Raw genomic sequence first — 72,089 nt, forward strand, 5'->3', positions numbered from 1 at the left:
TGACAGGCACGGACCAGGTTCTCGTTGTTGAAGCCAAACTTGGCACAGTCAGTAGAAGAGAAACAATTAAGACAGAAAGAGAATTATGAAAGAGGTAGAGTAAGAGAGAGGTGTTAGAGTGAAGAACCATTACCATAAATGGTCAAAGTGGTTACCAGAAAGAATAGTGAAGATATGTGGTCCTCGCACATATTTGGTCAAGTTGTTTGATCATGGAAAGATTGTTCACATTGATATTTTACCTACAGATATGGAAGGAGTTGAAAATTGGAATGATTCGATTATTTCTGATGCGTCAGATAGTCTTGTTACAAATAGAGCAAATCCTACATCAGATGTACTAGAAACCAGTTGATGAGAAAATCAGAATTTAAGTCTGTGTCTGAGTTCAGCACACAAAGAAGTTGTAGAGAGTCCAAATGTAGATCAAGGGTTAAACTTGGAAAAATACTCTTCTCAGGATCAGCCTAGAATGTGTCTAAGTTCAACACCATGTTTGGAAGGTTCTGTTCGAGAGCGAAGGTATCCTCTTGGAAGCAGAAATCCTGTGGTTCCGTTTGATTTGTAAATATGGCAAAATAAGTCCATATCTTTTGCTATGTATAACCATGCAAGTTATGTATGATGATTATTTTGTTATGATTACTTCTTCATTAAGGAGGGAGAAGTGTAATATAGAGCTCCGCCTCGTGGACAACTAGTCCACCCCTACTGATGTACAATAATAAAAGGATCATATGATCAGGTCATATAATAAGTTCCTGCAGCACCATCTTGTATGTGTGTGTTTATGATGTCGTATGATGTGGAAATGGAAAGTGCGTCTTTAGTTAGTTGTTTTTTGGCATTCCAAAAATATAGATGCTTGGGTTTGAGGACTAGATGACATCAGTGTTAATGAAATTTTCCAAAAAGATTATGCACAATGAAGGTTAAGAGGATGTATGAGTCATGTCTTTGAAATGCATGGATAATCTACACGCAAGTAGACTATGTGATTTGCATTGTGAGTGCAGAAGACAGTCAACCTTGAGTGAGTCTGTCAAAGAGAATCATTTTCTGTGCAAATACAAATAAAATCATTAATCTTGTGACTTGAAGTATATTAGGATAAGTGCCTATAGAAAGGACCTAGTGCCATGGAAGTATCTTCTGTGAAAGGTAACTAGTTAAGGTTAAATATTGGATATTCTGCAAAAGATATTCCAGAACCTTTCCTCAACAGATTAAATAGTTGGTTTTAAAAATACATTTTACAGAGAACTATAGAGGTTTACAGCACAGAAAGAGGCCATTCAGCCTGTTGTGTCTGTGCCCGCTCTTTACTACAGCAATCCAAAGCTATTGTCATTTCTGCTCTATCCCCATAGCCCTGTATCTTCTGTTTCCATCAGATTATATGCACAAGACTCTAGGGTTAGGGCTTGAACGCAAGACCCTCTGACTGAACCTACGACCCTGTGACCCAGAGGTGAGAATGCTATCTCAGAGCCCATGGTAACATAAGAACATAAGAAATAGGAGCAGGCGTCGGCCATTCGGCCCCTCGAGCCTGCTCCGCCATTCAATAGGATCATGGCTGATCTGCTCCTGGGCTTCACCTCCACTTTCCCGCCCGCTCCCCATAACCCTTGGCTCCCTTATCGTTCAAAAATCTGTCTATCTTCACCTTAAATATATTCAATGACCCAGCCTCCACAGCTCTCTGGGGTAGAGAATTCCAGCTTATTTAGCTAACTAGGGTAATCAGATAAATAACTGGGACCTCGTGGTTTACATCTGATGTTATGGAGCGAAGCAAGGTAAGCAGTAGCATAGACTCCGATGTTTACAATTTGCAAAATTCTGTAGAAAGGAACATTCTGGCACTCGAGGATTGGAGGGTGCCCACATGTGACTCCTACCTTCAAAAAAGGAGGCAGGGAGACATCGGGGTCCCCATGGAAATTCTAGGTGAATGACTCGGGGAATATTACCGCGTGAATAGAGATATTGGAGCGCAGAAAGCAAAAGGCAGGGGTAAAAGGAAGTGTCTTGAATTGGAAAGTTGTGGTGAGTGGTGTTCCAAAGAAGTTTGTGTTGGGGCTGCATAAAAAATCTGAATTTAGTAATTGAGGGAACAATATTGAAATTTTGTCAATTACGCCAAAATGGGAGATGTGGAAAATTGTGAAGTGGATTATGAGAAACTGCAGGAGAATATAAATTGGTGCAGGTTGGCCTGACAAGTGACCGGTAACTTCAATATAGAAAGAAAGTGAAGTGTGCCGTTTAGAATTAATAATTGAGAAAGGTAATACGCCTGAAATGGAGTAGAGGGCCAGGGATCTTGGAGTGTATACACACATGACATTAAAGGTGAAGCACAAATAGACAACTGCCCGGAATTTGCGATCTGGATGACAGCGAACTGGCAGGGTTCGCCCTCATTCCGCAACTTCGGAGCTTTGCTCCTGCACAGCCTGGCATTGAAACGGTGAGATTACAGTCTGTCATTCATTGCTCCGACATAGGCTATGCTGTGCCCCCTCACCCCCACCCCACACACACACAGCCGGCAATCAGCGAAATCACTCGAATCAGGGAAACTGACAAAAACACCAGCTCCTCCGCAGTTATTACGCTGTAAAATTCCAATTCGGTACGGTGGCCCCGACCTGCAAGGACCATCAGCAGGTCAGGGCCATCGAAGGAGCATCCCACTTCAAGGTATGGTGAATGATGGAGAGCGACGGCTGTGAAGAGGCCGATTGAGTGGGATGTCACCAAGGTCCAGGTCGGTGATTGGAGCGTGGGCAGGTACGGCAGGAGCAGCGGGTGATCGGGGCCCAGGAGAGGCGAGGGCCCTGGGGCAGCACGGGCCAGCCCACACTGCGATATGTGGGCGCACTAGGTCCATGCAGCAGAGCAGGTCTCCAGTCGTCTTGGTTAACCCTTGCCACTGGACCAAGACCTAGCTCTGTCAAGCCCGTGTGGTGGCTGGTGTGCAAGACATTAAATAAATCCACGCACAGGCATCTTCCACCCTTCAACATGTAGTTCAGGACCTGGAATATTAGGTCCTTCACTGAAACACCCTGTGAACTCATCCCTTTTTGGCGTGGAAACAAGTCATCCTCGCTTCGAGGGATTGCCTATGAAGATGAAATTCCCCACTAGAAGTTAGACTCAAAGGGATTGGGTGTAACTGGGATTTTAACAGCGTATTGACTGCGAAACAAACATCAAGGGCCTGGAAAACACATTTTAATTTTGCGCTGTGTTGGTGTCACAGGTGAACTGCACTGATCTCAAGTGACTGTCAGAAAAGCCAATCCTCCAACCACGGAGATCGCGAGAATTTTGTGTGGAGCTTTCTTCGGGGCTAGCAGCGAGCACGTTGAGCGCAAATTCTGGACCAATTATTCGTTGGTTATTTCCCTAGACTGGTCCGGTACCACTGCAGCTTCAAGGAGATTGTTACATTTGAAATTCGTTGTGGTTAGATAATTTTCACTGCGAAAGCTGAACTTGTTAGTGTGGCAAACTAACGGATATTTGTTGAAAGGTCCGTATAACCATTGTGGGCATCTCTGGCATGATGAGAACTGTTGCGATGGAAACAAGATGCTGCTTTGATTTGCAGTTACGGGACGATGATTGTGTTTGAGTCAGATAAGTGCCATAGCTCTAGAGGTATAAAGAAGGGCTAGCGGGAAGGTATAAAAATAAACACACCTTTCTTTTGATGTATGTAATCTCAAGGTATGTTAATTTATCTATAAAGAATTCTGTGCTTGAAACCTAAGGAAATAATCATTATATATATTGATATTATATCTGAAGTCTGTTTCAATAAATAAAGACTTGCATTTATATAGCACCTTTCATGACCTCAGGACGTCCCAAAGTGCTTCACAGCCAATGAGGTATTTTTGGAGTGTAGTTACTGTTATGTAGGAAATGCGGCAGCCAATTTCCGCACAGCAAGCTCCCACAAACAGCAATGTGATGATGACCAGATCATTTATTTTAGTGATGTTGATACATTAAGGGATAAATATTGGCCAGGACACCGGGGATAACTCCTCTGCTCTTCTTCAAAATAGTGCCCTGGGATCTTTTACATCCACCTGAGAGAGAAGATGGGGCCTCGGTTTAACGTCTCATCCGAAAGACCTAGATTTTATAAAGTCCTAGAGTAGGACTTTTTATTGGCGTGTAATTTTCTTATTTTAGTTTTACATAAGAACATAAGAAATAGGAGCAGGATTAGGCCATACGGCCCCTCGAGTCTGCTCCGCCATTTAATATGATCATGGACTCGGGTCCACTTCCCTGCCCGCTCCCCATAACCCTTTATTCCCTTATCGGTTAAGAAATTGTCTATCTCTGCCTTAAATTTATTCAATGATTCAGCTTCCACAGCTCTCTGAGGCAGCGAATTCCACAGATTTACAACCCTCAGAGAAGAAATTCCTCCTCATCTCAGTTTTAAATGGGCGACCCCTTATTCTAAGATTTTGCCCCCGAGTTCTAGTCTCCCCTATCAGTGGAAACATCCTCTCTGCATCCACCTTATTAAGCCCCGTCATAATCTTGTATGTTTCGATAAGATCACCTCTCATTCTTCTGAATTCCAATGAGTAGAGGCCCAACCTACTCAACCTTTCCCCATAAGTCAACCCCCTCATCCCCGGAATCAACCTAGTGAACCTTCTTTGGACTGCCTCCAAAGCAAGTATATCCTTTCGTAAATATGGAAACCAAAACTGTACTCAGTATTCTAGGTGTGGCCTCATCAATATCCTGTATAACTGTAGCAAGACTTCCCTGCTTTTATACTCCATCCCCTTTGCAATAAAGGCCAAGATTCCATTGGCCTTCCTGATCACTTGCTGTATCTGCATACTAACCTTTTGTGTTTCATGCACCAGGATCCCCAGGCCCCGCTGTACTGCAGCACTTTGCAATTTTTCTCCATTGAAATAATAACTGGCTCTTTGATTTTTTTTCTGTCAAAATGCATGACCTCACACTTTCCAACATTATACTCCATCTGCCAAATTTTTGCCCACTCACTTAGCCTGTCTATGTCCTTTTGCAGATTTTTTGTGTCCTCACACATTGCTTTGCCTCCATCTTTGTATCATCAGCAAACCTGGTTACGTTACACTCAGTCCCTTCATCCAAATCGTTAATATAGATTGTAAATAGTTGGGGTCCCAGCACTGATCCCTGCGGTACCCCACTAGTTACTGATTGCCAACCTAAGAACGAACCATTTATCCCGACTCTCTGTTTTCTGTTCGTTAGCCAATCCTCGATCCATGCTAATATATTACCCCCAACTCTGTGAACTTTTATCTTGTGCAGTAACCTTTTATGTGGCACCTTGTCAAATGCCTTCTGGAAGTCCAAATACACCACATCCACTGGTTCCCCTTTATCCACCCTGTTCATTACATCCTCAAAGAACTCCAGCAAATTTGTCAAACATGACTTCCCCTTCATAAATCCATGTTGGCTCTGCCTGACTGAATTATGCTTTGCCAAATGTCCTGCTACTGCTTCTTTAACAACAGGAATTTACCATCATAAATTTATGCACCAATTTGCAACCCACCCAATTTTTAGTAACGCAAGTCTCACGGCGGATGTAATTATCATTGCACAAATTCCCAATATGCACCATAATATCCAGAACACTACATTTTAAAATTTACTCCATTGACTATTCAAAAGTATAATTAAGAAACAAAATGTTAGCGTTTAACGACTTGCCTAAATATGGATAAACTTGTTTGAGATTAACTGTGGTGGAAAACTACCACAAGAATTCACAAAGTTTGAGTTAGATTTAGAACTAACTTTTTGGAGTGTATTTCTATGTAACTCTTTGATGCCAATATGCGTTTATTTCACCTATTTATAAAACATCTGGGCTTCATAAATAGAGGCATAGCGTACAAAAGCAAGGAATTATGACGAACCTGTATAAAACACTGGTTCGGCCTCAACTGGAGTATTGTGTCCAATTCTGGGCACCATACTTTAGGAAGGATGTGAAGGCCTTAGAGAGGGAGCAGAAAAGATTTACGAGAATGGTTCCAGGGATGAGGGACTTCAGTTCCGTGGATAGACTGGAGAAGCTGGGGTTGTTCTCCTTGGAGCAGAGAAGGTTGAGAGGAGATTTGATCGAGGTGTTCAACATCATGAGGGGTCTGGACAGAGTAGATCGAGAGACACTGTTCCCATTGGTGGAAAGGTCGAGAACCAGAGGGACACAGATTTAAGGCGATTGGCAGAAGAACCAAAGGTGACATGAGGGGAAACGTTTTTACGCAGCGAGTGGTTAGTATCTGGAATGCGTTGCCTGAGAGGGTGGTGGAGGCAGACTCAATCGTGGCTTTCAAAAGGGAGTTGGATAAGTACCTGAAGGAAAAAGAATCACAGGGCTCCGGGGAAAGGGCGGGAGAATAGGACTGGCTGAGGTGCTCTTGCAGAGAGCTGGCACGGGCTTCATGGGCCGAATGGCCTCCTTCTGTGTTGTAATCATTCTATGATTCAAAACATAGAAACATAAAATTTACAGAGCAGAAGGAGGCCATTCTGGCACTTCGTGTCTGTACCAGCCGATAAAGAGACACACGGCCCTTGGTCAGCAGCCCTGAAGGTTACATATAAACCTATGAACAATGACGGAAAGGCAAAGAGCACCCAGCCCAACCAGTCCGCCTCACACAACTGTGACACCCCTTATACTGAAACATTCTACACTCCACCCCAACCGGAGTCATGTGATCTCCTGGGAGAGGCAAAAACCAGATAAAAACCCAGGCCAATTTAGGGAGAAAAAATCTGGGAAAATTCCTCTCCGACCCATCCAGGCGATCGACACTAGTCCAGGAGATCACCCTAGTCGTATTCTATTCCCTGCAGTACTTACCATTATATCTGCGCCGTCCAACAAAAGATCATCCAGTCTAATCTCAATTACCAGCTCTAGGTCTGTAACCCTGCAGGTTACTGCACTTTAAGTGCCCATCCAACCATCTCTTAAAAGTGGTGAGGGTTTCTGCATCCACCGCTCTTCCAGGCAGTGAGTTCCAGATCCCCATAACCCTCTGCATAAAGAAGCCCCCCCTCAAATCCCCTCTAAACCTTCCATTAACCACCTTAAAACTATGCCCCCTTGTAATAGACCCCTCCACCAATGGAAATAGACCCTTACTATCCACTATGTCCAGGCCCCTCGATATGTTGTACACCTCAATGAGTTCTCCTCTTAACCTCCTCTGTTCCAATGAGAACAAACCCAGCCTATCCAATCTGTCCTCATAACTAAGATTCTCCATTCCAGGCAGCATCCTAGTAAATCTCCTCTGCACTCTCTCTAGTGCAATCACGTCCTTCCTATAATACGGCGACCAGAACTGCAGCAGTACTCCAGCCGTGGCCTAACCAAAGTATTATGCAATTTAAGCATAACCTCCCTGCTCATATATTCTATGCCTCAGCCAATAAAGCCAAGCATTCCGTATGCCTTCTTAAACACCTTATTCACCTGGCCTGCTACTTTCAGAAATCTGTGGACAAGCACTCCAAGGTCCTTTTGTTCATCTACACTATTAAGTGGCCTACCGCTTAATGTGTTTACCCTTTCCTTATTAGCCCTCCCAAAGTGCATCACCTCACACATCTCTGAATTAAATTCCATTTGCCACTGCTCTGCCCACCTGACCAGTAGATTGATATCCTCCTGCAGCCCATGACTTTCCTCTTCATTATCAACCACACAGCCAATTTTAGTGTTGTCTGCAAACTTCTTAATCATACTCCCTATATTCAAATCTAAATCGTTGATATATACCACAAAAAGCAAGGGATCCAGTACTGAGCCCTGCGGAACCCCACTGGAAACATCCTTCCAGTCACAAAAACATCCATCAATCATTACCCTTTGCTTCCTACCTCCAAGCCAATTTTGGATCCAACTTGACACTTTGCCCTGGATCCCATGGGCTTTAACCTTCATGACCAGTCTACCATGTGCGATCTTATCAAAAGCTTTGCTGAAGTCCATATATACTGCATCGTACGCACTACTCTCATCGACCCTCTTAGCTACCTCCTCAAAAAATTCAATCAAGTTAGTCAGACACGATCTTCCCTTAACCAATCTGTGCTGACTGTCTCGAATTAATCCTTATCTTTCCAAATGCAGATTTATCCTGTCTTTCAGGATTTTTTCCAATAATTTTCCCACCACTGAGGTTAGGCTGACAGGCCTGTAATTACTCGGCCTATCCCTTTCTCCCTTCTTAAACATTAATAGTCCTCCAATCCTCTAGCACCATGCCCAGATCCAAAGAGGACTGGAAAATGATGGTCAAGGCCTCTGCTATTTCCTCTTTTACTTCGCTCAACAGCCTGGGATACATTTCATCTGAGCCTGGGGACTTAGCTACTTTCAAAGCTGCTAAACCCCTTAATACTCCCTCTCTGACTATATTTATTTCATCTAGAATATCACATTCCTCCTTGATAGCAGTATCTGCATTGCCCCTTTCCTTTATGAAAACAGATGCAAAGTATTCGTTAAGAACCGTCCACACAAAGATTACCCTCATGGTCTCTAATAGGCCCTACCCTTTCTTTAGTTATCCTCTTACTCTTAATATATTTATAGAACATCTGAGGGTTTTCCTTAATTTTACTGGCCAAAAATTTTTCGTGCTCTCTCTTAGCATTCCTAATATCCTTTTTAATGTTGCCTCTGAACTTTCTATGTTCCTCTAAAGATTCTATAGTATTTATCCGTTGATATATGACATAAGCGTCCCTTTTTTTCTTAATCCTCTCCTGTAAGTCCCAAGACATCCAGAGGGCTCTAGAATTATTTTTCCCAGCCTTTTTCTTTAAGGGCACATGTTTGGCCTGAGCCCTCCGGATCTCCTCCTTGAATGCCTCCCACTGTTCCGACACTGATTTACCCACAAGTAGCTGTTTCCAGTCCACCATGGCCAAATCACTCCTTAACTTCGCAAAATTAGCTTTTCCCCAATTCAGAACTTTTATTCCAGGCCTATTCTTGTCCTTATGCATAACCAACTTGAATCTGACTGAATTATGGTCACTGGCACCCAAGTGCTCTCCCACTAATACCCCTTCCACCTGCCCAGCTTCCTTCCCCAAAACTAAATCCAAGACTGCCCCCTCTTGTGTTGGGCTTGCTACAGAATTTCTCTTGAATGCATTTCAAGAATTCCGCACCCTCTATACCCTTCACACTAAATTTGTCCCAATCAATATTTGAATCGTCAAAATATCCTACTATTACTACCCTATAATTTTTGGACCACAGCAATTTGCCTACATATTTGCTCTTCTATCTCCCTCCCACTGTTCGGGGGTCTATAATACACGGCCAGCAGTGTGATTGCCCCTTTTTTATTTTTCAATTCGACCCATATGGCCTTGTTTAATGATCCCTCTAACATATCATCCCTCCTCACTGCTGTAATAGTTTCTTTAATCGGTACAGCAACCCCCCCACCCATTTTACCCCCCTCTCTATCTTGTCTAAAAATCCTGTAGCCAGGAATATTGATCAGCCAAAACTGCCCCTCTTTCAGCCATGTTTCTGTAATAGCTATAATGTCATACTCCCAAGTGTCTACCTGTGCTCTTAGCTACACTCCGTGCATTATATATACCATTCAGTATAGGAAGACCTCCTTGTTTACTACATACAAAGCCCTGTTTCCTCTGTCTTACAGATTCACGTTCTAGATTCTTGCTATCCAATTTCTGATTTACTTCCTTCCCTATTGAATTCGTTCTCAGGTTCCCATCCCCCTGCCAAGCTAGTTTAAACTCCCCAACAGCACTAGCAAAACTCCCCGCAAGGATATTGGTCCCGGCGCTGTTGAGGTGCAACCCGTCCGGTTTGTACAGGTCCCATCTCCCCCAAGAAGCGGTCCCAATGCCTCAAGAAGTTAAAGCCCTCCCTCCTACACCAATTTTCCAGGACGTGTTCATCCTCTCTATCCTCCTATTCTTATACTCATTAGCACGTGGCTCATGTAGTAACCCGGAGAATACTACCTTTAAGGTCCTACCCTTTAATTTTCTTCCTAACTCCCTGAATTCTTCCTGTAGGACCTCATCCCTTATTTTACCGATGTCGGTGGTCCCAATATGGACCACGACCTCCAGCTGTTTACCCTCCCCCCCAGGGTGCCCTGCGTCCGCTCTGTGACATCCTTGACCCTGGCACCAGGGAGGCACCAAACCATTCGGGACTCACGTCTACGGCCGCAGAAACACCTGTCTGTTCCCCTAACTATAGAATCCCCAAGGCTCTTTTGTTCTTCATTAGTCCCTCCCCTCTGTGCCTTGGAATTGGCTCTGGCTGCACTCCCCAGAGGCACCAGCATCCCTCCCGATACTCAGAAGTGAATATTGGTTTGGAAGCAAGAGGGAATAATTTAGTTTTGAGAAGAAGTTTGCTTCATTGTGGAATTTGTTACACATATATTTCTGATCCAATGGAAAACATTGTTATATAAAATCACTCCAAGAGGATCTGTCATAGATTTTGCAATCGACAATTTAATAGATTTTTTTTGTCATTTTCTGGCCATTGCAGCATGAAAAAAATAACTGCAATAATTAGTTCATATTCTCGAGTCCCTCTCCTGTGGTAAGGATGTGAATCTGTTTTCACTGTATTATCCTTTTTCAATAAATAAAAGCCATTGTGAGTCTATGAACTGATCTCATTTGCCAGTAACAGTGCTATCGATAGGAGATGTATAACTTCTCACTTCAGCCTCGCACAACATTGGACCAATTGTGAGTGGCAGTACAGCTCTCGTTCCATTATCATCATCTCTTGATGCCGTCGCCACTCCAGTTCCTAATGCTGTTGCTGGCACATATCAAAACATGGCTGCTGTCCTTTTGAGGAGCACTGCTTTGAAAATGCACCCATTAAACATTGAAAAAGCCCACACTGAACATTGGCCGATTAGAATGGCTTTAAATCGTAACTTAACCCTTCAAGTCCGGGTACCATTCTGATAAACCCCGCTGGCCTTGAAGGGAGTGCAGCGTGGGTTTACCAGATAATACCCAGACTCCAAGGGTTACATTACGAGGAGAAATTACATAGAAACATAGAAAATAGGTGCAGGAGTAGGCCATTCGGCCCTTCGAGCCTGCACTGCCATTCAATAAGATCATGGCTGATCATTCCCTCAGTACCCCTTTTCTGCTTTCTCTCCATACCCCTTGATCCCCTTATGTAAGGGCCATATCTAACTCCCTCTTGAATATATCCAATGAACCGGCATCAACAACTCTCTGCGGCAGGGAATTCCACAGGTTAACAACTCTCTGAGTGAAGAAGTTTCTCCTCATCTCAGTCCTAAATGGCCTACCCCTTATCCTTAGACTGTGTCCCCTGGTTCTGGACTTCCCCAACATCGGGAACATTCTTCCCGCATCTAACCTGTCCCGTCCCGTCAGAATCTTATATGTTTCTGTTGTGTATCTGTAAAGCATGCACTCCCATGTCCAGCCACCAGGGAGCGTATTCCCTGAAGTCCCAAGGGCTCCCAGCATCCCTTGGGAGCACTGTATATAAGCCGGCCCCTAACTCTGGAGTGTCTTAATAAAAACTGAGGTCACTGTTACTCTAACCTCCCTGTGTGCAGTCTCATCTGTGTTAGGAACACAATAACTGGCGACAAGTATACGAATCCAACGCAAAGATGCAGCAAACTGTGGGCATCCTGGAGAAGTTCTCAGAGTGTGAGGACTGGGAAGCCTGTGTCGAATGGCTAGACCAGTACTTTGTAGCCAACGAGCTGGACGGAGAAGGAAGTGCTGCAAAAAAGAGAGTGGTCCTCCTCACGGTCTGCGGGGCACCGACCTGCAGCCTCATGAAGAATCTTCTGGCTCCGGTGAAACCCACAGATAAGTCATATGAGGAGCTGTGTACACTGGTTCAGGAGCATCTTAACCCGAGGGAGAGCGTGCTGATGGCGAGGTATCGGTTCTACACGTGCCAGCGATCTGAAGGTCAGGAAATGGCGAGCTACGTCGCCGAGCTAAGGCGACTTGCAGGACAATGTGAGTTTGATGGCTACCTGGAGCAAATGCTCAGAGACTATTTGTACTGGGCATTGGCCACGAGACCATCCTACGAAAACTTTTGACTACAGAGACACCAACCCTCAGTAAGGCCATTGCGATAGCACAGGCGTTTATGTCCACCAGTGATAACACCAAACAAATCTCTCAGCACACAAGTGCTAGCAATGTTCATAACTTAACTGTGTTTGCGAGCAGAAACGTACAGGGAAGAAACCACGAGTCTGCAACTGCCAGAAAGCCTCAGGTGACCCAGATGACAAAGAGTCCGCAACAAAGGATGAATGCAAGACAATTCACACCTTGTTGACGTTGTAGAGGCTTCCATTCAGCCTGTTCATGTCGCTTCAAAGGGTATGTTTGCAAGAGCTGTGGAACAATGGGGCACCTCCAACTAACTTGCAGGCGAGCTGCAAGCTCTGCAAAACCTGCTAACCACCACGTGGCAGAGGAAGATCGGTGCATGGTGGATCAAAGCAATTTCGAGCCTCAGAGAGAAGAGGCAGATGCTGAAGTACATGGAGTGCACACATTTTTGCCGAAATGTCCACCTATAAAGCTAAATGTAAAATTGAATGGCTTACCCATAGCCATGGAACTGGACATAGGCACTAGCCAATCCATTATGAGTAAAAAGATATTTGAGAGACTGTGGTGCAACAAGGCATTCGACCCAGCCCTGAGTCCCATCCACACGAAACTAAGAACGTACACCAAAGAGCTTATCACTGTCCTGGGCAGCACCATAGTCAAGGTCACCTACGAGGGCACGGTGCACAAACTGCCGCTCTGGAGTGTCCCGGGCGATGGCCCTACACTGCTTGGAAGTAGCTGGCTGGGCAAAATCCATTGGAACTGGGATAACATCCGAACACTATCACATGTCGATGAGGCCTCATGTACCCAGGTTCTTAACAAATTTCCTTCCCTTTTTGAGCCAGGCATTGGAAACTTTTCCGGGGCGAAGGTGCGGATCCACTTGGTCCCAGAGGCACGACCCATTCACCACAAGGCGCGAGCGGTACCTCACATGATGAGGGAGAGAGTGGAAATCAAGCTGGACAGGCTGCAACGCGAGGGCATCATCTCCCCAGTGGAATTCAGCGAGTGGGCCAGCCTGATTGTTCCAGTACTCAAAAGTGATGGCACGGTCAGGGTTTGTGGCAATTATAAAGTAACTATTAATCGTTTCTCGCTACAGGACCAATACCCGCTACCTAAGGCAGACGATCTATTTGCGACGCTGGCAGGAGGCAAGACGTTCACCAAGCTCGACCTGACTTTGGCCTACATGATGCAGGAGCTGGAGGAGCCTTCGAAGGGCCTCACCTGCATCAACACACACAAGGGACTGTTCATCTACAACAGATGCCTGTTTGGAATTCGGTCGGCTGCATTGATCTTCCAGAGAAACACGGAGAGCTGTCATGTATTCAATCAGCATTGTAACCCATGTATAATCTGATCTAAGTTGTACACTGTGAGAACACTGACCACTAGGTGGTGAACTTGTGGGAGACACTCCTAACCGAGACCTTCAAATATAAAAGGGGAAGCTCCACCCACTTCCATCACTTGAGTACTAAGGATTAAAGGACAGGTCATAGACTGACCTACTCTCAAGCATGGGCCTCGTGTGTATTTATACTGTATAGTAAGGACGTATCAATGGCGACAAGAAACTGGGATTTAAACCACGCGAGCATGGCCACTAGCAGAACAGACGAGAGGTACTGTGTTAAGGAATGGTTGGGACAGAGATTCAACATTGTTAAAGCAGCACACAGTTCTCCAGGCAGACAAGGGCAGTCGGGCATGTAGTCGAACCCAGAGGGGGAGTTCGACAGAGACAATGGCAAGCTGAACGGTGATTCACGCCATTGCAAGGGACAATGCGGCCAGTAATGGGGCCATCAACACCTGTTAATGGCGCACTCAAGGGCAATAACAGGGGCGGTCAGGGACGATCGACTGGCAAGGGACTTTTTGTTTCAAACAGCAGCTCATGTTGGAGGTGTGGAGGCACACACTCAGCCGGAGTTTGCAGAGGTGAGCAAAATACCTGCAGAAATTGCAGAAATGGACACTGGGGGAAATCGCTGGAAGCTGAAGTTCAGCGAGTTCATGTGGAGCACGTATACAGTTCATACACCAGGACGCCAGCGATAATGATGAAAGTGCTCCTCAATGGCATCCCAGTATCAATGGAGCTAGACACGGGGGCCAGCCAGTCCCTGATGGGTATCAAACAGTTCAAAAAGTTGTGGGCGTCCAAGGACAGGAGGCCAAAATTATCGCCGATTGACGCACAGTTACAGACTTAAAGCAGATCATTCCGGTGCTAGGCAGCGCCACGGTAGTCGTGACCCACAAAGATTCGGAGAACAGCTTGCCACTCTGGATTGTCCCAGGGGACGGTCCCGCACTACTGGGGAGGAGTTGGCTTGCTGTCATGAACTGGCAATGGGGCGATGTCAATGCAATTTCCTCTGTGGAGCGAGTATCATGCTCACAGATCCTGGACAAATTTGACTCATTATTTAAACCTGGCATTGGCACTTTCATGGGGGCCAAGGTAGTGATTCACATAAACCCGGACGCCAGACCAGTACACCACAAGGCCAGAGTGGTGCCGTACGTGATGCGGGAAAAGATAGAAGGCGAATTGGACCGCCTGCTGAGGGAAGGCATCATCTCACCAGTCAAATTCAGTGACTGGGCGAGCCCGATTGTGCCGGTGCTCAAGGCGGATGGGTCAGTCAGGATATGTGGTGATTACAAGGCCACCATCAATCGGGTGTCACTCCAAGACCAGTACCCGCTACCGAGAGTGGAGGACCTCCTTGCGACGCTATCCGGTGGCAAACTTTTTTCAAAATTGGACCTGACCTCAGCTTACATGACCCAGGAGCTGGCGAGTGAGTCGAAGAAGCTGACCACCATCACGACACAGAAGGGGTTGTTTGAGTATAACAGATGTCCGTTCGGGATTCGCTCGGCCGCCGCGATCTTCCAACGAAATATGGAAAGCCTCCTCAAGTCGATTCCAGGGACGGTGGTTTTTCAGGACGACATCCTCATTACGGGTTACGATACTGAAGAACACCTCTACCTGGAGGAGGTGCTACGCAGACTGGACCGGGTAGGGCTGCGACTGAAAAAGGCAAAGTGCGTCTTCCTAGCTCCAGAGGTAGAATTCCTGGGGATGAGGGTAGCAGCAGACGGGATCAGCCCGACTGCGTCCAAGACGGAAGCGATCCAGAGAGCACCCAGACCCCGTAACACGACAGAGCTGCGTTCGTTCCTGGGGCTCCTGAACTATTTTGGAAACTTTCTTCCCAAATTGAGCACGCTGCTAGAGCCGCTACACGTGCTCCTACGCAAAGGTCGTGAATGGGTCTGGGGGGACAGCCAGGAAAGGGCTTTTAATAGAGCACGCAATTTGTTATGTTCCAACAATCTGTTAATGCTATATGACCCATGTAAGAAACTTGTGTTAATGTGCGATGCGTCGTCCTATGATGTCAGGTGTGTGTTGTAGCATGTCAATGCCAAGGGTCAGTTACAGACGGTAGCTTATGCCTCCAGAAGTCTGTCCCAGGCAGAAAGGGGCTACGGGATGGTAGAAAAGGAGGTGCTCGCATGTGTATATGTGGTAAAGAAAATGCACCAGTACCTGTTTGGCAGGAAATTTGAGCTGGAGACAGATCATAAACCTCTAACGTCCCTTTTGGCCGACAACAAGGCCATAAATGCAAACGCATCGGCCCGCATTCAGAGGTGGGCACTCACGTTAGCCGCCTATAACTACACAATTCGGCACAGACCGGGCACTGAAAACTGCGCCGATGCACTCAGCAGGCTCCCACTAGCCACCACTGAGGGGGCTACCGAGCATGCTGCTGAGATGGTCATGGCTGTTGAAGCTTTCGGAAGCGAAGGCTCACCCGTGACAGCCCGTCAGATTAAAGTCTGGAGAAATAGAGACCAGCTATTGTCTCTAGTTCAGAAATGGGTCCTGAATGGGGACTGGGCAGCCACATACAGGGCATGCCCTGAGAAATTTAAACCATTTCACAGGCGCAAGGATGAACTCTCGATTCAGGCCGATTGCCTCCTGTGGGGAAACCGTGTAGTCATGCCCCAGATGGGCAGAGAGATGTTCATCAGAGAACTCCACAATGAGCACCCGGGCATTGTCACGATGAAGGCAATTGCCAGGTCACACGTTTGGTGGCCAGGGATAGATGCAGATCTGGAACTTTGTGTTCGCAGGTGCAACACGTGTGCCCAGCTGGACAATGCGCCCGGGGAAGCCCCCCTTAGCCCCTGGTCCTGGCCCACCAAGCCTTAGTCACGCATCCATGTGGTTGTAGTAGACGCCTACTCCAAATGGATCGAGTGTGACATTTTAAATTCAAGCACATCCTCTGCCACGGTAGAAAGTCTACGGGCAATGTTCGTCGCCCACGGTCTACCAGGCATCCAATGGCCCGTGCTTCACAAGCACTGAATTCCAGGACTTCATGGCAGGTAATGGAATCAACCATGTCAGAACGGCACCGTTCAAGCCGGCCTCAAACGGCCAGGCAGAACGAGCAGTGCAGATAATCAAACAGGGGATGCTCAGAATCCAAGGGGGTTCCCGACAAACCCGCTTATCACACCTCCTGTTGGCCAATAGATCCCGACCACACTCGCTCACAGGGGTTCCACCCGCAGAGCTGCTAATGAAAAGGACGCTCAAAACCCGGTTATCCCTTATACACTCCACCATGAAAGAAATTGTCGAGAGCAGGCGCCAATCACAATATGACTACCATGACAGGAATGCGAGGGTGCGATATATTGATGTAAATGACCCTGTTTTTGTCCTCAACTACGCTGCAGGGCCAAAATGGCTTGCAGGCACTGTGGTTGCCAAAGAGGGAAATAGGATTCTGGTAATTAAACTTACCAATGGACAAATCTGCCGCAAACATGCGGATCAAACAAAAAGGAGGTTCAGCAACCCCATAAAAGAAGCATAAGAAGAACACAATGTAGAGTTCACTCCACCACAGGTGACCGAACACTGGAACCAAAGGGAGGAGAGCCCAGTCACTGTGGGCAGTCCGGACAGGCCTGAGGCACCGCAAACAGCAGACACTCAGGCCAGCGCCCAACAACCGGAGCCCCAACTCAGGCGCTCTACAAGGGAGCGTAAACCACCAGAGAGACTCAACCTGTGATCCCAATAAGACTTTGGGGGGGGAGGTGATGTCATGTATTCAACCAGCATTGAGACCCATGTTTAATCTGACCTAAGTTGTACACCGTGAGAACAATGACCACTCGGTGGTGAACTTGTGGGAGACACTCCTAACCTGGACCTTCAGATATAAAAGGGGAAGCTCCACCCACTTCCATCACTTGAGTGCTAAGGAATAAAGGACAGGTCACAGACTGACCTTCTCTCAAGCATGGGCCTCGTGTGCATTTATACTGCATAGTAAGGACGTATCAAGAGCCTACTCAAGTCGGTACCACGCATGGTGGTTTTTCAGGACGATATGAAATAGCAGCGCATTTAGAAAGCAGTGAGAGGATCGGTCCAAGTCAGCATGGATTTATGAAGGGGAAATCAGACTTGACGAATCTTCTGGAATTTTTTGAGGATGTAACGAGCAGAGTGGACAAGGGAGAACCAGTGGATGTGGTATATTTGGACTTTCAAAATGCTTTTGACAAGGTCCCGCACAAGAGTTTGGTGTACAAAGTCAAAGCGCAGGGTATTGGGGTAATGTACTGACATGGTTAGAGAACTGGTTGGCAGACAGGAAGCAGAGAGTTGGGATAAACGGGTCCTTTTCAGAATGGCAGGCAGTGGCTAGTGGAGTGCTGCAGGGCTCAGTGCTGGGACCCCAGCTATTTACAATATACATTAACGATTTGGATGAAGGAATTGAGTGTAATATCTCCAAGTTTGCAGATGACACTAAACTGGGTGGCGGTGTGAGTTATGAGGGGGACGTTAAGAGGCTGCAGGGTGACTTGGACAGGTTAGGTGAGTGGGCAAATGCATGGCAGATGCAGTATAATGTGGATAAATGTGAGGTTATCCATTGTGGGGGCAAAAACAGGAAGGCAGAATATTATCTGAATGGCGGCAGATTAGGAAAAGGGGAGGTGCAACGAGACCTAGGTGTCATGGTTCATCAGTCATTGAAGGTTGGCATGCAGGTAGAACAGGCGGTGAAGAAGGCAAATGGTATGTTGGCCTTCATAGCTAGGGGATTTGAGTATAGGAGCAGGGAGGTCTTACTGCAGTTGTCCAGGGCCTTAATGAGGCCTCACCTGGAATATTGTGTTCAGTTTTGGTCTCCTAATCGGAGGAAGGACGTTCTGGCTATTGAGGGAGTGCAGCGAAGGTTCACTAGACTGATTCCAGGGATTGTTGGACTGTCATATGAGGAGAGACTGGATCAACTGGGCCTTTATACACTGGAGTTTAGAAGGATGAGAGGGGATCTCATAGAAACGTATAAGATTCTGACGGGACTGGACAGGTTAGATGCAGGAAGAATGTTCCCGCTGTTGGGTAAGTGCAGAACCAGGGGACATAGTCGGATAAGGGGTAGGCCATTGAGGATTGAGGTGAGGAGAAACTTCTTCACTCAGAGAGCTGTTAACCTGTGGAATTCCCTGCCGCAGAGAATTGTTGATGCCAGTTCATTGGATATATTCAAGAGGGAGTTAGATATGGTCGCTCCGGCTAAGGGGATCAAGGAGTATGGAGAGAAAGTAGGAAAGGGATACTGAGGTAATGATCAGCCATGATCTTATTGAATGGCGGTGCAGGCTCCAAAGGCCGAATGGCCTACTCCTGCACCTATTTTCTATGTTTCTATGTTTCTATATATTGGTCACGGGTCGGGACACCGTCGAGCACCTACAAAACCTGGAGGAGGTCCTCCAGCGACTGGATCACGTAGGGCTGCGGCTGAAGAGGTCGAAATGCGTCTTCATGGCAACAGAAGTGGAGTTTTTGGGGAGAAAGATTGCGGCAGACAGCATTCGGCCCACAGACGCCAAGACAGAGGCTATCAGGAACGCGCCCAGGCCACAGAACGTCACAGAGCTGCGGTCGTTCCTGGGACTCTTCAACTATTTTGACAACTTCCTACTGGGGTTAAGCACCCTCTTAGAGCCCCTACATGTGCTATTGTGTGAAGGTGAGAACTAGGTATGGGGAAAAAACACAAGTAATTGCTTTTGAGAAAGCCAGAAACAATTTATGCTTCAACAAGCTGCTTGTACTGTATAACCCGTGTAAAAGACTTGTGCTAGCATGTGATGCATCGTTGTACGGCGTCGGGTGTGTATTACAACAAGCTAACGTTGTGGGGAAGTTGCAACCTGTTGCCAATGCTCCAGGAGCTTGTCTCAGGCCGAGAGGGCCTACACCATGATTGAGAAAGAGGCATTAGCATGTGTGTTCAGGGTAAAGAAAATGCATCAGTACCTGTTTGGCCTTAAATTTGAGCTGGAAACCGATCACAAGCCCTTCACATCCCTGTTCGGTAAAAACAAGGGGATAAATACTAATGCCTCAGCCCGCAGACAAAGGTGGGCACCCGCGCTATCAGCGAATAACGATACCATCCGCCACAGGCCAGGCACCGAGAACTGTGCGGATGCTCTCAGTCGGCTACCATTGCCCACCACGGGGGTGGAAATGGCACAGCCTGCAAACTTGTTGATGGCGCAGCCCGCAGACTTGTTGATGGTCATGGAAGCGTTTGAAAATGATAAATCACCTGTCACCTCGGCCCCGTTTAAACCAGCCTCCAATGGGCAGGCAGAGCGGGCAGTACAAACCATTAAACAGAGCCTTAAACGAGTCACAGAAGGCTCACTCCAAACCCGCCTGTCCCGAGTACTGCTCAGTTACCGCACGAGACCCCACTCGCTCACAGGGGTGCCCCCGGCTGAGCTACTCATGAAAAGGACACATAAAACCAGACTCTCACTAGTTCACCCCAACCTGCATGATCAGGTAGAGAGCAGGCGGCAGCAACAAAATATAAACGATGGTCGCACCACTGTGTCACAGGAAATTGATCTGAATGACCCTGTGTATGTGCTAAACTATGGACATGGTCCCAAGTGGATCGCGGGCACGGTGATAGCTAAAGAAGGGAATAGGGTGTTTGTAGTCAAACTAGACAATGGACAAATTTGCAGAAAGCACCTGGACCAAACGAGGCTGCGGTTCACAGACTGCCCTGAACAACCCACAGCAGACACCACCTTTTTCGAGCCCACAACACACACCCAAAGGATCAACGACACCACGCCGGACCAGGAAATTGAACCCATCACGCCCAACAGCCCAACAAGGCCAGGCTCACCCAGCAGCCCTGCAGGGCCAACAACACGCCAGCCCAGCGAGGGCACAGCCAACACACCAGAACAGACATTTGTACCGAGGCGGTCCACCAGGGAAAGAAAGGCTCCCGACCACCTCACCTTGTAAATAGTTTTCACTTTGACTTTGGGGGGGAGTGATGTTGTGTATCTGTAAAGCATGCACTCCCATGTTCCGCCACCAGGGAGCTCATCCCCTGAAGTCCCAAGGGATCCCAGCATCCCTTGGGAGCACTGTATATAAGCCGGCTCCTAAGGCCTGTTCCTCACTCTGGAGTGTCTTATTAAAGACTGAGGTCACTGTTACTTTAACCTCCCTGTGTGCAGTCACAGAACACAATAGTTTCTATGAGATCCCCTCTTATCCTTCTAAACTGCAATGTATAAAGGCCCAGTTGATCCAGTCTCTCCTCATATGTCAGTCCTGCCATCCCGGGAATCAGTCTGGTGAACCTTCGCTGCACTCCCTCAATAGCAAGAACGTCTTTCCTCAGATTAGGCGACCAAAACTGAATACAATATTCCAGGTGAGGCCTCAGCAAGGCCCTGTACAACTGCAGTAAGGCCTCCCTGCTCCTATACTCAAATCCCCTAACATTAGGGTTAAATTATGAGGAGAAATTACATAAATCGGGCTTGAATTCCCAGAATACAGAAGGTTAAGGGGTGAGTCCATTTGATTCAGGTTTTTAGGATGTGGAAAGGAATTGTTAAGGTAGATAGAGAGAAACTTTTTCTGTTGGTGGAGGATTCCAGGAGAAGGGGACACAACCTGAAAACCAGGCCATTCAGGAGAGAAGTTCGGAAACACTTCTTCACATAAAGGGTGGTAGTAGTGTGGGATTCTCTCACACAAAAAGCAGCAGGTGCTAGCACTGAAATAATGTTAAATCCCAGATCAATAGATGTTTGTCAGGCAATGGTGTAAAAGGATACAGAGCCACAGCAGACCAACGATGATCTCACTGAATGGGGGAACAGGCTCGAGGGGCTGAATGGCCTGCTCCTGTTCCTACCTCTACTTTATACAGAGTGTCAGCATCGAGCACTCCCAGGGCCGGTACAATACAGAGCTCCCTCTACATTACCCTGTCATTACCAATGTTACTCTGTTCCCCGCCCTGCTCTACACCATTTCTGTTCCTGAGGTCATAAACTTCAATATAGAAAATTATGGGCGACACCATTGAGATGTTTAAGATAATTGAGAGATAATACTTCATCTGGTGCGAGAGTTCACAAAAAGGTGCACAACCTTCACATTAAATCTTGGCCACTCAAGTGTGATGTCAGGAAGCAGAAATCTGGAATTCTCTCCCAGAAATCTGTTGAGGCCGGAGCCCAATTGAAAAATTCAAGACTCAGATTGATAGGTTTTTGTTAGGTAGGGTTCTGTGTGTCTGTATATAGACAGATATACAAACAGACACACACACAGGCAGAACCACATCCACACACATATACCCACATATAGAGACACACATACCCACACTAAAACACACCTACACACACATACCCACATATAGAGACACACATACCCACACTGAAACACACCTACACACACATACCCACATATACAGAAACACACACCACTCTCGCAAACGGACCAGGAGAGAATGGGTTAGGGCTGTAGTGGATTGAAACCAGTGAGAGCGGTTTTAAACAGGCTTTTAAAGGCAGCTGATCGGCATGTAACACTCAGTCTGTCGATTTCATACAATCCTAGAATGGTTACAGCACAGGAGGAGGACAGTCGGCCCGTCACAGCTCTCTGCAAGAGTATCTCAGCTAGTCCCACTCATAGAATCATAGACATTTACAGCACGGCAGGAGGCCATTTCAGCCCATCGTGCCCGCACTGGCCGATGAAGAGCTAACCAGCCTAATCCCACTTTCCAGCTCGAATTCATAATGCAGAATTCCACCATATTATGGTCACTCTTCCCCAAGGGGCCTCGCACAACAAGATTGCTAATTAATCCTCTCTCATTACACAACACCCTAAGATGACCTCCCCCCTAGTTAGTTCCCCGACATATTGGTCTAGAAAACCATCCCTTATGCACTCCAGGAAATCCTCCTCCACCGTATTGCTTCCAGTTTGGTTAGCCCAATCTATGTGCATATTAAAGTCACCCATTATAACTGCTGCACCTTTATTGCATGCACCCCTAATTTCCTGTTTGATGCCCTCCCCAACATCACTGCTACTGTTTGAAGGTCTGTACACAACACTCACTAACGTTTTTTGCCCTTTGGTGTTCTGCAGCTCTACCCATATAGATTCCACATCATCCAAGCTAATGTCCTTCCTAACTATTGTATTAATCACCTCTTTAACCAGCAATGCTACCCCACCTCCTTTTCCTTTTATTCTATTCTTCCTGAATGTTGAATACCCTTGGATGTTGAGTTCCCAGCCCTGATCATCCTGGAGCCACGTCTCCATAATTCCAATCACATCATATCTGTTAACATCTATTTGCACAGTTAATTCATCCACCTTATTACGGATACTCCAAGCATTAAGACACAAAGCCTTCAGGCTTGTTTTTTTTAGCACCCTTTGTCCTTTTAGAATTATGATGTAGTGTGGCCCTTTTTGTTTCTTGCCTTTGTTTACTCAGCCTTCCACTATTGCTTTTTACCTTTCTACCATCTGTTTCTGACTCCATATTACTTCGCCCTATCTCGTTGCATAGGTTCCCATCCCCCTGCCATATTAGTTTAAACACTCCCGAACTGCATTAGCAAATGTTACCCCTCGGACATCAGTTCCAGTTCTGCCCAAGTGCAGACCGTCCCTTTTGTACAGGTCCCACTTCCCCCAGAACTGGTTCCAATGTCCCAGGAATTTGAATCCCTCCCTCTTGCACCACTGCTCAAGCCACGTATTTATTCTAACTATCCTGCTCCCTCTACTCTGATTAGCACATGGCACTGGTAGCAATCCAGAGATTATTACCCTTGAGGTCCTACTTTTTAATTTAACTCCTAGCTCCCTAAATTCAGCTTGTAGGACCTCTTCCCACTTCTTACCTATATCGTTGGTACCTACATGTACCACGACAACTGGCTGTTCACCCTCCCTCTCCAGAATGCTCTGCAGCCTCTCCGAGACATCCTTGACCCTTGCACCAGGGAGGCAACATACCATCCTGGAGTCTCGGTTGTGGCCGCAGAAACTCCTATCTATTCCCCATACAATAGAGTCCCCTATCACTATCGCTCTCCCACTCTTTTTCCCACCCTTCTGTGCAGCAGAGCCACCCACGGTGCCATGAACCTGGCTGCTGGTGCCTTCCCCTGGTAAGTCATCTCCCCCAACAGTACCCAAAACGGTATATCTGTTTTGGAGGGAGATGACTGCAGGGGACTCCTGCACTACCTTCCTGCTCTTGCCTTGTCTCTTGGTCGCCCATTCACTATCTGTCCTAACCCTTACCTTAATTTATTCACGTAGAATTTCACCATGCATGTGTTATGAGTGGCATTATCTTGCATATTTTGCAAAACAACTGTTAAGATAAACACAAAGACAAAATACTGCGGATGCTGGAAATCTGAAATAGAAAATAGAAAATACTACGAATATTCAGCGGGTCAGGCAGCATCCGTGGAGAGAGAAACAGAGTTAGTGTTTCAGGTCGATGGCCTTTCATCAGAACTGGAAAATGTTACATACGTACTATGTCACATGTGCCCGACCTGCTGAGTTCATGTTAAGATAATTGTCAAAATTATGGAGGAAATGGCAGAGAACTAACTGTATCTGATAGAATTATTGCACTAATAGATTGTGGAATGGTGATACAACAAACTGATTTGTAATTGCTTTTCAATGAGAAAGGGATTCAGTTTGCACCAGGGATTCTGGTGGATGAGGTAATCTCACTTGTGAGCTCTTCGACAACTAATTTATCTGTTATTAGACACCCTTCAACAAGACGTCCAGGTATAGCTGGTGATTTTCCCTTCCCCTAAAATTCAGTGAGACTCGAGAACCACCCAGCACATACTGACCCAACTCCCCAAGCAGTGGTTGGCTGGCCAAAGTGAGCTTCAGCCACAAGCCTTGATGCAGAGCTAACTGGCAGATAGCTGCTCTTCTGGCTGTGTTTCCAAATCAACATAGTTAACACAAGGATATAGTTGCTTTGGATATCAAGGGAATCAAGGGATAAGGGGACAGTGCAGGCAAGTGGAGTTGAGGTCAGAGATCAAGCATGATCTCATTGAAAGGCGGAGCAGGCTCGAGGGGCCGAATGGCCGAACCCTGCTCTTATTATGTGCTTATAGTAATTTCAGATACGCTCCATAATACATCATCATCATCATAGGCAGTCCCTCGGAATCGAGGAAGACTTGCTTCCACTCTAAAAGTGAGTTGTCAGGTGACTGAACAGTCCAATACGGGAATTACAGTCTCTGTCACAGGTGGGACAGACAGTGGTTGGAGGAAAGGGTGGGTGGGGAGTCTGGTTTGCCGCACGCTCCTTCCGCTGCCTGCGCTTGGTTTCTGCATGCTCTCGGCGATGAGACTCGAGGTGCTCAGCGCCCTCCCGGATGCTCTTCCTCCACTTAGGACGGTCTTTGGCCAGGGACTCCCAGGTGCCGGTGGGGATGTTGCACTTTTTCAGGGAGGCTTTGAGGGTGTCCTTGTAATGTTTCCTCTGCCCACCTGGGACTCGCTTGCCGTGTAGGAGTTCGGAGAGTGGATGGAATCCCCGCTGAGGCACTGAAGTATGGTGGAGAGGAACTATTGGCATGAATGCATGATCTCATCTCTCTCATCTGGAAGGAGGAAATCATGCTTGACAAATCTTCTGGAATTTTTTGAGGATGTTTCCAGTAGAGTGGACAAGGGAGAACCAGTTGATGTGGTGTATTTGGACTTTCAGAAGGCTTTCGACAAGGTCCCACACAAGAGATTAATGTGCAAAGTTAAAGCACATGGGATTGGGGGTAGTGTGCTGACATGGATTGAGAACTGGTTGTCAGACAGGAAGCAAAGAGTAGAAGTAAATGGGTACTTTTCAAAATGGCAGGCAGTGACTAGTGGGGTACCGCAAGGTTCTGTGCTAGGGCCCCAGCTGTTTACACTGTACATTAATGATTTAGATGAGGGGATTAAATGTAGTATCTCCAAATTTGCGGATGACACTAAGCTGGGTGGCAGTGTGAGCTGCGAGGAGGATGCTATGAGGCTGCAGAGTGACTTGGATAGGTTAGGTGAGTGGGCAAATGCATGGCAGATGAAGTATAATGTGGATAAATGTGAGGTTATCCACTTTGGTGGTAAAAACAAAGAGACAGACTATTATCTGAATGGTGACAGATTAGGAAAAGGGGAGGTGCAACGAGACCTGGGTGTCATGGTACATCAGTCATTGAAGGTTGGCATGCAGGTACAGCAGGTGGTTAAGAAAGCAAATGGCATGTTGGCCTTCATAGCGAGGGATTTGATTACAGGGGCAGGGAGGTGTTACTGCAGTTGTACAGGGCCTTGGTGAGGCCACACCTGGAGTATTGTGTACAGTTTTGTTCTCCTAACTTGAGGAAGGACATTCTTGCTATTGAGGGAGTGCAGCGAAGGTTCACCAGACTGATTCCCGGGATGGCGGGACTGACATATCAAGAAAGACTGGATCAACTGGGCTTGTATTCACTGGAGTTCAGAAGAATGAGAGGGGATCTCATGGAAACGTTTAAAATTCTGACGGGTTTAGACAGGTTAGATGCAGGAAGAATGTTCCCAATGTTGGGGAAGTACAGAACCAGGGGACACAGTCTAAGGATAAGGGGTAAGCCACTTAGAACCGAGATGAGGAGAAACTTCTTCACCCAGAGAGTGGTGAACCTGTGGAATTCTCTACCACAGAAAGTTGTTGAGGCCAATTCACTAAATATATTCAAAAAGGAGTTAGATGTAGTCCTTACTACTCGGGGGATCAAGGGGTATGGCGAGAAAGCAGGAATGGGGTACTGAAGTTGCATGTTCAGCCATGAACTCATTGAATGGCGGTGCAGGCTAGAAGGGCCGAATGGCCTGCTCCTGCACCTATTTTCTATGTTTCTATGTTTTTCTATGTTTACAGGGAATCTGCAGAGAATCGAATACAGCCAGGGAGATCTTCTGGACTAGTTTTGATTGCCTGGCTGGGTCGGAGAGGAATTTTCCCAGATTTCCCCCCCCCCCCCGCAAATTGGCCTGGGTTTATATCTGGTTTTTGCCTCTCCCAGGAGATCACATGGCTCCGGCTGGGGTGGATATAAGAACATAGGAAATAGAAGCAGGAGTAGGCCATATGGCCCCTCAAGCCTGCTCCGCCATTTAATAAGACCATGGCTGATCCGATTATGGACTCAGCTCCACTTCCCCGCCCGCTCCCCATAACCCCTTATTCCCTTATCATCCAAGAAACTGTCTATCTCTGTCTTAAATTTATTCGATGTCCTAACTTCCACAGCTCTCTGATGCAGCGAATTTCACAGATTTACAAGTCTTTGAGAGAAGAAATTCCTCCTCCTCTCAGTTTTAAATATTCTAAGATTATGCTACCTAGTTCTAGTCTCCCCCATCAGTGGAAACATCCTCTCTGCATCCACCTTGTCAAGCCCCCTCATAATCTTATGTTTCGATACGATCACCTCTCATTCTTAATTCCAATGAGTAGAGGCCCAACCTACTCAACCTTTCCTCATAAGTCAACCCCCTCATCCCTGGAATCAACCGACTGAACCTTCTCTGAACTGCCTCCAAAGCAAGTATATCCTTTCGTAAATATGGAAACCAAAATGGCATGCAGTATTCAAGGTGTGGCCTCACCAATACCCTGTACAGTTGTAGCAAGACTTCTCTGCTTTTATACTCTATCCCCCTTGCAATAAAGGCCAAGATTCCATTTGCCTTCCTGATCACTTGCTGTACCTGCATACTAACTTTTTGTGTTTCATGCACAAGTACCCCCAGGTCCCGCTGTACTGCGGCACTTTGAAATCTTTCTCCATTTAAATAATTACTTGCCCTTTGAGCGTAGAATGTTTCAGTGTAAGGGGTGTCGCAGTTGTGTGAGGATTGGTTGGGCTGGGTGCTGACCGAGGGCCGTGCGGCTCTTTGTCGGCCGGCACGGACACGATGGGCCGAAATGGCCTCCTTCTGCACTGTAAATTTCTATTTTTCTATATCTCCTTGCCCCTTCCTGGAACTGCTGTCAAAAAATGTCAGGTGACTGATAACATCAATTGACCTCTTAAACAACACATGCACAAACTGATCTTTTAATTTTGAGGGCTAATTCAAATCTTTCTCAGCCCTCACTTTCTCCCTCTCTCTCTCTCTCCTCTCTCCCTCGTGCACTGACTCTGTTGGCCATAAAGGTTCTGCAGAAAATGACCCCAGGCCAGCCTAGCTCTCTGTTCTCAGTCTCTGTGCTTTAGGTCCAAGCAGACTGCAATGATTCATAATGTGATATTGCTGAACATAGATCGACTGGGAACATTGGACAGCAAGGCACGCTCCTCCATGTTTGGGGTGAAGGTGCATGGTTGGGCAAAGGACAGAAAGAAAGACTTGCATTTCATTTCTATAGTGCCTTTCACAACCAATGGACGTCCCAAAGCGCTTTATAGCCAATTAAATACTTTTTGGAGTGCAGTCACTGTTGTAATGTGGGAAACGCGGTAGCCAATTTGCGCACAGCAAGCTCCCACACACAGCAGTGTGATCACAACCGGATAATCTGTTTTTGTTATGTTGATTGAGGGATAAATATTGGCCAGGAGATGAGCTATCCCTGCACCCGGCTTGTTAGCATACTTGATCTGTGAGTGCTTGATCTTGGCACCTGGGGCAAAATGTGGAACGTGAAAATCAATCTAGTGAAGCTTTGTTCCACAGCCTCTGAGTCAAGTATATCCTTCCTCAGATAAGGAGACCAAAACTGTGCCCAGTACTCCAGGAAGAGAGATGTCCATCGTTCAGAGCTGGCATTCCTAATCTTGATGGCTGGAAAAATTGATCAACAATGTAATTTTCAAGAGAAAGTAACATAAAATAATTTAGGAAATACTCAGCAGGTCAGGCAGCGCTAGTGGAGAGAGAAACCGAGTTAATGTTTCAGGTCAGACTCTTTGTCAGGAGTGCTGTATCGACCTGAAACGTTAACTCTGTTTCTCTCTCCACAAGCGCTGTCTGAGCTGCTGACCGTTTCCAGCGTTTTCTGTTTTTATTTCAGATTTCCAGCATTTTGCTTTTGTATAAAATAATTTAGATTTTTTTTCTGTAAGTGCATCAGATTTCCCCCCGAAGCTGGAATCAATGTGGTTTGTGGACAGAGCTATTTACATTAGAAAAAGGCTCTGATTGGCTCGGCATTATCACATTACCTGGTTGCTGATTGGTCCCCTTGCAGGATAAGCCACATCCAAAAACTTCTCTCGAATGTGTAATTGGAACCGCCCAACCCAAGTTGTGAGTGACTTTGCAAAGTGTAATTCGAGCCATTGTGACTTCAGACCCCAGAGAGGATAGAGCTCCTCCAACCTAGCACGTTCCTGACCTTACCCCCCCAACCCCCCCACAGCCCAAATACATGCCTCTCCCAGCCTGAGCACATGCCTCTCCCAGCCCGAGCATATGCTTCTCCCAGCCCGAGCACATGCTTCTCCCAGCCCGAGCACATGCTTCTCCCAGCCCGAGCACATGCTTCTCCCAGCCCAAGTACATGCTTCTCCCAGCCCAAGCACATGACACCTCCACCTCTCCCCCAGCCCTTTTCGAAAGCAAACCCAAAAGCCCCAGTAGCTGCCAATGGTCAATGACCCAAATGAGACGGAAATAATGTAAAAAATTTAATGAAATTTATTGACACAGCAAAGCAAAACCAGCAAATATCACAGATTTAAAGCAGCGATGAATTTCTAGCAACACTACAAAGCAAGCAAATGCAGTCGCAGCTCGGTTTTGTGTTTTTAGCGGTTGGAAGCTCATCGGAACAGCACTGGAATCTCAGTCACCGTGGTCAGCGGCATGGCTCCCAGCTTCAAGAACAATGGTCTAAACAGCTTCGAGGGTTGGAACATCGCGGTTGGAAGGGTCGGGAGAGCAACAACACAGCTCCCAGCTCGGGAACAGTGCGCTCGGGAACAGCTCCCAGCTCGGGAACAGCGCGATCGTTGTGGGGCCCACTTCCGGTTCTGGGTTCGAGGAGTCAGCGCATGCGTGCGAGAGGCGTGTCGGGGGCGGAGTCCAGAGGACGCAGGCGCAGAAAAAAACCTAGTGCAAATAGTCACTCTGGCAGTTTATACGCATTACATAAAGGAACAGATAGCAGTAATTAAAACTAAAGCCATTATATAAATCCTGAAATTCAGATGATTACGACCACTTGAACTTTACTTCTGATATTTACAATCTGAATCCCATAATGATGTAATTGCTTTCTCGCATACAGGCAACCATTCATTATTGGGAATTATACACATCACTGGAGAATAAAATAGTCACAGATACACCATTGAAAATCCAGCTTAGAAACACGATAATGTGGATACCAGATTTATTAACGAGCAGCCAAGTATTTGTCATGATTCATTCGCTAAAAATAATCATAACACTGAATATAATGCGTGCCAACATTTGTTGCTTGTGCGATTGTTGAAAAGATACCTTGGCTGCCAGAAAAAGTTGTTGTTTTTAATTGACCTTTTGTGATTGTCACCACAGGGAAGCAGCGGGGAGATATGTCCGACCACACTGCCACCTGCTACCCACTGCCATGTCACACTGACTGCGCCAGTTCTCAATTGAACTGTTAGATGAGGCTGTCGAACTAAAAAGCTTTTGCCTGTAAATTGGTGCCTTTCGTCCACTTTGGTCAGACAAATAAAAAAGCAATTTATTATTTAAATTGGGGAGAGATTACAAAGTGCTGCAGTACAGATGGACCTGGGGGTCCTTGTGCATGAAACACAAAAGGTTAGTATGCAGGTCCAGCAAGTAATCAGGAAGGCAAATGAAATGTTGGCCTCTATTGTAAGGGAGAAGTCCTGCTACAACTGTACAGGGTATTGGTGAGGCCACACCTGGAGTACTGTGTACAGTTTTGGTCTCCGTATTTAAAGAAGGATATACTTGCATTGGGGGCAGTTTAGAGAAGGTTCACTCGGTTGATTCCGGAGATGAGGGGGTTGCCTTATGAGGAAAGATTGAGCAGGGTCTATATCATTGGGTCGATATTATTGGAAAATATCGACCCAATGATATAGACCCTGCTCAATCTTTCCTCATAAGGCAACCCCCTCATCTCCGGAATCAACCGAGTGAACCTTCTCTAAACTGCCCCCAATGCAAGTATATCCTTCTTTAAATACGGAGACCAAAACTGTACGCAGTACTCCAGGTGTGGCCTCACCAATATCCTGTACAGTTGTAGCAGGACTTCTCCCTTACAATTAGAAAAATAAGGTGATCTTATTGAAACATATAGGATTCTGAGAGGACTCGACAGGGTAGATGCTGAGAGGATGTTTCCCCTCGTGGGGGAATCTAGAACTAGGGGGCATAGTTTCAGAATAAGGGGTCGCCCATTTAAAATGGAGATGAGGAGGAATTTCTTCTCTCAGAGGGTCGTGAATCTGTGGAATTCTCTGTCCCAGATAGCTGTGGAGGCTGGGTCATTGAATATATTTAAGGTGGAGATAGACAGATTTTTTAACGATAAGGGAGTCGAGGGTTATGGGGAGCGGGCAGGGAAGTGGAGCTGAGTCCATGATCAGATCAGCCATGATCTTATTGAATGGCGGAGCAGGCTCGAGGGGCCAAATGGCCGACTCCTGCTCCTATTTCTTATGTTCTTATGTAAAATCCCAGAGTAACAGCTGGCAGCAGAACCTGCAAACTTGTTATTTCTGATGTATTTGTAAAGAAAGACTTGCATTTATATAGCGCCTTTCACAGCCGGATGTCCCAAAGCGCTTTACAGCCAATCAAATAATTTTGGAGTGTAGTCACTGTTGTAATGTGGGAAACGCGGCAGCCAATTTGTGCACAGCAAGCTCCCACACACAGCAATGTGATAATGACCAGATCTACATGGTCTACAGGGCTGTAGTAATACCCGCCCTCCTGTATGGCTCAGTGACATGGACCATATACAGTAGACAGCTCAAGTCACTGTAGAAATACCACCAACGATGTCTCCGCAAGATCCTGCAAATCCCCTGGGAGGACAGATGCACCAACGTTAGCGTCCTCGACCAGGCCAACATCCCCAGCATTGAAGCACTGACCACACTCGATCAGCTTCGCTGGGCAGGCCACATTGTTCGCATGCCCGATACTAGACTCCCAGAGCAGTGACAGGGGTTCCTTCATTCTCAAAAGCATCCATAACTAACAGTAGATCTGCAGGTTGTGGTGTCTCCACCTCCAGTGTGGGCAAAGGCAGACGGCTCAGTGCCAGGTCTATGGCGAATGACATAAATATAGGCTGATAATGTCAGCGCTCACCCCAGGCATGCATGATGACGGATGATAATTTAAGGCAGATATCATCGAAGAGTCGGAGCTCCATGGCAAGTACTGTAAACAAGATTGTGTCATCGTATGGCAGAGCTGCTTATGGCAGGGCCTACTCGACTGCATATGCGAAACCTGTAGATGCTCAAAGTTCACCAATGGGTACGAATCCGATTTCACCCTGTTGGCATTGTGGGGGCAATCATCGGCCTCATCAGTGTCGTTTTAAACAGTACATCTGTAAAGGCTGTTCGAAAGTGGGGCATCTTCAGCGAATGTGTCCACAACTGAGCAAGCGTGCTGCGACTCACCAGGTGGGTGATGATGATCAGTCCAGCGTGGACCTGGACATGTAACCGAGATACCCGAGGAGGAAGTATATGGACTATATTCATTCCTGACAAAGAACCAACCGATAATGGTTAATGTGAAACGAAATGCTGTGCCGGTATCGATGGAATTGGACACGGGTGCGAGTCAGTCGATAATGAGCCAAAGGACATTCGACAAGTTGTGGGACACTAAGGCTCAGCCTAAGCTGAGTCCAGTCAATGCCAAGTTGCGTACTTACACCAAAGAACTCATACCGGTGATTGGCAGTGCAGTAGTCAAGGAGTCGTATGATGGTGTGGTTCATGATCTACCATTATGGATCATTCCAGGAAATGGTCCAACATTGTTCGGCAGGAATTGGCTCGAAAAATTCAAATGGATTTGGAACAATATCAAAGCATTGTCATCGGTGGATGACACTTTGTGTTCTCAGTGCTGAGCAAGTTTCCCTCGCTGTTTGAACCGGGCATCGGCAATTTCACGGGAGCCAAGGTGCAGATTCACCTGGACTCGGGTGCAAGACCCGTCCATCACAAAGCTTGGGCTGTTCCGTACATGATGTGAGAGCAGGTCGAAATTGAGCTGGACAGACTCCAACGTGAAAGGGTCATATCACCGGTCGAATTTAACGAATGGGCCAGTCCCACTGTTCTTGTATTGAAAAGTGATGGCACTGTCAGGATTTGTGGAGACTACAAGGTTACGATCAACCGATTTTCGAAACAGGATCAGTACCCATTACCGAAGGCTGATGACCTGTTTGCAACGCTAGCCGGTGGGAAGTCGTTCACTAAACTGGATCTGACGTTGGCCTATATGACACAGGAGCTCGTCGACACGTCGAAGAAACTTACGTGCATCCACACTCAAAGGACTGTATCTACAACAAGTATCCTTTTGGAATTCGCTTGGCTGCAGCCATATTTCAGAGGAACATGGAGAGTCTACTGAAGTCCATCCCCAGAACCGTTGTGTTTCAAGATGACATTCTGGTCACAGGCCGTGACACTGCCGAACACCCGAACAACCTTGAAGAGGTTCTACATCGTCTGAACAAAGTGGGACTCAGGCTGAAACGTTCGAAGTGCGTCTTCATGGCACCGGAAGTTGAATTTCTGGGGAGGAAGATTGCTGCTGATGGTATCAGGCCTATGGACTCGAAAACCAAGGCCATCAAAAATGCACGGTTTAATGTCTCATCCAAAAGAAGGCACCTCTGACAGTGCAGCACTCCCTCAGCACTGCACTGGAGTGTCAGCCTAGATTTTTGTGCTCAAGTTTCTGGAGTGGGACTTGAACCCACAACCTTCTGACTCAGAGGCGAGAGTGCTGTCCACTGAGCCACAGCTGACACATAAGGACATAAGAAATAGGAGCATGAGTAGGCCATATGGCCCCTCGACCCTGCTCCACCATTTAATACGATCATGGCTGATCCGATCATGGACTCTGGTCCACTTCCCTGCCTGCTCCCCTATAACCCCTTAATCCCTTATCGGTTAAGAACCTGTCTGTCTCTGTCTTAAATTTATTCAATGTCCCAGCTTCCACAGCTCTCTGGTGCAGCGAATTCCACAGATTTACAACCCTCAGAGAAGAAATTCCTCCTCATCTCAGCTTTAAATTAAGGGTTATGGGGAGCGGGCGGGTAAGTGGAGCTGAGTCCACGGCCAGATCAGCCATGATCTTTTTGAATGGTGGAGCAGGCTCGAGGGGCTAGATGGCCTACTCCTGTTTCTAATTCTTATGTTCTTATGTTCTTATGTTCTAAATGGACGGCCCCTTATTCTAAGATTATGCCACCTAGTTCTAGTCTCCCTATGAGTAGAAACATCCTCTCTGCATCCACCTTGTCAAGCCCCCTCATAATCTTACACCATGGTGTAGCATGCCTATGGATAATTACTGCAGCAGCTGTCAGCACAGGAATACCATGGGCAGTGCGACAAATATCTTGCCTGGTTCATCTCTGTTTGCTTGACTTTTCTATCTCTCTCTCTCTCTCTGTCTCTTTCTCTCTCACACACACCTTGCTTTTAATTGGATAATCTACCTTTCCACAATATATTATCCCTATCTGTTTTATTGATTTGTCAATCAGTGGTTCAGAATAATTATTTCTGTTGATGAAGTCCAGTGGTTGATATCTAGAGAAAATGCTTAGCTTGGAGTGATATTAAGTTTGAAGTCATTGCAAACAAAGATTGCATCCAATCCCATATAATTTGTATTATTGTTTTTGTTATGTCTTGAATAAGGAGTCAGACGAGATACTGCAAGCTCAAAGTAAGTGTGACCGTAGCCCTTTATTACAGATCTCAGAGTGCCTCTCCAGCCTGTGAGGGCCTCCTTCTATACAAGTGCTCCCAAGGGATTTTTTTTTAATGATTGAGGCAGAGGGATAATGAAGAGAGATGGTGGTTCCTCTTTTACTGAATGTCAGCGATTATTCAGAATTCTTATATAGTCGAGCTTTAACAGTTCCAAAACTATCTGAGAACTTGGGAGAAGCTGAGGGGTAGAAATTAGACCTCATTGCGCCAGTTTTACGGGGATAAAATGGCCCAATTTTTAGGACCAACATCCTTTGCCCCAAGGACGCCTGAAAGACACCTGTCCCAAAATTGAGTTGGGCTATTTTTTTCAGTCATCCCTGGCAGTCGTCTAAAACAGGCATCAGGCCTCTCATTTAGAATCATTGAAATTTACAGCACAGAAGGAGGCCATTTTGGCCCATTGTTCCATGCCGGTCGACAAAGAGCTATCCAGCCAAATCCCACTTTCCAGCTCTTGAATATAGAAACATAGAAACATAAAAAATAGGTGCAGGAGTAGGCCATTCGGCCCTTCGAGCCTGCACCACCATTCTGCTTTTTCTCCATACCCCTTCATCCCTTTAGCCATTAGGGCTACATCTAACTCCCTTTTGAATATATCTAATGCACTTCAGGCAGCGCGTTTCTGATCACAACAACTCGCTGCGTAAAAAAAAAAAGGTTTTCTCATGCTCTGATTAGTCTAAGTGAATCCTGATTGTTGCAACGCACAAGACATGTGTGACTGTGGGTCGGACTGCTTGGGTGACCACAGGAGCTCGATAAGGTGGGCGTGTTCGTTCAGAACCTCCCATCCCCTGTGTATTCGGTTTCAAACTGGTCCAGAGCTCAAATTCTTGCCCTGCCAGGTGGCGAGACCTGGGTTCAATTCATGGCCCATGCACAATTTGCCTTGCATTCTGCACCCATGACCTTGCCTGAACTAGAAGGGAGTCACCGAGTAAGATAGCACAGCATTCACATATTTAATGGACCTGTTGCCTGTTTATAGTCCTCTCGCAGAAATTCAATTGCGGTGATGCCCAATGGCTGCCCTGCTCTGGGTTCTTAAAGGACCGCTGTTAGGGAGTTGAGTAGAGGTGCGTTCAAAACCTAGGTTTCGATTGGACTCTGGAGGATCTGAAAATTGTGTCATTTTTGAAATATAAACCCACAGATTACTGCTGGTGATATCAGTGGATGAACACGTAGCACATTCACACGACACTCTTCGATCTGCTATTGAGCAGAGGTGTGAACTCATTTATAGAAACATAGAAACATAGAAAATAGGTGCAGGAGTAGGCCATTCGGCCCTTCGAGCCTGCACCACCATTCAATAAGATCATGGCTGATCATTCCCTCAGTATCCCTTTTCTGCTTTCTCTCCATATTGCTTGATTCCTTTAGGCGTAAGGGCCATATCTAACTCCCTCTTGAATATATCCAATGAACTGGTATCAACAACTCTCTGCAGTAGGGAATTCCACAGGTTAACAACTCTCTGAGTGAAGAAGTTTCTCCTCATCTCAGTCCTAAATGGCCTACCCCTTATCCTAAGACTGTGTCCCCTGGTTCTGGACTTCCCCAACATCGGGAACATTCTTCCCACATCTAGCCTGTCCAGTCCCGTCAGAATCTTGTAAGTTTCTATGAGATCCCCTCTCATCCTTCTAAACTCCAATGTATAAAGGCCCAGTTGATCCAGTCTCTCCTCATATATGTCAGTCTCGCCATCCCGGGAATCTGTCTGGTGAACCTTCGCTGCACTCCCTCAATAGCAAGAACGTCCTTCCTCAGATTAGGAGACCAAAACTAAACACAATATTCCAGGTGAGGCCTCACCAAGGCCCTGTACAACTGTAGTAAGACCTCCTTGCTCCTATACTCAAATCCCCTTGATATGAAGGCCAACATACCATTTGCCTTCTTCACCGCCTGCTGTACCTGTATGCCAACTTTCAATGACTGATGAACCATGACACCCAGGTCACGTTGCACCTCACCCTTTCCTAATCTGCCGCCATTGAGATAATATTCTGCCTTCGTGTTTTGCCCCCAAAGTGGATAACTTCACATTTATCCACATTATACTTCATCTGCCATGCATTTGCCCACTCACCTAACCTGTCCAAGTCACCTTGCAGCCTTTTAGCATCCTCCTCACAGCTCACAGAGCCACCCAGTTTAGTGTCATCTGCAAACTTGGAGATATTACACTCAATTCCTTCATCTAAATCATTAATGTATATTGTAAAGAACTGGGATCCCAGCACTGAGCCCTGCGGCACTCCAGTAGTCACTGTCTGCCATTCTGAAAAGGACCCGTTAATCCCGACTCTCTGCTTCCTGTCTGCTGACCAGTTCTCTGTCCACATCAGTACATTACCCCCAATACCATGTGCTTTGATTTTGCACACCAATCTCTTGTGTGGGACCTTGTCAAAAGCCTTTTGAAAGTCCAAATACACCACATCCACTGGTTCTCCCTTGTCTACTCTACTTGTTACATCCTCAAAAAAATTCCAGAAGATTTGTCATGCATGATTTCCCTTTCATAAATCCATGCTAACTTGGACCAATCCTGTCACTGCTTTCCAAATGCACTACTATTTCATCTTTAATAATTTGATTCCAACATTTTCCACACTACTGATGTCAGGCTAACCGGTCTATAATTACCCGTTTTCTCTCCCTCCTTTTTTAAAAAGTGGTGTTACATTAGCTACCCTCCAGTCCACAAGAACTGATCCAGAGTCGATAGACTGTTGGAAAATGATCACCAATGCATCCACTATTTCTATGGCCACTTCGTTAAGTACTCTGGGATGCAGACTATCAGGCCCCGGGGATTTATCGGCCTTCAATCCCATCAATTTCCCGAACACAATTTCCCGCTTTATAAGGATATCCTTCAGTTCCTCCTTCTCACTAGATACTCGGTCCCCTAGTATTTCTGGAAGGTTATTTGTGTCTTCCTTTGTGAAAACAGAACCAAAGTATTTGTTTAACTGGTCTGCCATTTCTTTGTTCCCCATTATAAATTCATCTGAATCTGACTGCAAGGGATCTACGTTTGTTTTCACTAATCTTTTTCTCTTCACATATCGATAGAAGCTTTTGCAGTCAGTTTTTATGTTCTCAGTAAGCTTCCTCTCATGCTCTATTTTCCCCCTCCTAATTAACCCCTTTGTCCTCCTCTGCTGTATTACAAAATTCTCCCATTCCTCAGGTTTGCTGCTTTTTCTGGCCAATTTATATGCCTCTTCCTTGGATTTAACACTATCCCTAATTTCCCTTGTTAGCCACGGTTGAGCCACCTTCCCGTTTTATTTTTATACCAGACAGGGATGTGCAATTGTTGAAGTTCATCCATGTGATCTTTAAATGTTTGCCATTGCCTATCCACCGTAAACCCTTTAAGTATGACTCGCTAGTCTATTCTAGCCAATTCATGTCTCATACCATCAAAGTTATCTTACCCCAAGTTCAGGACCCTAGTCTCTGAATTAACTGTGTCATTCTCCATCTTAATAAAGAATTCTACCATATTATGGTCACTCTTCCCCAAGGGGCTTTGCACAACAAGATTGCTAATTAGTCCTTTCCCATTACACATCAACCAGTCTAGGATGGCCAGCCCTCTAGTTGGTTCCTCAACATATTGGTCTAGAAAACCATCCCTAATACATTCCAGGAAATCCTCCTCCACCGCATTGCTACCAGTTTAGTTAGCCCAATCAATATGTAGATTAAAGTTGCCCATGATAACTGCTGTACCTTTATTGTACGCATCCCTAATTTCTTGTTTGATGCTGTCCCCATCCTCATTACTAGTGTTTTGTGGTCTGTACAAAACTCCCACTAGCGTTTTCTGCCCTTTGGTATTCCGTAGCTCCACCGATACAGATTCCACATCATCCAAGCTAATGTCCTTCCTTACTATTGCGTTAATTTCCTCTTTAACCAGCAGCGCCACCCCACCTCCTTTTCCTTTCTGTCTATCCTTCCTAAATGTTGAATACCCCTGGATGTTGAGTTCCCAGCCTTGGTCACCCTGGAGCCATGTCTCCGTGATGCCAATTACATCATATCCTTTAACTGCTATCTGCGCAGTTAATTCGTCCACCTTATTCCGAATACTCCTCGCATTGAGGCACAGAGCCGTCAGGCTTGCCTTTTTAACACTCTTTGCCCCTTTTAGGATTTTGCTGTAATGTGGCTTTTTGCTTTTTGCCTTGGGTTTCTCTGCCCTCCACTTTTACTTTTCTTCTTTCTATCTTTTGCTTCTGCCCCCATTCTACTTCCCTCTGTCTCCCTGCAGAGGTTCCCATTCCCTGCCATATTAGTTTAACCCCTCCCCAACAACACTAGCAAACACTCCCCCTGGGACATTGGTTCCGGTCCTGCCCAGGTGCAGACTGTCCGGTTTGCACTGGTCCCACCTCCCCCAGAACCAGTTCCAATGTCCCAGGAATTTGAATCCTCCCTTTTGCACCACTGCTCAAGCCACGTATTCATCTGAGCTATCCTGTGACTCCTACTCTGACTAGTACGTGGCACTGGTAGCAATCCTACTTTTGAGGTCCTATTTTTTAATTTAGCACCTAGCTCCCTAAATTCGTCTTGTAGGGCCTCATCCCGTTTTTTACCTATATCGTTGTACCTATATGCACCATGACAACTGGCTGTTTACCCACCCCCTTCAAAATGTCCTGCACCCGCTCCGAGACATCCTTGACCCTTGCACCAGGGAGGCAACATCCTGGAGTCTTGGTTGCAGCCGCAGATACCTCTACTAAATTAATCGATGCCTTTGTTAAAATAACTGGTTGTGGAATGCCAGGCCAACGATTCTCTGTTGATATTACAAGCACTCATTTCTAGGCAATAATGTGAAGCCCACATTTGAAGGAGTTGACACGCAACTGAAAAAGATACAGGGGTAGAGTCTCTGCTTTAGGCACAACCAGCGATTCCCGTGCAAATTGTGGCCGTTTTGAAAAGTATTCCCCCCCACTCCCTTCAGAGTTTTCGCTCAAACTCATTTGCATATCACCGAGCGCAAAACCTGCCACTAACCGGCGTAATCATGCGGTGTATTAAAATGCAATTTAAAAAAAAAAATCATTTTTAGACACAGTGTCAATCCACTACCTGTGAGTAACCCGATCTTAAATTACTGAAATTCACTTTTTTTTTTAAAATATACAGAACTATTTTCTAGTTGGATTGTGGTACAGTAGTGAGTTCCTTAATTAATTCAATAAAATATAATTTTAAACATTTTAAAACATACCTAGCAATGTCCTCGTGCCCAAAAGGTTCCAGCGTAATTTTTTGAGGCTCCTCAAAAGGCCCATAAATGAGCGCAGTTCGCGGAAATTCCCAATAACGATTAATTCGATCTGGGGGCATGGCCAGTTTTGTGGGTGGGGTCTGCTTCTAGCGCGATGTTTTTAAATTCAGCGCAAAAGGTCGCAGAAACGCGAGTTTCATTGAATGCAATTTGCGCTTAAAATTCCGTGATCTTTTGCACCGGACACGCCGATATCAGGAGAGTCGCGCCGAAACAACCATCGCAATCGAATGGAAGCTCCAGCCCAGCCCAGCTCGGCTTTCTTTACCCAAGCTCTCTGTTGAAGCCCACTCCAGAAAGTTATTGCGTGTTTTCACCAAGACTCAGATGAAGAATTTGTACTCCTGCACTGCGGTTTAGGGTCGCTGATATGTTGGTGAGAAGGACTTTGCAGGGTCGACTGGGCTGGGTGTGCCTTCTTGTGTCCGCAGCCAGTGCCTTGGTCGATGCCGCGTGGTCCGTCACGTTTTATTATTATTATTGTTTCTCGCAGTGGTTGCTGCAATAGAGCTGACAGTAATCGGGTGGATGCATGCTCAACTCCAGCTTGCTTACCACACCCTTGTTCGATTACTCCAGTTTGATGGATGCATCATATCATGAAGCCATGTCTACTCTTCCCTCATAACTGCCAGGGATATGACACAACCAATTTTCCCCTTTTCTATCTAGACTGCCTGCATACTCAGCTTTTCACTGGACTATTATAGACTAAATGCTTACATCACCAAGGCTCAAGTCAGGAGTGTGATGGAACACTCTCCACTTACCTGGGTGAGTGCAGCTCCAACAACACTCGAGAAGCTCGACACCATCCAGGATAAAGCAGCCACTTGATTGGCCCCCCATCCACCACCTTCAACACTCACTCCCTCCACCACCGGCGCACCGTGGCTGCAGTGTGTACCATCTACAAGATGCACTGCAGCAACTCGCCAAGGCTTTTTCAGCAGCACCTCCCAAACCCATGACCTCTACCACCTAGAAGGTCAAGGTCAGCAGGCGCATGGGAACACCACCACCTCCAAGTTCCCCTCCCAGTCACACACCATCCTGACTTACATAAGAACATAAGAACATAAGAACTAGGAACAGGAGTAGGCCATCTAGCCCCTCGAGCCTGCTCCGCTATTCAACAAGATCATGGCTGATCTGGCCATGGACTCAGCTCCACTTACCCGCCCGCTCCCCGTAACCCTTAATTCCCTTATTGATTAAAAATCTATCTATCTGTGACTTGAATACATTCAATGAGCTAGCCTCAACTGCTTCCTTGGGCAGAGAATTCCACAGATTCACAACCCTCTGGGAGAAGAAATTCCTTCTCAACTCAGTTTTAAATTGGCTCCCCCGTATTTTGAGGCTGTACCCCCTAGTTCTAGTCTCCCCGACCAGTGGAAATATATCAGCCATTCCTTTATGGTTGCTGGGTCAAAATTCTGGAACTCCCTCCCTAACAGAACTGTGGGAGTACCTTCACCACACGGACTGCAGCGGTTCAAGAAGGCGGCTCACCACCACCTTCTCAAGGGGCAATTAGGGATGGGCAATAAATGCCGGCCTTGCCAGCGATGCTCACATCCCAGGAACGAATTTAAAAAAATAACTTCACTAAACTACCAAAGATTAGACTTAAGTTTGTCAGCAATAGTAAACGGATACTAACCTTTGCCTCTGTGGCTCCACCTATAGAAAGCGTGTGCTTGCCTCACAAGAGCCATGACAACAGGAAAACTTATCATCAAAGTATGCATGTACATTTGGACATCTTGCTCTACGTATGTTTTATGCTATTGTTAAAAACAGAGAGCTACTTCCAATTCCAAAGTCACTGAATTGGTCCAAATTCAGGTATTCAGTGGATTAACTTCAAACTGCACAACTAGAGGGAGCGCAACAAAGGTTTGCTTGACCAGCTCCAGGGATGAGGGAATAGCCCTATGAGGAGAGATTGAGTAGACTAGGCCTATATTCCCCAGAGTTTAGAAGAATGAGAGGTGATCTAATTGAAACACATAAAATTCTTAAGGGGCTTGACAGGGTTAATGCTGAGAAAATGTTTCCCCCGGGCTGGAGAGTCTAGAACCAGGGGTCACAGTCTCAGGATAAGGGGTCGGCCATTTAGGACCGAGATGAGAAGGAATTTCTTCACTCAGAGGGTGGTGAATCTTTGGAATTCTCTGCCCCAGAGGGCTGTGGAGGCTGAGTCTTTGAGTATATTCAAGGCAAAGGTCGCTTAGTATTTGGGAACTAAAGAAATCAAGGGACATGGGGATCGGGCGGGAAAGTGGAGTTGAGGTAGAAAATCAGCCATGATCTTGTTGAATGGTGGAGCAGGCTCGAGGGGCCGAATGGCCGACTCCCGCTCCTAATCCTTATGCTCTTATGTTACCTGTGTTGGGAATTGAATTTAAATTCGGAGTTCTAGTGGACCTTTGTGAAAGAACAGACTGGGTTTATAATAATTTCAGTGATCTGAAAGTATATATTCGCCTTATTTATTGTCATTTGTTTATAAAGATGTTCTGTGCCAGCTGCCCACAGCCTGTACCTACCATGGACGTTGTTGAAAACAACTCAACTTGATGGATGAACTCTGATGAAACATTACATTAATGCAATGGCAAATAAATCAAATTCATTTATCAAGGACTATTGAAGCTTCTAAACCAGAAACCCATGATTTAATGCCTGAAAATACTTGATTTTAAAAAAATTCAATGACGTTATATAACCCTCTAGTTCTGCTTTATGATACTTGAGTACAGGTATAGCATAAAATAACTGTGAAAGTGGAAAATTAAATTGTTACATAAGGGCTATATTTTAGAATGCTCTTAAAAATAAGATAGAGGCATTGACCTCCAGTTCGAGCTCAGTGAATGGATAAAAGTGGGCCACATTTGTCGGCATACTCGAGTTGTTTGTGCAGTGCAGTAATGACAGGACAGCAAAGATTCTACATAGCCTCGATCTGGTCAGATTTGCCTTTGCCTCAGTCAGTGAGCAGGGCTGCTTATTATCCACTGCTATTTTTGTCTCTCTTTGTCAGTCTGAAAGACCCTGTCCCTTTTTTTTTATAAAGACTTCAATTGAACTCTGCAGGAGAAGCCAATTTATTCCCACTCATTGACAGGAAAACAGAACTGGGTTCCTGACTGAGACGGCTTGGGTTATTCACCTCAGCTGACAGCGGATGCATTTAATAGCGAGCGGCATACAATGTCCCGACTTGAAGTGGTTTGGTTGAAATTGTTGACCTTTTATGATGAGTTGTTGAATGCAATGTAAAGTTCAACTCGCTCTGTGTTGGCAATAAATGTACATGAATCGGACACGCCAGGAGCGTTGGCCATGTAACACCACTGCAGGCTTGTTTTATCACCAGCATATCCCAAATCAATCACATCTGCTTCCTGTGTGCTTAATGTGTAGACATGTCGATGTTTATTTTACATGCCTAAGTACTTTTGCATTCGGAGGTTCTTCAGTCTCAAACAGCCTGCCTGGGTTCAATCTGAAAAACGTTGTCATGGGTATAGATTAGACTAAGGTCCTTTTGTTCCAGAGGGATTTGGCAAGTGAGCAGGTGAGCACACTGCGGAGGTCTAAATATAGCGCAGAAAATGCAGGTCCATCTGCTACCCACCATATGTACCTGCCTATTGTACTTTTGTCTTTTCATTCAGAACTAAGTCTGGCTACATGTTACAATCATTCATAAGCGCTGTTGTTAGCTTGTTAGATTAGTAAACAGACTGAGCGTTGCATTGATTATGTGAATAAATGGATGATCTCTTTAAAAAATGCCACAGACCAAAAGAACAATTCTATTTCAAGTTGTTACAATGGAACAAAGTTGGAGCCGTAATTGGCCACCTGGGCCCCAAAATGCAATGCCAACTTTGAAATCCCTTGTACATATAGATTGATTTTTGAATTGTGCATCTTGGGATATGGTAGGCAGTTATATTCTGGTGACGTGGCATCATCAGACATGATGCATGATCGCTTCCCCATTGAAGGATTATTACCACCAGATATACGGCACAGAAACAGGCCATTCGGCCCAACCAGTCCATGCCGGTGTTACCGATGGGAGCCTCCTCCCGTCTTTCCTTATCTAAATCTATCAGCATAACCCTCTATTCCCTTCTCCCCCATATACTTGTCCAGCCTCCCCTTAAATACATCGATACTATTCGCCTCAACCCCCCCCTGTGGCAGCGAGTTCCACATTCTCACCACTCTCTGGGTAAAGAAGTTTCTTCTGAATTCCCCATTGGATTTCTGGGTGACTATTTTATATTGCTGGCCTCTAGTTATGTTCTTCCCCACAAGTGGAAGCATTCTCTCTCTCTCTCTCTGTCTTCTATTTTCAGGAGAAAAGAGACCCAGCCTGTTCATCCTTTCATGATAGGTATACCCTCGCATTTCTGGTATCATCCTAATCATAGAATGGCCTTCCGCGCTGTAACCATTCAGCCCTTCGAGCACGTGCCAACTCTCAGCTAGTCCCACTACCCTTTCCCTGTAGCCCTGCAATGTTTTTTCCTTCAGATACTTATCCAATTCCCTTGTGAAAGATTCAAATTGAGTCTGCCTCCACCATCCTTTCAGGCCGTGCATTCCAGATCCTAACCACTTGCTGCGTAAAAAAATGTTTTCCTTACATCATCCTTGTAAATCTTCTCTGCACCCTCTCCAGTGCCTCTCTATCCTTTTTATAATACAGTGACCAGAACTGCACGCAGTACTCTGTGTGGTCTAACCAAGTTTCGATGCAAGATTAGCATAACTTCTGTACTTTTTAATGATACTGACAGAATTGGTTTAATACTGTTATTTTGCAGTTTATTATCAGTACATAGTGCAGTTAGTCTATCAATCTTTGAAAATCAGATAGTTGAACAATTTAATCCCAGTGTTTCAATGATGTTATTAAGTCTATTGTTCTTGTATTTTGTTACATCATCTTAACCCCTCGATTCGATTGTGGCATTGAATTCATTCTCGAGTATCCATTATTCTTTCGGTAAATCTCGGAATTCAGAGTTTCACTAATCTTGTAAGCTTTTTTTTGTGTATCCCATCTTATGCTTTCATATGACTATTTGCCAACAGCAGGAAGCAATTACTGCCACAAAATCACGGGGGTGCATTGATGCAATTAGGAGATAAATCTTCCTGGGAAACATTTTATGCAGAATCTGGAAAGACTGTTCCCGTGAGCTTAAATATTATCTATTGGGAATTCAACACCTGTGGTTTTCAGTGAGTGCTTGACTTTAGGACATGTTGTGTTGTCACACCGCAATCGGGGCATAACCTATTTCATTCTAAATCCATTAATGGCACTTTTTATAAACAACAACAACTGTTATTTATATAGCGCCTTTAACATAATAAAACGTCCCGAGGGGCATCAACAGCAGTGTTATAAGCAAAACAGATACATTTGACACTGAGCCACATAAGAATAAATTAGTGCAGGTGACCAAAAGCTTGGTCAGAGGTAGGTTTAAGGAGCGTTTTAAAGGAGGAAAGAGAGGTAGAGAGGCGGAGAGGTTTAGGGAGGGAGTTCCAGAGCTTGGGGCCCAGGCAACAGAAGGCACGGCCACCGATGGTGGAGCGATTATAATCAGCAATGCTCAAGAGGGCAGAATTAGAGGAGCGCAGACATCTCGGGGGTTGTAGGGCTGGAGGAGATTACAGAGATAGGGAGGGGCGAGGGCCACAGAGGGATTTGTAAACAAAGATGAGAATTTTGAAATTGAGGCGTTGTTTAATCCCTGCCGTTGCTACTGTTGTTGCTTCACACCAAGGTTTAGAACAATGATGATACGCAAGTATTAAAAACAAATGCTTTTCCTTCCATGATATCTGCTACACTGCCACTGTTCAAGAAAGCACACTATAAACTTCAACATAAAGCTGAGTGTCCCTCACACAGTGTCATTAGAACAAACAATATTACAGTACAGCAAGAGACTTCCTCACGGTAAGGCATCCATAATCACAGATAATACTTCAATAAAATTTAACAATTCAAAACTTTAAAAAAATTATTAATTCCTGGGATGTGGGCGTCGCCGGCATTTATTGCCCATCCCTAATTGCCCCTTGAGAAGGTGGTGGTGAGCCGCCTTCTTGAACCGCTGCAGTCCGTGTGGTGAAGGTGCTCCCACAGTGCTGTTAGGGAGGGAGTTCCAGGATTGTGACCCAGCGACGATGAAGGAACGGCCGATATATTTCCAGGTCAGGATGGTGTGTGACTGGGAGGGGAACGTGGAGGTGATGGTGTTCCCATGCGCCTGCTGCCCTTGACCTTCTAGGGGGTAGAGGTCGCGGGTTTGGGAGGTGCTGCCGAAGAAGCCTTGGCGAGTTATTCCAACCATCTTTCTCCATTGGTACATTTACAGATGTGCAGTGAATAAGATATTCCAGCTGTAGGGAGCTGATTTGTGAGAAAATGTCATCGTTTACTATTGCTGACAGACTCTGAGGATATGAGCCCCCTCACATGCTATGAAGTAAACACAGCTACAGCGCAAGAGACACTATTAGTAAACGTGGATATCAATAAGTGTCACTGGAAAATGACATGTAAGTACATGGCGAAACTGGAGAAGCTGGGGTTGTTCTCCTTGGAACAGAGAAGGCCAAGAGGAGATTTGATGGAGGTGTTTAAAATCATGAAGGGTTTAGACAAAGTAAATGAAGAGAAACTGTTCCCTGTGAAGGGTGATAACCAGAGGGCACAGATTGAAGGTGATTGACCAAAGAACAAAAGGCAACACGAGGGAAAACGTTTTTACTCAGCGAGTGGTTAGGATCTGGAATGCGCTGTCTGAGAGGGTGGTGGAGGCAGACTCGACAGTAGCCTTCAAAAGGGAATTGGATAAATACCTGAAGGAGAAGAAATTACAGGATACTGGGAAAGAGCGGGGGAGGGGGACTGACTGGGTTGCTCTTCGAAAGAGCCGGCGCAGATTCGAAGGGCCGAATGGCCTCCTCCTGTGCTGTACTGTTCTGTGAAAAAAAAAGATGAGGATGAGAAAAGGCCAAACTATACTTTGAGGGTCAGGTAAGCTCACGCCCCTATTATATCTAGCTGCATTTTAAGCATTCTGAATGTTTTTGTCTCCATGTTCTCTGCAGCGATTTACAAATCTTGTAGACAGATTATAAAATACTGGGCAGAAATCTCCTCATTATAATGCAGTGAGTTAAGGAAATATTAAAAAAAATTAAATTATTGAAAGGATTTCATACTCATGACTATGGAAACCCATATTTCTTTAGGGACACTGTAAATTGATTTATCCTTGCATTGATCTGAAAACTAAAAGCTTGCTGGTGTGTAATTTAATAACTTTTTAACAACTTTGTTTTTTTATCGTCAGGTAACTGAGTGGCCAGTCAGCACTGTGATCTTCTCGTCTGAGTCTTCGCGCTGAATCTGAAGTCTCCACCTTCGTTTCGCGCTCAGTATGCCATTGCAGTTTATTATATTCAGTGGAGAGGAGGAGCTCTAACCCGAGTGAGCATGCATCATGTTTTCAACATCCAAATCTCGCAACAACGTACAAAAAAATGGTGGGAGGCTAGTCATGTTTTGGTAAGTTTAAAAAAAATTAAATAGAGGACTGCTTTTTAAAAATGTGTTCCCGGGATGTGGGTGTCACTGGCAAGGCCAGCATTTACTGCCCTCAAGTGTCTCGCCGGGCCATTTCAGGGGGCAGTTAAGAGTCAACCCCATTGCTGTGAGTCTGGAGTCACATATCGACCAGACTGGGTAAAGGCGGCAGATTTCCTTCCCTAAAGGAGATTGGTGAACCCGATGGGTTTTTACAACAATCCAGTAATTTCCTGGTCACTGTTGCTGAAACTAGCCTTTCGTTCCAGATTTATTTATTGAACTGAATTTAAATTCCCTGGCTACCATGGATTACTCATCCAGTAATGTTACTACTATGCTAACGTTACCTCAAAAGAAAGCTTAAGAATTAAGCCATTGTAAGCCATCACCCTGCAATGTTTTCCAACATGAACAAAACTGGCACCACATATTAACCCCGTCAATAATCAGTTCTGATCCGATAGGTACGGGCAACGTTAAATTATCTTATGGTTGTGATGGAGGGTGACTTTTAAATATTGCTTTTGTCTGCAAATTATTGAAGGGGTCCGAGGATCGCTCTTTGTATATTAGAAGGAGCCTACCCACTGACTTCCTCCAGTGGAGGAAGTGCATCCGGGAGGGCGCTGAGCACCTCGAGTCTCGTCGTCGAGAGCATGCAGAAACCAAGCGCAGGCAGCGGAGGGAGCGTGCGGCAAACCAGACTCCCCACCCACCCTTTCCCTCAACCACTGTCTGTCCCACCTGTGACAGAGACTGTAATTCCCGTATTGGACTGTTCAGTCACCTGAGAACTCACTTTTAGAGTGGAAGCAAGTCTTTCTCGATTCTGAGGGACTGCTTATGATGATGACCACCTGACACAGGCTGGCCCTTTGGGTATCCAGTGAATGGTAGCCCCCCTTTCCAAATGGCACCAGTCACATTGTTGGTGTTAACAGGGGCAGAAAGGCTACCTTACCGTAAGGCCCATTTTTGAGGCTGTTAGTAACTGGCGCAACAAGTAAAAATTGCTCCTCTGATTGTAAAATTTTAAAGGATAAAATGACTGGAAATATACTGGTAGCAAAATTGTAAACATGCTCTTTATATCTTGGTTTCTGGGCTAATTATGGGTAGGGCACAAATAGGGCCCAGAGAAAATGCCTTCTTGAGCATCCCTGATTATAATCGTTCCTTCAGCTGCCTGGGCCCCAAGCTCTGGAACTCCCTCCCTAAACCTCTCCACCTCTCTCTCCTCCTTTAAAATGCTCCTTAAAACCTACCTCTTGGACCAAGCTTTTGGTCGCCTGCCCTAGTTTCTCCCTATGCAGCTAGGTGTCAACTATGTTGTCTTATAACACTGCTGTGAAGCGCCTTGGGACATTTCACCACGTTAAAGGTGCTGTATAAATACATGTTCTGCTGCTGTTGAAGGTCAAACTGTACAGGCACAGGCACGGAAAGGGAGTTAATTATTAGGAGTTTCTGAGACCTGTGTGTGAATAAACAGAAGCTGCTTGGGATTGTAAATCGGTTTACACTGCAATGACCCCAGGTGAGATTTTCACAGTCGACTTGTTTTAATCGTTAGAGCCAAGGGCTTTTATATTGCTAAGGAAATAGCAATTTATTCTAACATGTAACTGCAAAATACATAGTCGAGTGCTTATTTTGCAATTCAAATCCTGCACAGATGGTGTGTATATATTTTCAATCATTCATTGCAACATGTGAGTGAATACAATGCTGTTCAAAGCGATCAGTTTTTCTCCGATAGTAAAATCTGGATCTGATGAACCAGATGCAAGTGAGCAGGAGGCACATCGCTGGACTGGGGCTGTCTTCCCTGGAAATTAGAAGGTGTAGGGGTGATTGATCGAAGTTTTCAAGATATTAAGGGGAACTGATGGGGTGGACTGAGAGCAACTATTTCCGCTGGAATGCAATCATGTTTAGTGGTGATTGAGGGATAAATATTGGCCCCAGGACACGGGGGATAACTCCCCTGCTCTTCTTCAAAATAGTGCCATGGGATCTTTTACATCCACCTGAGAGAGCAGACGGGGCCTCGGTTTAACGTCTCATCCAAAAGACTGCACTGGGAGTGTCAGCCTAGAGTTATTGTGCTCAAGTCCCTGGAGTGGGACTTGAACCCACGCCCTCTGACTCCGAGGCTGCCCACTGAGCCACGGCCTGACACTGAGGGCAGTTGACCAAATGTTTGATCCAAGAGGTAGCTTTTAAGGAGTGCCTTAAAAGGAGGAAGAAGAGGGAAAGAGGTTTCGGGAGGGAGCTGCAGAGCTTGGGGCCCATTGGACGATGCTGGACCAATGAACTGACTCAGATCACACTGGAGCAGATCTGCTTTGAATTCAGAATAATGCAAGTTCTATTTTTAAATGGGATGTACGCTAGACTTATTCAGTTACCATGATTTACGTAGAGGTGAATGTCTTCATATTTATCAATTCAATGAGCCACTGAAAGGCTCAGTCAATTAAATTTGCAGTGCGTTTGTTTAACTTCGAATGCCTATAATTGCATTATGACAAGGCTCTCTCACAAGCTTGAATATTGGGAATTATACATATTTATAATTACCTTGGAACTAATAGACAAGCTATATTAAACATCCTCTTTATGATGAGGTTTACCCACCTGAACATGCTTCTTACAGAGCAACCAGAGATAAAGATTACTTTACAAAATGAATCACTTCTCTCTCTCTTTGAGAGCTTGAGTAGATTGAGCCCATACTGTCTGGAGTTCAGAAGAATGAGAGGTGATCTCATTGAAATATATAAGCTTCTGAGGGGGATTGACAGGGTAGATGCGGGGAGGATGTTTTCCCCGGGCTGGGGGGTCTAGAACCAGGGATCACAGTTTCAGGATAAGGAGTCGGCCATTTAGGACTGAGATGAGGAGGGATTTCTTCACTCAGAGGGTGGTGAATCTTTGGAATTCTCTACCCCAGAGGGCTGTGGAGGCTCAGTCATTGAGTATATTCAAGGCTGAGATCGATACATTTTTTGAGTCATGGGGAATTAAGGGATATGGGGATCGGGCAGGAAAGTGGAGTTGAGTTTGATGATCAGCCATGATCTCATTGAATGGTGGAGCAGGCTCGAGGGGCCGAATGGCCGACTCCTACTCCTAATTCTTATAACATATCCCTTGATTCCCTTAATGTCCAAAGCTCTATAGACCCCAGCCTTGAATATACTCAACGATTCAGCTTCCACAGCTCTCTGGGGTAGAGAATTCCAAAGATTCACAACTCTCTGAGAGAAGGAATTCCTCCTCATCCCCGTCTTAAATGGCTGACCTCTTATCCTGAAATTACAACAACACAAAAGCAAAATACTGTGGTTGCTGGAATCTGGAATAAAAACAGAAAATGCTGGAAATCTCAGTGGGTCTGGCAGCGTCTGTGGAGAGGAAGCAGGGTTAATGTTTTGGGTCGATGACCCTTCGTCAGAACTGGAGAGTGTTCAGAAAGAATGGATTGTTAACCAGCACTGAAAGGGGGAGGGGTAGAAAAGGGAAGGTCTATGATAGGGTGGAAGATAGGACAGATTAGAGAGACAAAAGGGATGATGGCCCAAATTCAAATGGTAATGCCAGGAGTTAGAAAAACATTAGTTGAGACGGGGGGTGTGATACGTGCTTACTATACAGTATAAATGTACACGAGGCCCATGCTTGAGAGAAGGTCAGTCTGTGACCTGTCATTTATTCCATAGCACTCAAGTGATGGAAGTGGGTGGAACTTCCCCTTTTATATCTGAAGGTCCAGGTTAGGAGTGTCTCCCACAAGTTCACCACCTAGTGGTCATTGTTCTCACAGTGTACAACTTAGGTCAGTTTATACATGGGTTACAATGCTGGTTGAATACATGACATCACCTCCCCCCCCCCAAAATCTTATTGGGATCACAGCTTGAGTCTCTCTGGTGATTTACGCTCCCTTGTAGAGCGCCTGAGTTGGGGCTCCGGTTGTTGGGCGCTGGCCTGAGTGTCTGCTGTTTGCGGTGCCTAAGGCCTGTCCGGACTGCTCACAGTGACTGGGCTCTCCTCCCTTTGGTTCCGGTGTTCGGTCACCTGTGGTGGAGTGAACTCTATATCGTGTTCTTCCTCTGCTTCTTCTATGGGGTTGCTGAACCTCCTTTTTCTTTGATCCACATGTTTGCTGCAGATTTGTCCATTGGTAAGTTTAACTACCAGAATCCTATTTCCCTCTTTGGCAACCACAGTGCCTGCGAGCCATTTGGGCCCTGCAGCGTAGTTGAGGACAAAAACAGGGTCATTTACATCAATGCATCGCGCCCTCGCATTCCTGTCATGGTAGTCATATTGTGACTGGCGCCTGCTCTCGACAATTTCTTTCATGGTGGGGTGTGATCGGGATCTGTAGGCCAACAGGAGGCGTGATAAGCGGGTTTGTAGGGAACCCCCTTGGATTCTGAGCATCCCCTGTTTGATTATCTGAACTGCTCGTTCTGCCTGGCCGTTTGAGGCCGACTTGAATGGTGCCGTTCTAACATGGTTAATTCCATTGCCTGCCATGAAGTCCTGGAATTCAGTGCTTATGAAGCACGGGCCATTGTCGCTGACCAAGATGTCCGGTAGACCGTGGGCGGCGAACATTGCCCGTAGACTTTCTACCGTGGCAGAGGAAGTGCTTGAATTTAAAATGTCACACTCGATCCATTTGGAGTAGGCGTCTAATACAACCAAAAACATTTTTCCCATGAAAGGACCTGCGTAGTCCACATAGATGCGTGACCAAGGCTTGGCGGGCCATGGCCAGGGGCTAAGGGGGGTTTCCCTGGGCGCATGGCCCAGCTGGGCACACGTGTTGCACCTGCGAACACAAAGTTCCAGATCTGCATCTATCCCTGGCCACCAAACGTGTGACCTGGCAATTGTCTTCTTCATGACAATGCCCGGGTGCCCATTGTGGAGTTCTCTGATGAACATCTCTCTGCCCATCTGGGGCATGACTACGCAGTTTCCCCACAGTAGGCAATCGGCCTGAATCGAGAGTTCATTCCTGCGCCTGTGAAATGGTTTAAATTCCTCAGGGCATGCCCTGTACGTGGCTGCCCAGTCCCCATTCAGGACAGATTTCTTGACTAGAGACAATAGCGGGTCTCTATTTGTCCAGACTTTAATCTGACGGGCTGTCACGGGTGAGCCTTCGCTTCTGAAAGCTTCAACAGCCATGACCATCTCAGCAGCATGCTCGGTAGCCCCCTCAGTGGTGGCTAGTGGGAGCCTGCTGAATCCATCGGCACAGTTTTCGGTGCCCGGTCTGTGCCGAATTGTGTAGTCATAGGCAGCTAACGTGAGTGCCTACCTCTGTATGCGGGCCGATGCGTTTGCATTTATGGCCTTGTTGTCAGCCAAAAGGGACGTTAGGGGTTTGTGATCTGTCTCCAGCTCAAATTTCCTGCCAAACAGATACTTGTACATTTTCTTTACCGCATATACACATGCGAGCGCCTCCTTTTCTACCATCCCGTAACCCCTTTCTGCCTGGGACAGACTCCTGGAGGCATAAGCTACCGGCTGTAACTGATCCTTGGCATTGACATGCTGCAACACACACCCGACCCCATAGGACGATGCATCGCACGTTAACACAAGTTTCTTACATGGGTCATATAGCGTTAACAGATTGTTGGAACATAACAAATTGCGTGCTTTATTAAAAGCCCTTTCCTGGCTGTCCCCCCAGACCCATTCACGACCTTTGCGTAGGAGCACGTGTAGCGGCTCTAGCAGCGTGCTCAATTTGGGAAGAAAGTTACCAAAATAGTTCAGGAGCCCCAGGAACGAACGCAGCTCCGTCGTGTTACAGGGTCTGGGTGCTCTCTGAATTGCTTCCGTCTTGGACGCAGTAGGGCTGATCCCGTCTGCTGCTACCCTCATCCCCAGGAATTCTACCTCTGGAGCTAGGAAGACGCACTTCGCCTTTTTCAGTCGCAGCCCTACCTGGTCCAGTCTTCGTAGCACCTCCTCCAGGTTGTGGAGATGTTCTTCAGTATCGCAACCCGTGATGAGGATGTCATCCTGAAAAACCATCGTCCCTGGAATCGACTTGAGGAGGCTTTCCATATTTCGTTGGAAGATCGCGGCGGCCGAGCGAATTCCGAACGGACATCTGTTGTACTCAAACAACCCCTTGTGTGTCGTGATGGTGGTCAGCTTCTTCGACTCACTCGCCAGCTCCTGGGTCATGTAAGCTGAGGTCAGGTCCAATTTTGAAAAAAGTTTGCTACCGGATAGCATCGCAAAGAGGTCCTCTGCTCTCGGTAGCGGGTTTTGGTCTTGGAGTGACACCCGATTGATGGTGGCCTTGTAATCGCCACATATCCTGACCGACCCATCCGCCTTGAGCACCGGCACAATCGGGCTCGCCCAGTCACTGAATTCGACTGGCGAGATGATGCCTTCCCTCAGCAGGCGGTCCAATTCGCCTTCTATCTTTTCCCGCATCACGTACGGCACCGCTCTGGCCTTGTGGTGTACTGGCCTGGCGTCCGGGTTTATGTGAATCACTACCTTGGCCCCCATGAAAGTGCCAATGCCGGGTTGAAATAATGAGTCAAATTTGTCCAGGATCTGTGAGCATGATACTCGCTCCACAGAGGAAATTGCATTGACATCGCCCCATTTCCAGTTCATGACAGCAAGCCAACTCCCCCCCAGTAGTGCGGGACTGTCCCCTGGGACAATCCAGAGTGGCAACCTGTTCTCCGAATCTTTGTGGGTCATGACTACCGTGGCGCTGCCTAGCACCGGAATGATCTCTTTTGTGTATGTCCGTAGCTGTGCGTCAATTGGCAATAATTTTGGCGTCCTGGCCTTGGACACCCACAACCTTTCGAACTGTTTGATACTCATCAGAGACTGGCTGTACCCCGTGTCTAGCTCCATTAATACTGGAATGCCATTGAGGAGCACTTTCATCATTATCGGTGGCGTCCTGGTGTATGAACTGTATATGAACTTCAGCTTCCAGCGATTTCCCCCAGTATTCATTTGGCCTCGTAGGGCTTACATCGGGCCCGTCCTCCTCGTACATCAACCTGACTGCAGGCTTCCTGCACATACGCGCCAAGTGACCGCTGACGTTGCAGTTTCTGCAGGTATATTGCTGATACCTGCAAGCTCTGGCTGGGTGCTTGCCTCCACACCTCCAGCATGAGCTGGAGGCCCCGTTGTTGGAAACAAAAGGTCCATTACCAGTCGATCATATCTGACCGTCTCTGTAACTGTCCTTAAGCGCACCATTAATAGGTGTTGATGGCCCCATTACTGGCCGCATTGTCAATTGCGATGACATGAATCGCCGTTCAGCTAGCCATTGTCTCTGTTGAATTCCCTCTTTGGGTTTGACTGCATGCTGGGGCATGTCCGATTGCCCTTGTCTGCCTAGAGAACTGTGTGCCGCGTTAACAATGTTGACTCCCTGGTCGTTTGCCGCATTTGAGCCAAGATTTTTGTCAAACATCATTCTGGTGTCTTCCTCCCCTGAGATAAATGTCTGGGCTATCAGAGCCGCCGCTTCCAAGGTCATGTCTTTGGTCTCAATCAGTTTCCTGAAAACCCTAGCGTGCCCGATGCCCTCAGTAAAAAAGTCTCACAGCATCTCCGCTCTGCATGCATCTGTGAACTTACATAGACTCGCCAGTCGCCGGAGGTCTGCCACGAAGTCTGGAACGCTTTGCCCTTCTCGCCGCCGGTGTGTGTAAAACCGGTGTCTCACCATGTGCATGCTGCTCACCGGTTTAAGGTGTTCCCCGATCAACTTACTGAGCTCTTCGAACGTCTTGTCCGCCGGCTTCTCTGGCGCTAGAAGGTCCTTCATCAGGGAGTACGTTCTGGATCCACAAACCGTCAGGAGATGAGCCCTGCGTTTGTCGGCCGAATCCTGTCCCAACCATTCCTTAGTGACAAAACTTTGCTGTAGTCTCTCAATAAAGTCGTCCCAATCATCACCAACACAGTACCTCTCTTCTCTGCTGCTAGTGGCCATGCTCGCATGGTTTAAATCCCAATTTCTCTGTGCCAATGATATGTCCTTACTATACAGTATAAATGTACACGAGGCCCATACTTGAGAGAAGGTCATGCTGTGACCAGTTACCTTTATTATGAAGACCTCGAGTGATGAAGGTGGATGGAGCTTCCCCTTTTATACCTGAAGATCCAGGTTAGGAGCGTCTCCCACAAGTTCACCCCCTTGTGGTCAATGTTCTCAAGGTGTACAACTTAGGTCAGCTTATACATGGGTTACAATGATAGTTGAATACATGACACCCAGTACAGTTCAATAATTGAGCTTAAAAATGTACTTGTCCTGTGTTGTGCAGTGCCGTACTAGGTGATACTTCCACTCACTAAAACACCAGGTACCCATGAAATGAACATATAATTTTAGGCTTTGACGATGGTGTAAAACGGATGGTGTTGGATGCACTGCCCATTATACACTCTGGCGACGCTCCCTTTAAGCTGTGCAGCTGCCTGGCCGGTGAGCTGGCTTTTCAATTGAAAAAAGCGGGCAGGCGCGGAACTTGGAATGGGCTGCGCGCCCCCCCTCCAAAATTACAGAGAACATTACATCACCCCTCCACCCCCACCCACCCATCTCTACCCCCCCACAAAATTACAGGGAACATTACATCACCCCTCCACCCCCACCCACCCATCTCTACCCCCCCACAAAATTACAGGGAACATTACATCACCCCTCCACCCCCACCCACCCATCTCTACCCCCCCACAAAATTACAGGGAACATTACATCACCCCTCCACCCCCACCCACCCATCTCTACCCCCCCACAAAATTACAGGGAACATTACATCACCCCTCCACCCCCACCCACCCATCTCTACCCCCCCACAAAATTACAGGGAACATTACATCACCCCTCCACCCCCACCCACCCATCTCTACCCCCCCACAAAATTACAGGGAACATTACATCACCCCTCCACCCCCCTCCCCCGGCTTCACCGATTTGAATTTCTGATAGAAATGTAAATCGGACGTGTTGTATAACGGGAAGCTGATGTGACATTGCTGGAGCAATGGTGCTTTTCCGACAGATGCGAACTCTCCATTCCCCTTTCCTGGTGTAAGGTATGCCCCTGTGAGGACACTCATGGGTTTGTAGAGCTGTTAAAATGGAATGCTCTCTACGCGGGAGTCCTCCCTCTATTTATCGGGGACTTGGCCTGGAGGTGGTGCACGGAGCAGTCCCGTGTAATACGTTTTTAAGTCGGTTCACGGGCTCCCAGGCTGCCTGCAATTTCTGCGGTCTGGAGGAGTCCGTGTTCCACATCTATGTTGTATGTTTGAGGTTGCAGCCCCTCTTCCAATATTTGAAGGGGCTGCTCCTCGATATCTGGCTGCACTTCAGTCCCACGCTCCTGATCTTTGGGCACCCTGTGCGGAGGGGAGCGGGCAGGTCTGAGGGCCTCCTCGTGGGACTGCTCCTGGGCCTGGCCAAGGGTGCCATCAGCCGGTCCAGGCAGCGGGCGGTCGAGGGGCTCGTTCAGCCCGACTGCCTGCCTCTCTTCCGCGGTTACATCCGAGCCAGCATGTCCCTCGAGATGGAGCACGCGGTGTCCACCGGTACGCTCACGGCCTTTCGCGAGAGGTGGGCGCCGGAGGGACTGGAGTGCATCATCACCCCCGGCAACCAAATTTGAATTTGACTGTTTGAAGTTCAAAGTTTACTTTGTTTAAATTGTCGGTTTTGGTGCCCCTTTAATAAGGGGGCATTTGATTTACAGATGCAACTGAAATAGTTGTAGAGCTGTTGAGTTGGGAGTGGCTTAGCCAGTCACATGATGTTCACAAGACTCAATAAAACCCCAGCCAGTTGGATTCAGGGGATCCACGATGAGGGAGGTGGTTATGAGCTTGGTGGATGAACTGGTAAAATGTCGTGTGATTGTTAAACCTTTGCTAATAAACCAACTAGTTCTTAATAGCAATGTGTTGCTATGAATTCTTAAGCAAAGAGCTCATGAAGCAAATACATTACACCTGGCAGCCCCGATTAACATTAAAAGGGACTGTGCACCCAGCTGGATGTTACATGGCAGCTGCCAGTGGACACGGAGTGGCCAGAGCTGTAAGTGTTGACACTTCATTTCTTCAGCGTGTTTGTTTTCCCTGGCCCTTCTGTTTCCTGTCAGGATACAGAGACGGAGTTATGTCTCCGTCAGTGGGAATTACCAGAATCACAGAGACAACCTAAATGCAACAATAACAACAAAAAATTGCCAAGATTAGCGGATTTTTATTCTGACACCGGACGAACATAGGAACAGGAGGAGGTCATTCAGCCCTTTGAGCCTTCAATTAGGTTACAGCTGATCTGAACCGCGACTCCATTTACCCCATCTTTGCTACATATCCCTTGATAACCATACCAACAAAAATCTACCGATTGAAAACCCAACTTCCAAAGTTTTTTGGGAGAGCGAGTTCCAGATTTCCATCAATACAAAAGCCCAACACTGCAGATGCTGGAAATCTGAAAAACAAACAGAAAATGCAGGAAACACTCAGCGGGTCAGGCAACAGCTGTGGAGAGAGAAACAGAGTTAAGGTTTTAGGTCAGCACCCTTCGTCAGAACTGGAAATACTGCGACTGTCCTTCGTATTCTTACTGTGAGTAGCCGGTCCAACAGTGATCCGAGCCAGGCCTTTATAAACTGTGCCCCATGTTAGATTTGTTTTAAAGGGATAGGACTGCCTGTCCCGGTGTAGTTACCTGACCCTGAGGACACTGTGGGTACAGGCCTGCCCACTTGTGCGGGGCCTAGTGCAGGTGGATGGGGCAGGAGCTGGAGGTCGCTCAGGCCCACGGCTGGGTGTTGGGCAGAGTCACTGTGACCCTTGCGCTGGGGTGTCCAGCAAGCGGTCACATGGGAGGACAAGGTGGGAGGCTAGGAATGACCCTTTCCCGCCTCATTTAAACGGCTCTGGTGGGCCTGTAGGCGGGGGCCAAGATTCGCAGTCCCAGGAAAGCCCCGGAAATTCCAAAACAATGCAAAAATGACAGCGGCTCAGTTTGCCCGATCTCCACCCTTTCTTATTAACCTTTGAACCTCGGGAATTGGGCATTCCCTGAGGGCAAGAGTTAGGACAATCAGTGCTGACCATTAGGTTATTGAAAACACCAATTCAGTTCTTCAGAATTGTCTCATTCTGTCTCCAAATGAGAAAAGTATATATTTTCATTGAATTCTGACCAAGGGCCATCGACCTGAAACGTTAACTCAGTTTCTCTCTCCATGGATACTGCCTCATGCAACACTCGCTAATCCCGCAGGGGGCGTCTCTGAGGCGATCGACCAGCTCATTCTTGATGGCAAAGCCAACTCCATGGAGGTGGCGTTCTTCCTCTGGTTTGCCTTTCCAGAAGAAGGTGTAACCTCCACCTTGTTCTTTGAGTTAGCCTTCCCCTGCCCGCCAGGTCTCGCTTAGGGCGGCGATGTCAATGTCGAAACGTCTGAGCTCCCGGGCAACGATGGCGGTGTGGCATTCTGGGCTGTCGCTGTTGGAGTTGTCCATGAGGGTCCTGACGATCCAGGTCCCGAACTTCATTTTGAAGGGTGGAAGATGCCTGTGCGTGAATTGTTTTAACGTGGGGTGGCCGTTGCACACCAGCTACCACATGGGCTTAGCAGAGCGAGGTCTTGGTCCAGTGGCAAGGGGGTCCAAGACGACTGGAGACCAGACTCTGCTGTATGGGCCCAGTTGCCTCCGGTGGGATGCGAGCTGTAAGCTCGGTGCTGTGCAGCGCCCTTCGGTGAGATGGTGAGAAATCCGAGGTGTGGAAGATTTTACAGATATATAAAACGGAAAAGAGTGACTAAAGTAAATGTTGGTCCCTTAGAAGATGAAAAGGGGGATTTAATAATGGGAAATGTGGAAATGGCTGAGACCTTAAACAATTATTTTGCTTCCGTCTTCACAGTGGAAGACACAAAAACCATGCCAAAAATTGCTGGTCACGGGAATGTGGGAAGGGAGGACTTTGAGATGATCACTATCACTAGGGAGGTAGTGCTGGACAGGCTAATGGGACTCAAGGTAGACAAGTCCCCTGGTCCTGATGAAATACATCCCAGGGTATTAAAAGAGATGCCGGAAGTTATAGCAGATGCATTTGTTATAATCTACCAAAATTCTCTGGACTCTGGGGAGGTACCAGCGGATTGGAGAGCAGCTAATGTAACGCCTCTGTTTAAAAAAGTGGGCAGGCAAAAGGCAGGTTACTATAGGCCGGTTAATTTAACATCTGTAATGGGGAAAATGCTTGAAACTATCATTAAGGAAGAAATAGCGGGACATCTGGATAGGAATAGTGCAATCAAGCAGACGCAGCATGGATTCATGAAAGGGAAATCATGTTTAACTAATTTACTGGAATTCTTTGAGGATATAACGAGCATGGTGGATAGAGGTGTACCGATGGATGTGGTGTATTTAGATTTCCAAAAGGCATTCGATAAGGTGCCACATAAAAGTCTGGAAATTGTGTTGGGGAAATTGATGGAAATTGATGGGATTGAAGGCCGATAAATCCCCAGGGCCTGATGGACTGCATCCCAGAGTACTTAAGGAGGTGGCCTTGGAAATAGCGGATGCATTGACAGTCATTTTCCAACATTCCATTGACTCTGGATCAGTTCCTATGGAGTGGAGGGTAGCCAATGTAACCCCACTTTTTAAAAAAGGAGGGAGAGAGAAAACAGGGAATTATAGACCGGTCAGCCTGACCTCAGTAGTGGGTAAAATGATGGAATCAATTATTAAGGATGTCATAGCAGTGCATCTGGAAAATGGTGACATGATAGGTCCAAGTCAGCATGGATTTGTGAAAGGGAAATCATGCTTGACAAATCTTCTGGAATCTTTTGAGGATGTTTCCAGTAAAGTGGACAAAGGAGAACCAGTTGATGTGGTATATTTGGACTTTCAGAAGGCTTTCGACAAGGTCCCACACAAGAGATTAATGTGCAAAGTTAAAGCACATGGGATTGGGGGTAGTGTGCTGACGTGGATTGAGAACTGGTTGTCAGACAGAAAGCAAAGAGTAGGAGTAAACGGGTACTTTTCAGAATGGCAGGCAGTGACTAGTGGGGTGCCGCAAGGTTCTGTGCTGGGGCCCCAGCTGTTTACATTGTACATTAATGATTTAGACGAGGGGATTAAATGCAGTATCTCCAAATTTGCGGATGACACTAAGTTGGGTGGCAGTGTGAGCTGCGAGGAGGATGCTATTAGGCTGCAGAGTGACTTGGATAGGTTAGGTGAGTGGGCAAATGCATGGCAGATGAAGTATAATGTGGATAAATGTGAGGTTATCCACTTTGGTGGTAAAAACAGAGAGACAGACTATTATCTGAATGGTGACAGATTAGGAAAAGGGAAGGTGCAACGAGACCTGGGTGTCATGGTACATCAGTCATTGAAGGTTAGCATGCAGGTACAGCAGGCGGTTAAGAAAGCAAATGGCATGTTGGCCTTCATAGCGAGGGGATTTGAATACAGGGGCAGGGAAGTGTTGCTACAGTTGTACAGGGCCTTGGTGAGGCCACACCTGGAGTATTGTGTACAGTTTTGGTCTCCTAACTTGAGGAAGGACATTCTTGCTATTGAGGGAGTGCAGTGAAGATTCACCAGACTGATTCCCGGGATGGCGGGACTGACCTATCAAGAAAGACTGGATCAACTGGGCTTGTATTGACTGGAGTTCAGAAGAATGAGAGGGGACCTCATGGAAACGTTTAAAATTCTGATGGGTTTAGACAGGTTAGATGCAGGAAGAATGTTCCCAATGTTGGGGAAGTCCAGAACCAGGGGTCACAGTCCGAGGATAAGGGGTAAGCCATTTAGGACCGAGATGAGGAGAAACTTCTTCACCCAGAGAGTGGTGAACCTGTGGAATTCTCTACCACAGAAAGTAGTTGAGGCCAATTCACTAAATATATTCAAAAGGGAGTTAGATGAAGTCCTTACTACTCGGCGGATCAAGGGTTATGGCGAGAAAGCAGGAATTGGGTACTGAAGTTTCATGTTCAGCCATGAACTCATTAAATGGCGGTGCAGGCTAGAAGGGCTGAATGGCCTGCTCCTGCACCTATTTTCTATGTTTCTATGTTTCTATGTTACTGCAGAAGATAAAGGTATGCGGAGTCAGAGGAAATGTATTAGCATGGATAGAGAATTGGCTGGCGAACAGAAAGCAGAGAGTCGGGATAAATGGGTCCTTTTCCGGTTGGAAATCGGTGGTTAGTGGTGTGCCACAGGGATCAGTACTGGGACCACAACTGTTTACATAGATGACCTAGAAGAGGGGAGAGAGTGTAGTGCAACAAAATTTGCAGATTACACTAAGATTAGTGGGAAAGCGGGTTGTGTAGAGGACTCAGAGAGGCTGCAAAGAGATTTGGATAGGTTAAGCGAATGGGCTAAGGTTTGGCAGATGGAATACAATGTCGGAAAGTGTGAGGTCATCCACCTTGAGGAAAAAAAACAGTAAAAGGGAATATTATTTGAATGGGGAAAAATTACAACATGCTGTGATGCAGAGGGACCTGGGGGTCTTTGTGCATGAATCCCAAAAGGTTAGTTTGCAGGTGCAGCAGGTAATCAGGAAGGCGAATGGAATGTTGGCCTTCATTGCGAAAGGGATGGAGTACAAAAGCAGGGAGGTGTTGCTGCAACTGTATAAGGTATTGGTAAGGCCGCACCTGGAGTACTGCGTGCAGTTTTGGTCACCTTACTTAAGGAAGGATATACTGGCTTTGGAAGGGGTACAGAGACGATTCACTAGGCTGATTCGAGAAATGAGGGGGTTACCTTATGATGATAGATTGAGTAGACTGGGTCTTTACTCGTTGGAGTTCAGAAGGATGAGGGGTGATCTTACAGAAACATTTAAAATCATGAAAGGGATAGACAAGATAGAGGCAGAGAGGTTGTTTCCACTGGTCGGGGAGACTAGAACTAGGGGGCACAGCCTCAAAATACGGGGGAGCCAATTTAAAACCGAGTTGAGAAGGAATTTCTTCTCCCAGAGCGTTGTGAATCTGTGGAATTCTCTGCCCAAGGAAGCAGTTGAGGCTAGCTCATTGAATGTTTTCAAGTCAAAGATAGATAGATTTTTAAGCAATAAGGGAATTAAGGGTTACGGGGAGAGGGCGGGTAAGTGGAGCTGAGTCCACGACCAGATCAGCCATGATCTTATTGAATGGCGGAGCAGGCTCGAGGGGCTAGATGGCCTCCTCCTGTTCCTAATTCTTATGTTCTTATGTTTTTAAGATGGGGCTGAGCGATTTGAGGCAATGCTTCCCTCTCGCAGGTATCAGCTCCTGACTGAGGGCAGGTATTGGGATGGCTAGAGGTCCACTTCGTGGGAGGAGGAGAGGTCAGAGTGGCCGCTGCCATTGTGCACATCATGTGCTTGCCAGGGGCTGGAGAAGTATCACCAGCGCTGCCTCCGCAAGATCCTGCAAATCCCCTGGGAGGACAGATGCACCAATGTTAGTGTTCTCGATCAGGCCAACATCCCCGGCATCGAAGCACTGACCACACTCGACCAGCTCCGTTGGGCAGGCCACATCGTCCACATGCCCAACACGAGACTCCCAAAACAAGCGCTCTACTCGGAACTCCTACATGGAAAGCAATCCCCAGATGGGCAGAGGAAACATTTCAAGGACACCCGCAAAGCCTCCTTGATAAAGTGCAACATCCCCACCGGCACCTGGGAGTCCCTGGCCAAAGACCGCCCGAAATGGAGGAAGTGCATCTGGGAGGGCGCTGAGCACCTCGCGTCTCATCGCCGAGAGTGTTATATATGTAAACTTGTATTTACTCTGTACAACCACCAGAGGGCTCAACCCCTGGAGTCCCAAGGGATCCCATAATCCCTTGGGAGCACAGGTATTTAAAGAGGCCTCACAGGTTGGAGAGGCACTCTAGAGACCTGCAATAAAAGACTACGGTTACACTTTACTTTGAGCTCACAGTGTTCAGTCTGACTCTTTCTCCATACACAACAGAGAGCATGCAGAAAACAAGCGCAGGCAGCGGAAGGAGCGTGCGGCAAACCAGACTCCCCACCCACCCTTTCCTTCAACCACTGTCTGTCCCACCTGTGACAGAGACTGTAATTCCCGTATTGAACTGTTCAGTCACCTGAGAACTCACTTTTAGAGTGGAAGCAAGTCTTCCTTGATTCCGAGGGACTGCCTATGATGATGATAATGGATGCTGCCTGACCTGCTGAGTATTTCCAGCATTTTCTGTTTTTATTTCAGATTTCCAGCATCTGCTGTATTTTGTTTTTATATATTTTCCTTGTGTTTGCATCACAAATTCGGAGTGGTGTGATTGCCTTTGTATTTTATGTCTATATTAACTGGGCTGCATTGCACTGCCACAATTATTTATTTGATTGAATTTCTGCCAACCAGATTGGAATAAGATAAATTGAAATAACATGAAATGATTTACTTAGATTCATTTCCAAATACTAGAACTATGTTCAATCCTCAGAATGAAGCAATGTGCTTGACTAAAAGAAGGAATAAAAGAAAGAAAGATTTGCATTTCTATAGCGCCTTTCACGACCACCAGACGTCCCAAAACGCTTTACAGCCAATGAAGTACTTTTGGAGTGTAGTTAGTGTAGAAATGTGGGAAACGTGGCAACCAACTTGCGCACAGCAAGCTCCCACAAACAGTAATGTGATAATGACCAGATAATCTGTTTTTTTGTTACAATGACTGAGGGATGAATATTGGCCAAATGATGATGCACAAAGACAGATGTATGGTCTAAGAAGGACCCAAGTTTAATATCTTAGCAGGCAACAAAGGAAAAATAAACGATCTCCTAGTAAAAGATCCTCTCGGAATGCGTGATCACAGTATGGTTGAATTTGTAATACAGATTGAGGGTGAGGAAGTTGTGTCAGAAACGAGTGTACTATGCTTAAACAAAGGGGACTACAGTGGGATGAGGGCAGAGTTAGCTAAAGTAGACTGGAAACACAGACTAAACAGTGGCACAATTGAGGAACATTGGAGGACTTTTAAGGAGCTCTTTCATAGTGCGCAACAAAAATATATTCCAGTGAAAAAGAAGGGCGGTAAGAGAAGGAAATAAAGGAGAGTATCAAATTAAAGACCAATGTGTATAAGGTGGCCAAGGTTAGTGGGAAACTAGAAGATTGGGAAAATTTTAAACAACAACAAAGAATGACTAAAAAAGCAATAAAGAAAGGAAAGATAGATTACGAAGGTAAACTTGCGCAAAACATAAAAACAGATAGTAAAAGCTTTTACAGATATATAAAATGGAAAAGAGTGACTAAAGTAAATATTGGTCCCTTAGAAGATGAGAAGGGGGATTTAATAATGGGAAATGTGGAAATGGCTGAGACCGCAAACAATTATTTTGCTTCAGTCTTCACAGTGGAAGACACAAAAACCATGCCAAGAATTGCTGGTCACAGAAATGTGGGAAGGGAGGACCTTGAGACAATCACTATCACTAGGGGGGTAGTGCTGGACAGGCTAATGGGATTCAAGGTAGACAAGTCCCCTGGTCCTGATGAAATGCATCCCAGGGTATTAAAAGAGATGGCGGAAGTTATAGCAGATGCATTTGTTATAATCTACCAAAATTCTCTGGACTCTGGGGAGGTAACAGCAGTTTGGAAAACAGCTAATGTAACGCCTCTGTTTAAAAAAGGGGGCAGACAAAAGGCAGGTAATTATAGGCCGGTTAGTTTAACATCTGTAGTGGGGAAAATGCTTGAAACTATCATTAAGGAAGAAATAGCGGGACATCTAGATAGGAATAGTGCAATCAAGCAGACGCAGCATGGATTCATGAAGGGGAAATCATGTTTAACTAATTTACTGGAATTCTTTGAGGATATAACGAGCATGAAGGATAGAGGTGTACCGATGGATGTGGTGTATTTAGAGTTCCAAAAGGCATTCGATAAGGTGCCACACAAAAGATTACTGCAGAAGATAAAGGTACGCGGAGTCAGAGAAAATGTATTAGCATGGATAGAGAATTGGCTGGCTAACAGAAAGCAGGGAGTCGGGATAAATGGGTCCTTTTCGGGTTGGAAATCGGTGGTTAGTGGTGTGCCACAGGGATCGGTGCTGGGACCACAACTGTTTACAATATACATAGATGACCTGGAAGAGGGGACAGAGTGTAGTGCAACAAAATTTGCAGATGACACAAAGATTAGTGGGAAAGCGGGTTGTGTAGAGGACACAGAGAGGCTGCAAAGAGATTTGGATAGGTTAAGCGAATGGGCTAAGGTTTGGCAGATGGAATACAACGTTGGAAAGTGTGAGGTCATCCACCTTGAGGAAAAAAAACAGTAAAAGGGAATATTGTTTGAATGGGGAGAAATTACAACATGCTGAGGTACAGAGGGACCTGGGGGTCCTTGTGCATGAATCCCAAAAAGTTAGATTGCAGCTGCAGCAGGTAATCAGGAAGGCGAAGGGAATGTTGGCCTTCATTGCGAGAGGGATGGAGTACAAAAGCAGGGAGGTCCTGCTGCAACTGTAAGGGTATTGGTAAGGCCGCACCTGGAGTACTGCGTGCAATTTTGGTCACCTTACTTAAGGAAGGATATACTAGCTTTGGAGGGGGTACAGAGATGATTCACTAGGCTGATTCCGGAGATGAGGGGGTTACCTTATGATGATAGATTGAGTAGACTGCGTCTTTACTCGTTGGAGTTCAGAAGGATGAGGGGTGATCTTATAGAAACATTTAAAATAATGAAAGGGATAGACAAGATAGAGGCAGAGAGGTTGTTTCCGCTGGTCGGGGAGACTAGAACTAGGGGGCACAGCCTCAAAATACGGGGAAGCCAATTTAAAACCGAGTTGAGAAGGAATTTCTTCTCCCAGAGCGTTGTGAATCTGTGGAATTCTCTGCCCAAGAAAGCAGTTGAGGCTAGCTCATTGAATGTATTCAAGTCACAGATAGATAGATTTTTAACCAATAAGGGAATTAAGGGTTACGGGGAGCGGGCGGGTAAGTGGAGCTGAGTCCACGGCCAGATCAGCCATGATCTTGTTGAATGGCGGAGCAGGCTCGAGGGGCTAGATGGCCTACTCCTGTTCCTAATTCTTATGTTCTTTTGTTCTTATGAACTGTTTGATACCCATCAGGGACTGGCTGGCCCCCGTGTCTAGCTCCATTGATACTGGGATGCCATTGAAGAGCACTTTCATCATTATCGGTGGCGTCCTGGTGTATGAACTGTATACGTGCTCCACATGAACCCGCTGAACTTCAGCTTCCAGCGATTTCCCCCAGCGTTCATTTCTGCAATTTCTGCAGGTATTTTGCTCATCTCTGCAAACTCCGGCTGAGTGTGTGCCTCCATGCCTCCAACATGAGCTGCTGTTTGAAACAAAAGTCCCTTGCCAGTCGATCGTCCCTGACTGCCCCTGTTATTGTCCTTGAGTGCACCATTAACAGGTGTTGATGGCCCCATTACTGGCCGCATTGTCCCTTGCAATGGCGTGAATCACCGTTCAGCTTGCCATTGTCTCTGTCGAACTCCCCCTCTGGGTTCGACTACATGTTGGGGCATGCCCGACTGCCCTTGTCTGCCTGGAGAACTGTGTGCTGCTTTAACAATGTTGAATCTCTGTCCCAACCATTCCTTAACACAGTACCTCTCGTCTGTTCTGCTAGTGGCCATGCTCGCGTGGTTTAAATCCCAGTTTCTTGTCGCCATTGATACGTCCTTACTACACAGTATAAATGCACAGGAGGCCCATGCTTGAGAGAAGGTCAGTCTGTGACCTGTCCTTTATTCCATAGCACTCAAGTGATGAAAGTGGGTGGAACTTCCCCTTTTATATCTGAAGGTCCAGGTTAGGAGTGTCTCCCACAAGTTCACCATCTAGTGGTCATTGTTCTCACAGTGTACAACTTAGGTCAGATTATACATGGGTTACAATGCTGGTTGAATACATGACATCGTGAATGGTGGGATAATGACCCCCTCACGCACCTCCTGTATGTACCTGCCCTCCTGTATAGCTCTAAGACCTGGACCATGTACAGTAGACACCTCAAACCGCTAGAGAAATACCACCAATGATGTCATTGCAAGATCCTGCAAATCCCCTGGGAGGACAGACGCAACAACGTCAGTGTTCTCGATCAGGCCAACATCCCCCATCATCGAAGCACTGACCACACTCGACCAGCTCCGTTGGGCGAGCCATATTGTCCGTATGCCCGACACAAGACTCCCAAAGCAAGCGCTCTACTCAGAACTCTTTCACGGCATGCGAGCCCCAGGTGGGCAGCAGAAACATTTCATCTGCGCTATCCTGCGATTCCTACTCTGACTATCACGTGGCACTGGTAGCAATCCCGAGATTACTACTTTTGAGGTCCTACTTTTTAATTTAGCTCCTAGCTCCTTAAATTCGTTTCGCTTTGGGTACTGTTGAGGGGAATGACTCATCAGGGGAGGGCAGCAGCAGCCAAGTTCATGGCACCGTGGCTGGCTCTGCTGCACAGGAGGGCAAGAAAAAGAGTGGGAGAGCGATAGTGATAGGGGATTCAATTGTGAGGGGAATAGATAGGCGTTTCTGCGGCCGCAACCGAGACTCCAGGATGGTATGTTGCCTCCCTGGTGCAAGGGTCAAGGATGTCTCGGAGCGGGTGCAGGACATTCTGAAATGGGAGGGAGAACAGCCAGTTGTCGTGGTGCACATTGGTACCAACGACATAGGCAAAAAAAGGGATGAGGTCCTACGAAACGAATTTAAGGAGCTAGGAGCTAAATTAAAAAGTAGGACCTCAAAAGTAGTAATCTCGGGATTGCTACCAGTGCCACGTGATAGTCAGAGTAGGAATCGCAGGATAGCGCAGATGAATACGTGGCTTGAGCAGTGGTGCAGCAGGGAGGGATTCAAATTCCTGGGGCATTGGGACCGGTTCTGGGGGAGGTGGGACCAGTACAAACCGGACGGTCTGCACCTGGGCAGGACTGGAACCAATGTCCTAGGGGGAGTGTTTGCTAGTGCTGTTGGGGAGGATTTAAACTAATATGGCAGGGGGATGGGAACCAATGCAGGGAGACAGAGGGAAACAAAAAGGAGCCAAAAGCAAAAGACAGAAAGGAGATGAGGAAAAGTGGAGGGCAGAGAAACCCAAGGCAAAGAACAAAAAGGGCCACTGTACAGCAAAATTCTAAAAGGACAAAGGGTGTTAATAAAACAAGCCTGAAGGCTTTGTGTCTTAATGCAAGGAGTATCCGCAATAAGGTGGATGAATTAATTGTGCAAATAGATGTTAACAAATATGATGTGATTGGGATTACGGAGACGTGGCTCCAGGATGATCAGGGCTGGGAACTCAACATTCAGGGGTATTCAACATTCAGGAAGGATAGAATAAAAGGAAAAGGAGGTGGGGTAGCATTGCTGGTTAAAGAGGAGATTAATGCAATAGTTAGGAAAGACATTAGCTTGGATGATGTGGAATCTATATGGGTAGAGCTGCAGAACACCAAAGGGCAAAAAACGTTAGTAGGAGTTGTGTACAGACCTCCAAACAGTAATAGGGATGTTGGGGAGGGCATCAAACAGGAAATTAGGGGTGCATGCAATAAAGGTGCAGCAGTTATAATGGGTGACTTTAATATGCACATAGATTGGGCTAGCCAAACTGGAAGCAATACGGTGGAGGAGGATTTCCTGGAGTGCATAAGGGATGGTTTTCTAGACCAATATGTTGAGGAACCAACTAGGGGGGAGGCCATCTTAGACTGGGTGTTGTGTAATGAGAGAGGATTAATTAGCAATCTCATTGTGCGAGGCCCCTTGGGGAAGAGTGACCATAATATGGTGGAATTCTGCATTAGGATGGAGAATGAAACAGTAATTTCAGAGACCATGGTCCAGAACTTAAAGAAGGGTAACTTTGAAGGTATGAGGCGTGAATTGGCTAGGATAGATTGGCGAATGATACTTAGGGGGTTGACTGTGGATGGGCAATGGCAGACATTTAGAGACCGCATGGATGAAGTACAACAATTGTACATTCCTGTCTGGCGTAAAAATAAAAAGGGGAAGGTGGCTCAACCGTGGCTATCTAGGGAAATCAGGGATAGTATTAAAGCCAAGGAAGTGGCATACAAATTGGCCAGAAATAGCAGCGAACCTGGGGACTGGGAGAAATTTAGAACTCAGCAGAGGAGGACAAAGGGTTTGATTAGGACAGGGAAAATGGAGTACGAGAAGAAGCTTGCAGGGAACATTAAGGCGGATTGCAAAAGTTTCTATAGGTATGTAAAGAGAAAAAGGTTGGTGAAGACAAACGTAGGTCCCCTGCAGTCAGAATCAGGGGAAGTCATAACGGGGAACAAAGAAATGGCGGATCAATTGAACAAGTACTTTGGTTCGGTATTCACTAAGGAGGATACAAACAACCTTCCGGATATAAAAGGGGTCAGAGGGTCTAGTAAGGAAGAGGAACTGAGGGAAATCTTTATTAGTCGGGAAATTGTGTTGGGGAAATTGATGGGATTGAAGGCCGATAAATCCCCAGGGCCTGATGGACTGCATCCTAGAGTACTTAAGGAGGTGGCCTTGGAAATAGCGGATGCATTGACAGTCATTTTCCAACATTCCATTGACTCTGGATCAGTTCCTATGGAGTGGAGGGTAGCCAATGTAACCCCACTTTTTAAAAAAGGAGGGAGAGAGAAAACAGGGAATTATAGACCGGTCAGCCTGACCTCAGTAGTGGGTAAAGTGATGGAATCAATTATTAAGGATGTCATAGCAGTGCATCTGGAAAATGGTGACATGATAGGTCCAAGTCAGCATGGATTTGTGAAAGGGAAATCATGCTTGACAAATCTTCTGGAATTTTTTGAGGATGTTTCCAGTAAAGTGGACAAAGGAGAACCAGTTGATGTGGTATATTTGGACTTTCAGAAGGCTTTCGACAAGGTCCCACACAAGAGATTAATGTGCAAAGTTAAAGCACATGGGATTGGGGGTAGTGTGCTGACGTGGATTGAGAACTGGTTGTCAGACAGGAAGCAAAGAGTAGGAGTAAACGGGTACTTTTCAGAATGGCAGGCAGTGACTAGTGGAGTGCCGCAAGGTTCTGTGCTGGGGCCCCAGCTGTTTACATTGTACATTAATGATTTAGACGAGGGGATTAAATGCAGTATCTCCAAATTTGCGGATGATACTAAGTTGGGTGGCAGTGTGAGCTGCGAGGAGGATGCTATTAGGCTGCAGAGTGACTTGGATAGGTTAGGTGAGTGGGCAAATGCATGGCAGATGAAGTATAATGTGGATAAATGTGAGGTTATCCACTTTGGTGGTAAAAACAGAGAGACAGACTATTATCTGAATGGTGACAGATTAGGAAAAGGGAAGGTGCAACGAGACCTGGGTGTCATGGTACATCAGTCATTGAAGGTTGGCATGCAGGTACAGCAGGCGGTTAAGAAAGCAAATGGCATGTTGGCCTTCATAGCGAGGGGATTTGAATACAGGGGCAGGGAGGTGTTGCTACAGTTGTACAGGGCCTTGGTGAGGCCACACCTGGAGTATTGTGTACAGTTTTGGTCTCCTAACTTGAGGAAGGACATTCTTGCTATTGAGGGAGTGCAGCGAAGGTTCACCAGACTGATTCCCGGGATGGCGGGACTGACCTATCAAGAAAGATTGGATCAATTGGGATTGTATTCACTGGAGTTCAGAAGAATGAGAGGGGACCTCATAGAAACGTTTAAAATTCTGACGGGTTTAGACAGGTTAGATGCAGAAAGAATGTTCCCAATGTTGGGGAAGTCCAGAACCAGGGGTCACAGTCTGAGGATAAGGGGTAAGCCATTTAGGACCGAGATGAGGAGAAACTTCTTCACCCAGAGAGTGGTGAACCTGTGGAATTCTCTACCACAGAAAGTAGTTGAGGCCAATTCACTAAATATATTCAAAAGGGAGTTAGATGAAGTCCTTACTACTCGGGGGATCAAGGGTTATGGCGAGAAAGCAGGAATGGGGTACTGAAGTTTCATGTTCAGCCATGAACTCATTGAATGGCGGTGCAGGCTAGAAGGGCTGAATGGCCTGCTCCTGCACCTATTTTCTATGTTTCTATGTTTCTATGTAAGGACACCCTCAAAGCCTCCTTAATAAAGTGCAACATCTCCACCTACACCTGGGAGTCCCTGACCAAAGACTGCCCTAAGTGAAGGAAGAGCATCCGGGAGGGCACTGAGCACCATGAGTCTCGTCGCCGAGAGCATG

The sequence above is a fragment of the Pristiophorus japonicus genome, chromosome 14 (assembly GCF_044704955.1).
Source record: "Pristiophorus japonicus isolate sPriJap1 chromosome 14, sPriJap1.hap1, whole genome shotgun sequence".
Taxonomy (NCBI): Eukaryota; Metazoa; Chordata; class Chondrichthyes; family Pristiophoridae; genus Pristiophorus; species Pristiophorus japonicus.